This window comes from Helianthus annuus, chromosome 5, assembly GCF_002127325.2.
Source record: "Helianthus annuus cultivar XRQ/B chromosome 5, HanXRQr2.0-SUNRISE, whole genome shotgun sequence".
Lineage (NCBI taxonomy): Eukaryota > Viridiplantae > Streptophyta > Magnoliopsida > Asterales > Asteraceae > Helianthus > Helianthus annuus.
Genome location: NC_035437.2, coordinates 94,681,892 through 94,753,980, shown reverse-complemented (window position 1 = coordinate 94,753,980; position 72,089 = coordinate 94,681,892). Strand labels below are relative to the sequence as shown.

At 39.0% G+C, this 72,089-nt stretch overlaps 4 protein-coding genes across 4 annotated transcripts in view; 2 read left to right on the top strand and 2 right to left on the bottom strand.

Annotated features, from left to right (window-relative positions):
* Window positions 1-26,487: 26,487 nt before the first annotated feature.
* LOC110887663 lies at window positions 26,488-28,910 on the top strand. The gene is made up of 3 exons (XM_022135241.1): window positions 26,488-27,924; window positions 28,017-28,459; window positions 28,538-28,910. Exons 1-3 carry the CDS (start codon window positions 26,488-26,490, stop codon window positions 28,908-28,910), a joined length of 2,253 nt encoding a protein of 750 aa, XP_021990933.1.
* A 14,279-nt stretch (window positions 28,911-43,189) lies between these two features.
* On the top strand, window positions 43,190-46,118 carry LOC110889394 (pectinesterase 2). Its single transcript, XM_035989919.1, has 5 exons — window positions 43,190-43,714; window positions 44,581-44,787; window positions 44,875-45,116; window positions 45,740-45,928; window positions 46,004-46,118. Exons 1-5 carry the CDS (start codon window positions 43,232-43,234, stop codon window positions 46,116-46,118), a joined length of 1,236 nt encoding a protein of 411 aa, XP_035845812.1. The 5' UTR covers window positions 43,190-43,231.
* Window positions 46,119-46,285: 167 nt separating this feature from the next.
* LOC110889395 (polyadenylate-binding protein 2) lies at window positions 46,286-49,456 on the bottom strand. Its single transcript, XM_022136905.2, has 6 exons — window positions 49,215-49,456; window positions 49,018-49,120; window positions 47,339-47,412; window positions 47,058-47,249; window positions 46,848-46,972; window positions 46,286-46,627 (listed from the first exon to the last, which is right to left on the bottom strand). Exons 1-6 carry the CDS (start codon window positions 49,362-49,364, stop codon window positions 46,582-46,584), a joined length of 690 nt encoding a protein of 229 aa, XP_021992597.1. The 5' UTR covers window positions 49,365-49,456; the 3' UTR covers window positions 46,286-46,581.
* Window positions 49,457-71,756: 22,300 nt separating this feature from the next.
* LOC118492126 overlaps window positions 71,757-72,089 on the bottom strand; it is a 480-nt gene continuing 147 nt past the window's right edge. The window contains exon 1 of the mRNA XM_035989918.1: window positions 71,757-72,089. This exon is cut by the window's right edge and continues 147 nt beyond it. Within this exon, the coding sequence (XP_035845811.1) occupies window positions 71,757-72,089 (333 nt within the window).

Below are 72,089 nucleotides of genomic sequence, written 5' to 3'. Positions count from 1 at the left end.
ATGTACTACTAATCTTTATATTTGCAGAAAGGCATTCGTTCACAACATTGTAGAAGTACTTCCCATTTCATTATCTCGTAATTTACATCAAACAACAAAGTTGGATCTAAACAATATATCATATAAGTCTTGTTAACAAAAGATAGATAACATACCATTTCAAAATCCCAAAGGCAAACATATGTAGTCACCTATCGTATGTTTTACTTTAGTCATTTTAAAGGTTAAGCATCACTTAGTGATTCTTTTACATTACCAATAGTATAAAAATCAATGTTTAATCCAATATAAGATCCCTATACCATAATATTACCTTTATACATAGAAATACTAATGATATTACCTACATAGTACTAAGTCAAATATAGTATCACAATACATGTGTAAGATAACTTACCTTTTCCTGTAGGATTAGCCATACTTCGAGTTCCTTTTCTAACCCGTTTTCACGTTCGATGCTACCGAGCATAATTCCCTTTTTCTTCAATTCCATTATTGGGATTTCACAAGGAATCAAGCCTAAAGCATAATAACCGCTTTACGTTTAAATAAAGTATTCTAGCTCGATAAACCCACACTATTACTTTATGTTTAAATAAAGTATTCTAGCTCGATAAACTCACACTATTACTAATTGAGCTTACAACACGAATCGGGTCTAAATTACATATAGTTGGTTTCCGATTAGTCAACCAAAGATAAAATCCCATTGTACTTAAAAACACTTTGTCAATACTTAGTTTTTATCCAAAAACTCATCTCATGTAAACAATACAACTCTTTAAGTGTTCATGACATGTATTAATTATAAAACTTCAATCTTTCTATTACTTCTAGAACTGAAGCCATGTTATTTTTTTTAACAAAAACTTAGAATCCAATATTTCCAATTACTAGTTATACCCGAGAACATTTTCCACCCAAGTGTCTCATATAATAATTTTATATCAAACTACAGCTTGTGGGCGGTTTCATACATTTCGTAACGAATATATACGCGAAAGCAATCAAAACTCTTCATGTAATGTGAACCAAAACTACATTTAGAATCGTGTTTTCCTCTGGAACAATTCTCTGGCCTCGAAACACGTGTGTAAGGTCGTTTGGACAGCCAGGCAGTGACGTGCGATGTGCGTGTAACGTGATATATTTTTATGTATATTTTAAACCCTTTTTAACACTTTAGTCAAGTTTTAAATTTATAAAACACAATATTTTACTAACACTAAACACATATATGGGCAAGTGCACCCATCTTGAGCGTAGTATAGCGTTGGTAAGATACCGAGGTCGTCCAAAGACACAAGAGCTTTTAGTACCGGTTTATCCTCAACATCTAATCAAATCAAAATTTTAGAAAAAGGTTTTAAACAAGAAAATAAAAACTAAAAATGCTGAAAATAAAAATAAAATAAAAACATATAGACAAGATGAATCACATGGATCCGACTCGCATTTAGTGTAACCTTTGATGATTTCCGCACTTTTGCACTTTTTAAGAGATTATCTTAGTTATAGTAGTAGGCCCCTCTTTTGAAGGTGACGTTACCCTCAACCCAGTAGTTTGAGTCAGCAAGAATACAATCCTAAAGGGTCGGAATATTGAAAAATAATTAATTAAGTTATTAATGCGTAATGTGGTAGGCCCCTCTTTTGAAGGCGACGTTACCCTCGGCTAAGTGGTTTGAGTCAGCAGGGATACACTCCAAAGTAGCCGGGTTAATGTATAAATAGTAGTTTACATATGAGGGGATCAAGCCATTCGCATCCCCGCCATCCAATACTAGTGGGTATTGAAGGAGGTCCTAGTAAGCTTGACCCATATCCTTGCAGCATCTATACACTGAACAAGGCAAGAACCTTATCAAACCATTCCCTTAACCCCCGACCAGGTAGCTAACATATCTCTATATAGACCGTAGAGATATGAATGGTGTAAATCTTTTATTTTATATAGACAGTAAAATAACGCCAAGACACCACAGACAAATGATAAGGAAGTTTCACATTCAACATAAGAAACTAGTTATTAAAGTCATTAATACAAAACCAAATAAAAAGTGCGAAAAGATTAAAAATCAAAAGTATTACACTAAATGTTTGTCTTCACCAATTGATGTAAGAGACTTAGGCAAACATGGCCTTTGATTGTCAAGAACTCTTACTATCAATCTTGGATCCCGAGACTACTACACACACTCTATGATGGATGATGGATGATGGAGGTGGATGTGGGTTGTAGTGGTGGTGGAGTGTGGGTGAAGTGGGAAAGAGGTGGTTTGCCAATGGATGCTTTTGAAGTGAACCAAGCACCTTTATTTATAGCCTACACAGAAGCCCGGACACGGCCCCGTGTCCATTGGGCACGGCCCTATGTCCATCCACTTTCTCTTTCTTCATTAATTGCAGTTTGTCTGTATTAGCTCCACACGCCCCCGTGACCGCTGGGCACGACCCCGTGTGCAGAAGCGTATCTGTACTATCAAGATTTGCTTGGATTCTGCGAATCTTAGCGTTGACCACGACCGTGTAGAGCTGGGCACGCCCCCGTGTTGGGAATAGAAGCTTCTATAACTTTGTCTTTTCTACAGACACTTGGCCACGCCCACGTGTCCACTGGGCACGGGGCCGTGGTCAGCCTTCTGTTCTCTTGTTTTTGCTTGGGAAGATGCTGTCGAGGGGTCAGACATGCCATGTTTATTCCTTTCCTTGTATTTATGTTAGATTTGGCTGCATTTTTGTTTCTTTTGTTCATTTACGCTCATTTAATCCTGAAAATACAAAAGGAAGACAAAAGCACAATTTTTCCAACATTAGTACTAAAAAAGGGTTAGTTTTATGCCTCATTTGATGTAATTTATATGTTGCATTTTACACATATCAGGCAACCATTCATTTTTCTTGTTTTTGACCCATGTTTTCTATTACAATTAATTGCAACAAAATAATATATTTCCCAATTTCATATCAAAATTTCCTTTGGTGCGAGTACTTACCTATTAGTTATAAAGCTATGGTTCAAATTTCGTTACGATCCGACGGATGGATCATCGGGAACAGCCCGATCTTTGAAACTGTGTTTTCAAAACCGGACATACGAACTATTGCAAAAATGGGTTTTAAAATCGAACTTGCAAACCTCTAAAACATATTCAGGCGATTGATTATGATCATCTATTTTGTGAGAATGATTTTGTATAGTTTCAAGATGATCCAACGGCTAGAACTCTTTCATCCGCTACTTCTTTGAGGTTGTGTAGTTGAAAATGCAACTACCCAAATTCGAAAATAGTCATTTCCAAACTTTTGATGCTTAAAAATGGGATCTAGATTTTATATTGAACTGATATGGAGCTCCCATGTTGAAGTTCGGGACGTTGAAAAATGGTTCTGAACTGAGAACGAGTAGCCGACCACCGCTGGTCACCACGTCGGACTATGGGTCACCGTGCCAGACCACCTTCGGCCAGTTACCTCCCTTCTCTCTAGCTCCAGCCTTCTCTCTCTCTCTCTTTCTCTCTCTCACTCTCCCTCTAAATCCAAAAACATTTGCAGCTAATGAGCCAATTAGTCAAAAATGGCTTTTATACATTTAACTATGTGTTAATTACATTATTATAAGGTCATCTAACTTCTCCTTACAGGATCTAATAAGAACACAAACTCATGTAGGATGTGTGGAATCCATCACACGTGCACTGTAAGCAATAGAATTAGTAGAAACAAGAGAGTTCATAAAACAAACTTCATTTGTATTTCCAGACAATTACACACAGTGATGATCTAATACAAATGCTCCTAAAACTTAACAAACTAACTTACACAGCCATATTTATAGGCAAAACATCATTTCCGGACAAACATAACTTGTCCGGAAATAACCCCACAAATACGGATAGACTTTGTTTAGGGAAAAAACACTTTCCCTGATTAAAGCCCTACACACATACATATACACTTACTATTCCGGACACACATCAAGGAAACAAAAAATCCCTGAGGTTTACATACTTGTCTGGAATACATTATATTTCCTGGCAAAACTACTTTGACACTTAGACACTTTACACCCAAAACTTCTAAGTGTTGATCTTCTATGCTTCATTACCAGTAGGTGCACTTAGAGACCCCCCCCCTGATGAATGCTCAAAGATCTTCAAAATTTTGTTGCGACACTTTGTCAACGAGATGAACACAAGCTCCCTACACATACTCCTTTTTTCACCCAGTTGCACAATCTTTTGATATTACATAGCAATTCCTCGCATATCTGGATATTAATGAATTTCCCGATTATTTTTTATAACCTCAAGATAAATTCCGTTTACCATTGCCATGGCAGGTATGACGAGTGCTTTAGAATACAATTCCAATGTGTGAAAATCCTACTCAAAATAGTGTTTTACTTCTTTTGGAATCTCAATTTTCCCATCTTCAGCATGGATATTCGTTGGAACAAACAAACCATACATAACTAATCGCCAACATCCGGTGTGTTGATGTGACAGGAAGTGGGGCATCCTCTGTTTCCAAAAGTTATACCCATTACGAATGAGCATCGAAGGTTTGGTTGACAAACCGGTATTGTGAGGATCATACTGATTTGACATGGTTCCAGATATTTGAAGAAGTTTTTGGAATACAGAGTATGAAATGGGTTTTAATATTTGTTGAAATTTCTCATAAAATTGATGCAACAACTAATTGAGATATCAATATTAAGCTTAGAACTTTGTTCTAAATCTTTTGTGTAACGCCCTGCTATTTCATACTTTCTATATTTGGAAATCCTTGCTTGTAATCCTATTTTTGGAAACTTTGTATTCTTGTAATCCTCGTTTCGTTGTAAGCTTTGTAAATTCCGAGGCTTGAATCATAATGAAATTCGCGTTTTCATTACATTTATGTTATATACACTTTATACATGTTCACACGTTCAAAAACATCATTCATACGACACTTCATTCATACTTTGTGCAAAAATTGTCAAAACTTGCACACTTGTAAACTATATGCTACATTTAGACAATTTCGACACTTATTTACGTCAAATATTCATGTTTATACTTATTTCATGTGTGGTTTATGATTCATCTACATAAAACACCTTTAGTTATGATTAATGTGCTTAAAACATCTTGAAAATGGCTTAAAACATGCAAAAAGGAAAGTTTATGTCACACCCCCAAAATCCACCTGCGGATAACACCCGCTTCGAGGGCGTGACTGACCAGGATCCAGCCACCAATTATACCGAATACTTAAGTTGATAACAAAAGTAATACTTACTATTCATAAGCTTAGCAAATATTAAGTTCAGAGTTTAAAGTTTTAAGTTTCAAAACAGTCATAAGTAGCGGAAGCATAAGTACGGTAGTTTAAAACAAAGTTCATGATTCAAAATAAGGTAACACCCAGCACAAGGGTGATCAGACACTACACGTCCCCAAGCTGCAAGCTCCTTCGTCACTGGTTACCTGCAAAGCATGCAGTAAGGGGTCAACAATAATGCTGAGTGAGTTCACTAGTTGTCCAGTTTTAATTACCAAAAACTTTGTTTCACCGGTTAATTTATCCGTTTATACATGCCCTGGGGAGCTACCCCAAAAGTTAGCGACTAAACTGTTTTTCCAATACCGAACACTAGGTAACCGTTGCGTATCCGCAGGATGCCCCGATGTCAATGTTCTATCATCATTGACGGATTTCTGAGTTCATTAGTTCACGCCCGTCCCAAACTAGGGCACGGTGTGAGGCTGGTAAACACCTAAATAGCGCTATCAACTAATAACCCGTTCGCCTAACCCGGCGACTAATCGGTATTTGTAGTAGGGACTTGAGTGATAGAGTTTCGTTTAGTGCCGTTAGTTGCAATCCGTATAAACAGTAATTAACCAAAAGGTTTCCCAATACCTGGGAAGGAAAAGTAAGTTTTGTTCCCGAAAACTAGGGAAGGTATGTGAAGAGTATCCCCTTTTACCAGGGGATAGGATTGTTTCAGTCTCGTGTCCCAAACCACCGGGACGCATGCTTTTAAGTTGTGAACTCACCTTGGGTTGCTCGGTAGGTTTAGGTTACTTGTCAATCACGTTGGTCACCACGTCCTAACATGGTTACCGGTATAGGTCAGGTTCGGTATACAAGCATTCACGTAAAAACTTACACATAACTAACACCTATCAAGCATATAAGTAAACAGTGGGTTACTGGGCCGGCCTAAGTAATTAAGCAGTCAACAGCAACACATAATCCATTTAACAGATAGTCCAACACAGAATGGCCCAATAACTAAAATGAACAGCCCACTCGCAACCAGCTGGTCTCGAGTCGCAACCAGGTGGTTTCGGCTTGTCACGATATGGTTGCGAGTCGTAACCGTGGTCTCGAGTTGTCACGTTTTGGTTGCGAGTCGCAACGGCGTGGTCTCGAGTCGCAATCTCGTGGTTTCGACTTGTCATGCTTTGGTTGCGAGTCGCAACCGTGTGGTTTCGAGTCGTAATGCCGTGGTTGCGAGTCGTAATCTGTCACTTTCATACACACGTGATGATGCAGGTATGACAGTCCAAATTGTACCGAGAATTCAGACCCAAATCCGGAAACTACCAATAAGGTTTCTACAAACACTTTTCCTCATTTGACCATTAAACCATATAGATCAAACTTTGCCATTTTTAAAACCTTCAAACAATATTCAAACAAGTTCATCTTATGTTCATAATTTTCTAGGGTTTTCTCTTTAACAAAACATACATTCATGAACCAAAAATCACGTATTTCTAGCAAGATTATTATGCAAGAACAAATAAAACATACACTATATAGCCGAAATCTCATATTTAATAACATCATTTTGCAAGAACAATGAAGCATTCATTTTATAATCTTGAACATAGTTTTGGTTGGCATAACCATTCCTAAACTACCATTTCTAACATGTTACCACATATTGTCAAACTTTTACAAATCAACCTAAAAGTCATACAAAATTACTAACCAAGCATTTCTTAGTTCAATCATACATACATCTTAAACACAAAAGAAAACACTAACCGGTTAGGAGAAGAAAGAACCGAAGACAAGGGAAGAAAATGAGAAAGAAGATGAAGTGTCCGAGTGATCCGAGCTTGACCGAGTCCTTGTCCGAGATCCTTGCTTGAACCGAGAATTTGGAAGAGTTTGGATGTTGTTTTGGGGTTTTCTTAGTTGAGAGAAAATGGGAGAAGTGTGTTGGTGTAACAAATGAGGGGAATAGGGGAAGTGGGGATTATATACCAAGTGTCAACTAGACTAAGGGGGGTTTCGGGTTGGGCTTGGGGTTTCGGCCCAAACCGGTTTCGGCTCAGCGGCCCACTCGAGACCGAGTGGCCCACTCGCAACCGCCCGGTTGCGAGTCATGGTCTCGGGTCGTGGTTTCGGCTCTCATATATATATATAATACATACATACATCACATATCATGCACAAAGGTCACGTTTTCATTTAATAATATTTATATACACAAAATATTACAAAGTGTTCGTATGGAAAAACCTCGAGTGTCACATTATCCCCAAGTTTTAAGAACTTTCGTCCCGAAAGTTGAAGCAGCCACTGCCAAGCTAGCGTGTTTTAACGGGGTGTCACATCATCCCCCCGTTATTTTGGAATTTCGTCCCGAAATTCGGTTGTAGCTTCAGCGCTGGGGTTTTCGTTTGGGAACAACTGGGGATACTTGGACTTCATCTGGTCCTCCCGCTCCCAGGTAAACTCTGGGCCGCGCCGTGAGTTCCAACGAACTCGTACGAGGGGTATCTGGCTACGTTTGAGGGTTTTGATTTCTCGATCCGTGATCTCAATCGGTTCCTCAGTAAAGTGTAGCTGTTCATCAATCGTCAGTTCCTTAAAAGGAATCACAAGTGTTTCATTCGACAAACACTTCTTCAAGTTAGATACGTGAAAAACGTTGTGCACTGCACTCAGCTCTGTAGGCAGGTTTAATCTATAAGCAACCTTACCGATTTTCTCGGTAATTTCGAATGGTCCAACATACCGTGGATTCAGCTTGCCCCGTTTACCGAAACGGACCACACCCTTCCAGGGTGAGACTTTAAGTAGAACCCGGTCCCTGACCTGGAATTCTAACGGTTTTCTACGCTTGTCAGCGTAGCTTTTCTGACGGTCACGAGCTGCCGCCATGCGTTGCCTGATCTGGGAAATCTTTTCTGTTGTATCTACTACTAGTTCTGGGCCTGTGAGTTGACTGTCACCGACTTCCGCCCAGCAGAGAGGTGATCGGCATTTACGACCGTACAATGCCTCAAAAGGTGCCGCCTGAATACTAGTGTGATAGCTGTTATTGTAGGAGAATTCCACCAGCGGCAGATGCTTCTCCCAGTTCTTGCCAAAATCGATCACACATGCTCTAAGCATGTCTTCCAGGGTTTGGATGGTGCGTTCAGACTGCCCATCCGTTTGCGGGTGGTAAGCGGTGCTCATGTCCAAACGTGAGCCAAAGGATTTGTGCATAGCTTGCCACAATTCGGAAGTAAAACGAGCGTCTCGGTCGGAAATAATAGAAGTTGGCACCCCGTGCCTGGAGACTACTTCCTTTAAATAGATTTCTGCTAAGGTAGAAAACTTGTCTGTTTCCTTAATGGCCAAAAAGTGTGCAGACTTAGTCAATCGATCTACTATCACCCAAATAGTATCATTCCCGCGTTGGGATCTAGGTAGCCCTGTAACAAAGTCCATGGAAATTTGCTCCCATTTCCACTTCGGGATTTCCGGTTGCTGTAGTAGGCCTGCTGGTTTCTGATACTCGATCTTGACTCTTGCGCAGGTCAAACATTTGCCAACGTAGGCTGCTATGTGGGCTTTCATGCCAGGCCACCAGTAAGTGGTCCTTAAGTCGTGGTACATCTTATCTGCGCCAGGATGTACTGAATAACGGGACTTATGGGCTTCGTCCATCACAAGCTCTCGCAAATCTCCGTAAAGTGGGACCCAAATGCGCCCTGCCACATAGTAGGCGCCGTCCTCTTTCTGTTCTAGTTGCTGTCTCGATCCTCGCAGGGACTCAGCCCTGATGTTTTCCGGTTTCAAAGCTTCAATCTGAGCATTTCGGATCTGGGTAGGGAGACTAGACTGGATGGTAAGTTGTAATGCTCGCACGCGCTTTGGTACAGTGTCTTTCCGGCTGAGGGCGTCTGCCACAACATTGGCCTTGCCCGGGTGGTACTTGATGGCGCACTCGTAGTCATTCAAAAGTTCAACCCATCGGCGTTGTCGCATGTTTAATTCCTTCTGCTTGAAGATATGCTCGAGACTCCTGTGATCGGTGTAAATGGTGCACTTGGTACCGTACAGGTAGTGTCTCCATATCTTAAGCGCAAATATCACTGCTCCCAGTTCTAAGTCGTGTGTAGTGTAATTCCTTTCGTGCGTCTTAAGTTGTCGAGAGGCGTACGCAATAACTTTCTCGCGTTGCATCAACACGCAACCGAGCCCATGAATAGACGCATCGCAGTAAACCACAAAGTCGTCCGTTCCTTCAGGTAACGAGAGAATAGGAGCACTGCAGAGGTTATCCTTTAGTTTCTGAAACGCGGTTTCCTGAGCTTCACCCCACTTATAAACCATACCCTTCTGAGTAAGAGCCGTGAGAGGTTGAGCGATCTTTGAAAATCCCATGATAAATCTTCGATAGTATCCTGCCAGTCCCAAGAATTGGCGGATTTCAGTCGGAGTCTTAGGGGTAGGCCAATTCTTTATAGAGTCGATCTTGGCTGGGTCGACGTGGATTCCATCCTTGTTAACCACGTGCCCAAGGAAATGGACTTCTCGAAGCCAGAAGTCGCATTTCGAAAACTTGGCATACAGTTGCTCATTGCGGAGGAGTTCGAGGATAAGGCGTAGGTGCTGTTCATGCTCTTCCTGACTTTTCGAGTAGATCAGGATGTCGTCTATAAACACGATCACGAACTTGTCGAGGTAGGGTTTGCACACTCGGTTCATGAGATCCATGAATACCGCAGGCGCGTTGGTCATTCCAAAGGGCATAACGAGGAATTCATAATGACCATAACGAGTTCTGAATGCAGTCTTGGAAATATCTTCATTACGGACCCTTAACTGATGGTAGCCTGATCGCAGGTCAATCTTAGAATAGTAGCTCGATCCTTGCAGTTGATCAAACAAATCGTCGATTCGCGGGAGAGGGTAACGATTCTTGATGGTAACCTTGTTCAACTCACGGTAGTCAATGCACATTCGGAACGTGCCATCCTTCTTCTTAACAAAGAGTACCGGTGCTCCCCAGGGTGATGAACTAGGACGGATAAATCCTTTATCCAAAAGTTCTTGTAGTTGCGTCGAGAGTTCCTTCAATTCTGCGGGGGCTAGTCGATAAGGTGCACGAGCTATAGGCGCTGCTCCGGGAGCTAGCTCGATCTGGAATTCGACCTGACGATGGGGAGGGAGTCCAGGTAGTTCCTCAGGAAATACCTCGGGGTAGTCACGCACTACTGGAAAGTCTTCAATCCTCTTTTCCTTTTCCTGCGGGTTGGTAACAAGTGCTAAGATAGCGGTGTGCCCTTTTCGTAAACACTTCTGGGCCTTCAAGAACGAGATAATGCCGGAGACTTCTCCGCTTTTGCCACCTTGTACAATGAGGGGTTTGCCAGAACGGCGAGGAATACGAACTGCTTTCTCTTGACAGAGGATCTCAGCGCGATGCTTGGATAACCAATCCATACCAATAATGACGTCGAAGCTTCCGAGGGTAACAGGGAAAAGATCGATACTAAATGTCTGACCAGACAACTCTAGTTTGCAACCCTTGATAACATGCGAGGCCTCGATGTTTCTACCATTAGCTAACTCGACGATATGAGGAGAACTTAGTAATGAAAGCGGACGCTTAAGCTTCTTACTAATACGTAGGGATACATAACTAGCATCGGCACCGGAATCAAATAACACTGAAACATAACGATCATCGAGTAGGAACTTACCCGTCACGACATTGGGGTCATTCCTTGCTTCACCAGCTCCAATCACGAAAGCTCTTCCTCTAGCACCATTCCCAGCATTGTTGTTCTGATTGTTGTTCCCAGCTCCCTGATTATTGTTGCGGTTCTGATTCAGTTCAGGGCAATCCTTCTTAAAGTGCCCCTCAGCTCCACACTTAAAACATGCCCGGTTGTTTCCCTGCTGCTGTTGCTGTTGGGGTTGTTGCTGATTCTGTCTAGCTGGGAACTGACTTCTACAATCCTTGGCTTCGTGCCCCATCTTGTGGCATCGCTGACATTGGCCCTTGTTACATGCCCCATTGTGGTGCTTGTTACACTTGTTGCACTTAGGGTAGCTTCCCCGGTAGCCACCCTGTTGCTGAGTGCCCTTGTTGTTTTCAGTTTTCCTTTGTTGCGCTGGGGCCTGAGTGGGGTTAACATCCTTGCTTTGACTTCCTTCCCACTTACGCTTGTTGTCGCTAGAACTTCCGACAGTAGCACTGATCCTTTTGGGCAACCTGCCCTCTTCTACGGCCTGATCAGTAAGTTTGTGAGCAAGTCGAACGATCGGTTGAATGGTAGTGTGGTTGGCTGAAGTGACATGGCTTCGAATCTCTGGAGCCAAACCCTTGATGTACAGTTCGATCCTTCGGTACATTGGTCGGGACATGTTCGGGCAGAGAGCAGCATAGTCATTTGACAGCTTGGTGTATGTTTCAATTTCCGACCCAACCATCTTGAGTTCATAGTACTCATTCTCAAGCTTGTGGATGTCATCCCGGTGACAGTATTCATCCTTAATCATATCCTTGAAATCCTCCCACGCAGTAGCATTTGCAGTTTCCAATCCAAACATCTGAATCTGCGCCTTCCACCAAGAAAGTGCGCTTCCCTCGAGCGTAGCAGTAGCAAATTTCACCCAATTTGCAGGGGGACACTCGCAAACAGCAAAAACAGCTTCAATTTTCTCAATCCAATGCAGAAGACCTATGGCACCCTCAGTGCCGTTGAAAGGGAGAGGCTTGCAATCCATGAAAGTTTTGAAAGTACACACGGGTGGTTGCGCAGGTGCTTGCTGACCTATAGGGTGAGCTGCAAAAGCCGCAGCCACTGTGTTGAGCAGGTTAGTGAACTGAGCCTGTGTCATGTTGATGTTTCCCCTTCCACGTCCACTCATGGTCTTCATAACCAGAAAACACAGTATGAGTGTGATGTCGTAGTGTAGCAAGAATGAGATAGAAGAGAGAGGTGTATCTATCTAGTTTAGGCACACTAGTACGTATAGCATAACAGGAAACATAAAGTAAGCAACAAGTAAACACTGATCCGAGCTATGAGGTCAAAAGTGTTGAGCCTTGCACTTGGAGTGTAGTGTCGTCGCGAGTCACGGGTTATAGTCTGGTTTTCTCCAAAAAGATTTACCCCCTTTTTAAAACCAAGTTCACTATAACCAATGGCTCTGATACCAATCTGTCACACCCCCAAAATCCACCTGCGGATAACACCCGCTTCGAGGGCGTGACTGACCAGGATCCAGCCACCAATTATACCGAATACTTAAGTTGATAACAAAAGTAATACTTACTATTCATAAGCTTAGCAAATATTAAGTTCAGAGTTTAAAGTTTTAAGTTTCAAAACAGTCATAAGTAGCGGAAGCATAAGTACGGTAGTTTAAAACAAAGTTCATGATTCAAAATAAGGTAACACCCAGCACAAGGGTGATCAGACACTACACGTCCCCAAGCTGCAAGCTCCTTCGTCACTGGTTACCTGCAAAGCATGCAGTAAGGGGTCAACAATAATGCTGAGTGAGTTCACTAGTTGTCCAGTTTTAATTACCAAAAACTTTGTTTCACCGGTTAATTTATCCGTTTATACATGCCCTGGGGAGCTACCCCAAAAGTTAGCGACTAAACTGTTTTTCCAATACCGAACACTAGGTAACCGTTGCGTATCCGCAGGATGCCCCGATGTCAATGTTCTATCATCATTGACGGATTTCTGAGTTCATTAGTTCACGCCCGTCCCAAACTAGGGCACGGTGTGAGGCTGGTAAACACCTAAATAGCGCTATCAACTAATAACCCGTTCGCCTAACCCGGCGACTAATCGGTATTTGTAGTAGGGACTTGAGTGATAGAGTTTCGTTTAGTGCCGTTAGTTGCAATCCGTATAAACAGTAATTAACCAAAAGGTTTCCCAATACCTGGGAAGGAAAAGTAAGTTTTGTTCCCGAAAACTAGGGAAGGTATGTGAAGAGTATCCCCTTTTACCAGGGGATAGGATTGTTTCAGTCTCGTGTCCCAAACCACCGGGACGCATGCTTTTAAGTTGTGAACTCACCTTGGGTTGCTCGGTAGGTTTAGGTTACTTGTCAATCACGTTGGTCACCACGTCCTAACATGGTTACCGGTATAGGTCAGGTTCGGTATACAAGCATTCACGTAAAAACTTACACATAACTAACACCTATCAAGCATATAAGTAAACAGTGGGTTACTGGGCCGGCCTAAGTAATTAAGCAGTCAACAGCAACACATAATCCATTTAACAGATAGTCCAACACAGAATGGCCCAATAACTAAAATGAACAGCCCACTCGCAACCAGCTGGTCTCGAGTCGCAACCAGGTGGTTTCGGCTTGTCACGATATGGTTGCGAGTCGTAACCGTGGTCTCGAGTTGTCACGTTTTGGTTGCGAGTCGCAACGGCGTGGTCTCGAGTCGCAATCTCGTGGTTTCGACTTGTCATGCTTTGGTTGCGAGTCGCAACCGTGTGGTTTCGAGTCGTAATGCCGTGGTTGCGAGTCGTAATCTGTCACTTTCATACACACGTGATGATGCAGGTATGACAGTCCAAATTGTACCGAGAATTCAGACCCAAATCCGGAAACTACCAATAAGGTTTCTACAAACACTTTTCCTCATTTGACCATTAAACCATATAGATCAAACTTTGCCATTTTTAAAACCTTCAAACAATATTCAAACAAGTTCATCTTATGTTCATAATTTTCTAGGGTTTTCTCTTTAACAAAACATACATTCATGAACCAAAAATCACGTATTTCTAGCAAGATTATTATGCAAGAACAAATAAAACATACACTATATAGCCGAAATCTCATATTTAATAACATCATTTTGCAAGAACAATGAAGCATTCATTTTATAATCTTGAACATAGTTTTGGTTGGCATAACCATTCCTAAACTACCATTTCTAACATGTTACCACATATTGTCAAACTTTTACAAATCAACCTAAAAGTCATACAAAATTACTAACCAAGCATTTCTTAGTTCAATCATACATACATCTTAAACACAAAAGAAAACACTAACCGGTTAGGAGAAGAAAGAACCGAAGACAAGGGAAGAAAATGAGAGAGAAGATGAAGTGTCCGAGTGATCCGAGCTTGACCGAGTCCTTGTCCGAGATCCTTGCTTGAACCGAGAATTTGGAAGAGTTTGGATGTTGTTTTGGGGTTTTCTTAGTTGAGAGAAAATGGGAGAAGTGTGTTGGTGTAACAAATGAGGGGAATAGGGGAAGTGGGGATTATATACCAAGTGTCAACAAGACTAAGGGGGTTTCGGGTTGGGCTTGGGGTTTCGGCCCAAACCGGTTTCGGCTCAGCGGCCCACTCGAGACCGAGTGGCCCACTCGCAACCGCCCGGTTGCGAGTCATGGTCTCGGGTCGTGGTTTCGGCTCTCATATATATATATAATACATACATACATCACATATCATGCACAAAGGTCACGTTTTCATTTAATAATATTTATATACACAAAATATTACAAAGTGTTCGTATGGAAAAACCTCGAGTGTCACAGTTTAGGGGTGAAAAGTGACAAAAAAACAAACATTTGCGTGGCTGGAGTCCCTGGCGGCCCGCGACGGACCACCCTCACTTGGTCAAGGCCTGCGACGGCCAGGCTCCGCAGCCCAGCGTGACCAGATGCGTTTTTTGGCGGACTTTGTGCCTTGTTTGGGTTTTAAACTTGAAATTTATGCATTTAATACACAACTAACCCAACCCTAATCCTCCCCTATAAAACCCAAGTGCCTTCCAAGCTTTTTACACCCTGCAAATCATCAACAACACTCTCAAATCTTCCTCTAATCAGCTGATAATCTGAAGTTCGAGCTGAATCATCAACCTTTACTAAAGTGAGCATAACTCACTCAATACTTAACATTTTTTATCCATTCTTTTTCCCACTTGCTTTGAACAACCTTAGGAACATTTCCAAAGGTTTCCATGGAAAACCAAGCTCTGGAATGTCACCAAAAAGGCTCCAAAGTTGACTGTTAGTTTCTGTTTTCATTTAAACTTGTTATTCTTAGTTGAACTTGAGTCTGTCTCATCTGAAACCTATGTCCTAATGCTCATAATCAATTGAATGGTTAGTTGGGCTTAAAAACAAGGCTGAGAAATGTTAAATCAGAGGTTAAAACCTCACAAACATTCTGTTTTAGTTAGGGTTTTACCCACAAGTAGTGTTCAAGCTTGAAGCTTGATGAATGTGTGATAGTTGGACTACTTGGGCTATCCTTCATAGAAATCCACTCACTACTTGATGTTTTTCCATAGATTAGTTGTTGTTATTTGATTATTACTTGTAAGTTCATGATCCTCCTTGTTGTTTATGACAACAAGTGTAGTGGTGAACAATAGAGGTACCTAAATGGAAGCTTTGTTCTTCTTACCTCATGTATGAATTATATGACACAAAGAGGTGCCTAAATGGAGACTTTAATATCCTACCTCATGCTTGACCTATAGGACAATGTAATCTTTATATTATCTATGTATTCCATATATATATCTAAGTAACTAAACTTGATAATAATTTAGTAGTTACTTGTCAAGAATATGTTACATCATCTATGAGCATGCACTTGTTACGGCTCTAATGGATCTTTGAACCCATGAAATCATACAAACTCTTTTGAGTTTCAATAGTGTCAAGAAAAAGTGTTATGTGTACAAGATGATTATTTTAACTTATGTTATTTTCCATACATTTTAGACTCCGAATCTATAATCTTCCGATTTCCCCAAACTCACACACCTATGTTTTCTTCGTGTAGAAGGACAAGGTGCTCCAAACTAATCCATCCACCAATATCACTCGCGAGATTTCAGGTAGGAAAGCTTGCAAAACCGTGAGTATACTCGAACCCATATTTATTTTTAAACACTTTTGGGTGCAACACGTATCTTATACAAAACACAACGCTTGAGACTATTTTAATCACACTCTATCCACATTTAAACATGAGACTATATGATGCTTGTTAATCTCGTATGCTATGTAAACTTTTCGTGTCGATGTGCTCATTAACTTTGTACAAGCCTACCTTAACAATTATAGAGCTATAGGATTAACGCACCGCCCACGATACTTGGGGTATTGTTAAGTTAAACATGTTAACCTCCTGTTATTCTATTTGGGATAGGCTATTTTAACGCTTGGAAACTTGGGTTTGAACATGTAAGTACACCGTTTCGGCATGTTAGTAAACTTGCTTAATATGATTCATGTTGGATATGAGCACTTAAACTATTTTATGCTATATTATGCTATGTAACAAAAACTTGTATACTCGCCTTTGCTTTTGCATTGAACTCTATTTTAACACATGTTGCAAGTTGATTGATAAGATGAGGTTACAAGATGAAACAAGGTTTAGGTGGACTTAGATACACACCTAGACTTAATTTACCTATTTTATGTTATGTTTGTTTTGAAACAATTGTTGTCTTTTATTTGGAATCTTTGTATGACAATTAGTCTTGAAATGAAATTGGAATTTAATTTATATTGTCATATAGTGTTATGAAGTCTCTTGCAATCTCGTTTTCGTCTCATCCCGATGTTTCTGCCATTGGTTGGGGTGTGACAGATTGGTATCAGAGACATAACTATAGGGAATTAGGAATAAGTAGGAATGCTTTGCCCTAGTCTATAGTTTAAGGAACTTTGACTCTTATTTGTTGTTTAAAGTTTATGCACTCTACCTTACATGCTTCCTAGCAATTCTTCTTGTTTGTTAAACTTACATGCCTTTCCTAAGGCTAACATGAATACACTTTTGATTATTTGAAGACACTCGTAACATAAACGAGACGACTTTACCAAAATAGGCGTGAAACCCACAATTTTGTAAACGACTCTCATTCTACCTTAAACTATTTTTGCACGAAATGACACCATTAAGCTAGGAGTGAAATCCACAACTTGATGGTAATTTCCATTTCAACTCTAGTGGACCCTCGTCAAAGTGTCAAAATTATATTTTGACCCGGCGAGTACCAACCACACTTAGGGTATGAAATCGTCAAGTTATGGATAATTGTGGATCGATTGACAAAGTCTGCTCATTTCTTAGCGCTTAAGGAAACAGACAGCACGGAGAAGATATCGCTGTTGTACCTTAACGAGATTGTAGCCCGTCATGGAGTACCTGTGTCAATCATTTCAGATAGAGACGGACGTTTTTGGGGTGTGACAGAAGTTGGTATCAGAGCCAATGGTTGTTAGCGAACTAGATGTTTTCGGGAAAAAACACTAGACTTCAACCGAAGAATTTTGAGATGTAAAGTCCAAAAATTCTCGAAGCCAAGGGGTGAAACCCGCATCTTGTCGATTAAGTCCCATTACTCGATTTTCAATCTCGCCAAAGTCCTGATTGTTTCAATCAATTAGAGACGTGTAGTAACTGGAAGGGTAAGATACCATTAATCGCTTCTCGACGAGAGTATCTTACCTATAGGCTAAAGCACGGTTTCTCTAATTCGAAAGGACTTTCGACCAAAATTGGAATAGTCGACGTTTCTTTATCCGAAACAATCCAATGATTTATGAGCCTCTCTTTCATGTTATCTCAATTTATATATGATTTTATACTCGTTACTTCGTTCATCTCAAACTTTTGACACATTTCGCACGCTTATCGCAATCAAAAACAATAATAATCTCTCGTGAACAAACTAAATTTACGATGTTTTCATTATTCATGATTATGCTATGTGAAATTCATGTTATGCTATGTGGAATCCATGATTATGCTATGTGATACAACTTGAACATTTTATGCTATGTGAAACAATTGAAACTCTTTTACGCTATGTGACACTTTATGCTATGTGAATCATTTCATGAAAAACGATTTTTCTTAAACAAACATTATGATCAAGTCTCACCTATTCATTCCTTTTGAATCTCTAGATGTCTTCACCAAACTCTGGATCCTCCAAGAAAGCCAAGAAGTCTAAATCAGGCTCAAAGAAGAACTCCATGTCCAAATAAGATTTAGTGGGTCAAATCGCTGAAGAAATGGCCGACCAAATGGCCCGAGTCATTCCTGATATCGTGAGTAAGATTCAACCCTCCAACGAGCAGGGATCCGTCGAATCCAAGGTCGAGCAACCTAAAGCACCATTCCTCTTCAAGCAATTTATGGCTTGCAAACCCCTGGAGTTTTCAGGCAAGGATGGTGCCACCGCATTGCTCACCTGGTTTGATGCTATGGAAATCGCTTTCCGTCAGAGTGGTCGTCCTGACGATTTACGCACCCAAAACGCTACTGGGGTGTTTCGCTCAAAGGCCCTGGACTGGTGGACCTCTAAGCGAGGCATAAGAGGAGAAGATGCCGCCCACGCCTTACCTTGGGCTGAACTAAAAAGGATCATGAGGGAAGAATTCTGCCCTCCGCATGAGCTCAGGAAGTTGGAGCATGAATTTTGGTTCCTGAAACAAGTCGGTGATGATAATGATGGCTTAACCACCTGTTTCAAGCAACTTAGCATTCTCTGTCCTAGCCAGGTCGATATGCCTGAAAAGCAAATCAACAAATACATCCACTGCTGCCCTGACTCCTTTATGAACCTTATGGAAACTGTTCTTCCAGCAACCATAGAGGAAACCTATCGTTTGGCTGCTCGCCTTAACAGCAACATCGTTCTTCGTAGGAATGCCAAAAAAGCTTCCTCAAAAAACGCCCACCAAGCCACTGTTGAACCTTCTTCATCCCTATCAGCCAAAAAGAACCAGAACAAGAAGCAGAAGGCTTCTAGTCATAATTATGCGGTTGTTACTCCGCCAAACCCTCAAGCCTTACAACCTAACCCTGCAAACGAGCGAAAGCCCTACACTGGGATTCATCTCAAGTGTACCACTTGCAACTTTCACCACCTTGCAAACGTCAATTACCGCCATTATACCCATTGAAATAGTTTTGGCCATAACACCGCCTACTGCAAGTACAACCCCACACCACAAGCTCAACAAGCTCAACCTGCTCAATAAAACGCTAAACCAGCTCGAGCCTTCTACAAATGTGGTGATACCACTCACCTTCATCCTCAGTGTCCTCAACTCAATCAGGAACAGCAACAACCTCCACGAGGACGAGCTTTGAACCTCAATTCGAATCAGGCGCGCAACGACAATGACGTCGTTAATGGTAGGTTTCTTGTTAATAATTCTTATGCTTCGATACTGTTTGATACTGGTGCGGACAAAAGCTTTGTGTCCTTAGAATTTGAATCTTTGTTAAGTTGTACACGCTCTATGCTACCTAAGTCGTTTTCTATCGAATTCGCCAATGGCAAGTTTATCCTAGTCGATTCCATTCTTCGCGGTTGCCTTCTTACTCTCAACAATCATATCTTCACTATCGACCTTATACCCATGCAATTGGGTAGTTTCGACATCATAGTAGGCATGGATTGGCTTCGTGAAAACCATGCTATCCATGCTGAAATTGCTTGCTACGAGAAGTATGTTCGTTTACCTCTTCCGTCTGGCGATACTCTACGCATCTATGGAGACCGACCTTCAAAAGGACTAAGGTTAATGTCCTGCTCACAAGGGAACAAATATTTACATAAACTATACTTTGCCTTTTTAGCCCACATTGTGGAAGAAAAGGGCAAGGGAAAGAGCATAAATGATGTTCCAGTGGTGCGCAACTTCCCTGACGTCTTTCCTGAAGATTTGCCTGGTCCTCCTCCACCTCGATCTGTTGATTTTCGTGTTGGCCTCGTACCTAGTGCAACTCCTGTTGCTAAAGCTCCGTATCGTCTTGCACCCTCTGAAATGCAAGAGTTATCTACGTAACTCCAAGAATTTCTCGATAAGGGCTTCATTCGTCCAAGTACCTCACCTTGCGGTGCTCCCGTACTCTTCGTCAAAAAGAAGGATGGCTCGTTCCGCATGTGCATCGACTATCGTGAGCTCAACAAACTCACCATCAAGAATCGTTATCCTCTTCCGCGCATCGATGATCTTTTTTACCAACTTCAGGGCGCTACTTGCTTCTCCAAGATCGATCTTCGATCTGGTTATCACCAGCTTCGAAAACCGTGTTTTGCACTCGCTATGGACACTACGAGTTCGTGGTTATGCCTTTTGGTTTGACCAACGCACCCGCTATGTTCATGGATCTCATGAATCGCATTTGTAAACCTTATTTGGATCGTTTCATTATCGTCTTCTTCGATGATATTCTTATTTATTCTAAATCTCAAGCTGATGCGAACGTCATCTACGCCTTATCCTCGAGCTTTTACGTATCGAACGTCTTTACGCGAAGTTTTCCAAATGCGAGTTCTAGATCAAAGATGTCCAATTCCTTGGACATGTTGTTAGTCAAAAGGGAATCCATGTGGATCCTTCCAAAATCGAAGCTGTGAAGAATTGGACTGCACCTAAAACTCCTTCTGAAATCCATTCTTTCTTAGGGTTGGCGGGTTATTACCGCCGATTCATCTCAAACTTTTCAAAATCGTCGTTCCTCATACTTCGGTGACTCAGAAAGAGAAACCTTTTGCTGGGGATCCTGAGCAAGAGGAATATTTTCAAACTCTTAAGAATTTGCTTTGTAACGCTCCTATCCTTGCTCTTCCCAATGGGAATGATGACTTCGTGGTTTATTGTGATGCCTGGAATCGTGGTCTTGGTTGTCTTCTCATGCAACGAGACAAAGCCATCGCTTACACCTCTCATCAACTCAAAATACATGAGAAAAACTATACTACCCATGACCTTGAGCTTGGCGCAGTTGTTTTTGCGTTAAAGATTTGGCGACACTACCTATATGGTACTAAGTGTGTGGTTTTCACTGACCATAAGAGCCTACAACACATATTTAACCAAAAGGAACTAAACATGCGACAACGCCGTTGGGTGGAATTACTTAACGACTACGACTGCGAGATTCGCTACCATCCTGGTAAAGCGAATGCCGTGGCCGATGCACTTAGTCGTAAGTCTCATGTTAGTAGCATTCGTTCTTTTCGCATCTCAAGCGATCTTCACACTTGCATTCGTGAAGCTCAATACTCATCCGCCAACGAAGGAACTTTATTCGTAGAAATATGTCGTGCTACTGAAGATCAACTTGTTACTAAATCCGATGGACTTTAATACTGTCGTGATCGCATTTGGGTACCAAATCGTGACAATCTACGTGAACTCAACATGAACGAGGCGCACAAATCCAAGTACTCGATTCATCCCGGTGCTGATAAGATGTACCACGACCTTCGTGCATCCTATTGGTTGCCCGGTATGAAGAGAGACATCACCACGTATGTTTCTAAATGCCTCACCTGTTCGAAAGTCAAAGCCGAGCATCAACGACCTTCTGGTCTACTCGATAACCTGAAATAACCGTTTGGAAATGGGATAGCATCGCTATGGACTTCATAACCAAACTTCCTCGTACACCTTCTGGTCATAATAGCATTTGGGTGATTATCGATCGTTTGACCAAAACCGCTCATTTCCTTCCTATTCGCGAGGATTTCAAGGTTGAACGACTTGCTTGACTTTACACTGACGAAATCATATGCCGTCATGGTATTCCTCTTGACATCATTTCTGATCATGATGGTCGTTTCACTTCGCGTCTTTGGCAAACTTTCCAGTCCGATATGGGTTCTCATTTGAATCTTAGTACAGCCTTTCATCCTCAAACGGATGGACAGACTGAACGCACTATCCAAACCCTATCCGGTCTTGTATCATCGACTTTGGTGGTAGTTGGGATGTGCACTTACCCTTGATCGAATTCTCGTACAACAATAGCTATCACTCCAGTATTCAAATGGCTCCTTTCGAGGCTTTGTATGGTCGCAAATGCCGATCTCCATTAAGCTGGCACGAGATTGGTGACAAACAATTTACTGGCCCTGAGATTATACAAGAAACAACGGATAAGATTCCTCAAATCCGTCATAATCTACTCAAGGCTCGAAGTCGACAAAAGAGCTATGCTGACAAGAGACGCAAACCATTGGAATTTAACGTTGGTGATCTCTATCTACTCAAAGTATCTCCTTGGAAAGTAGTAGTTCATTTTGGTAAAAAAGGAAAACTTGCCCCTCGCTATGTTAGTCCTTTCAAGATACTCGAGAGGATTGGCAAGGTGGCTTATCGACTCGATTTACCTCAAGAACTCAACAACATTCATCCAAAGTTTCACGTTTCGAATCTCAAGAAGTGTCTCGCTGAAGAAGGACTTAAAGTTCCTCTCGAAGATCTCCAAATCAACGACACTTTGCATTTTGTTGAGAAACACGTCAAAATCATGGACCGAGGTGTCAAGAAACTGACACGCAGTCAAATTCCTATCATCAAGGTTTGAAGGGAAGGAAAACGTGGCACGGAATTTACTTGGGAACTCGAGAGTGATATGAAGACTAAGTATCCGCATCTTTTCGTTACTTCTTCCTAAATTTCAGGATGAAATTTCATAAAGGAGGGGAGACTGTAACGCCCTGCAATTTCGTACTTTCTATATTTGGAAACCCTTGCTTGTAATCCTATTTTTAGATACTTTGTATTCTTGTAATCATCGTTTCATTGTAAGCTTTGTAAAATCTGATACTTGAATCATAATGAAATTCGCGTTTTCGTTACATTTATGTTATATACACTTCATACATGTTCACACGTTCAAAAACATCATTCATACCACACTTCATTCATACTTTGTGCAAAAATTGTCAAAACTTGCAAACTTGTAAACTATATGCTACATTTAGACAATTTCGACACTTATTTATGTCAAATATTCATGTTTATACTTATTTCATGTGTGGTTTATGATTCATCTACATAAAACACCTTTAATTATGATTAATGTGCTTAAAACACCATGAAAATGGCTTAAACATGCAAAAAGGAAAGTTTAGGGGTGAAAAGTGACAAAACAACAAACATTTGCGTGGCTGGAGTCCCTGGCGGCCCGCGACGGACCACCCTCACTTGGTCGCGGCCTACGACGGCCAGGCTCCGCAACCCAGCGCGACCAGATGCGCTTTTTGGCGGACTTTGTGCCTTGTTTGGATTTTAAACTTGAAATTTATGCATTTAATACACAACTAACCCAACCCTAATCCTCCCCTATAAAACCCAAGTGCCTTCCAAGCTTTTACACTTTGCAAATCATCAACAACACTCTCAAATCTTCCTCTAATCAGCTGATAATCTGAAGTTCGAATAGAATCATCAACCTTCACTAAAGTGAGAATAACTCACTCAGTACTTAAAATTTTCATCCATTCTTTTTCCCACTTGCTTGGAACAACCTCAGGACAATTTCCAGAGGTTTTCCATGGAAAACAAAGCTCTTAAATGTCACCAAAAAGGCTCCAAAGTGGACTGTTAGTTTCTGTTTTCATTTAAACTTGTTATTCTTAGTTGAACTTGAGTCTATCTCATCTCAAACCTATGTCCTAATCAATTGAATGGTTAGTTGGGCTAAAAAACAAGGTTGAGAAATGTTAAATCAGAGGTTAAAACCTCACAAACATTCTGTTTTAGTTAGGGTTTTACCCACAAGTGGTGTTTAAGCTTGAAGCTTGATGAATGTGTGATAGTTGGACAAGCTTGGGCTATCCTTCATAGAAATCCACTCACTACTTGATGTTTTTCCATAGATTAGTTGTTGTTATTTGATTATTACTTCTAAGTTCATGACTCTCCTTGTTTTTTATAACAACAAGTGTAGTGGTGAACAATACAAGTACCTAAATGGAAGCTTTGATCTTCCTACCTAAAGGGGTAAGGTCCCAAAAACCTCGCTTCGAGTACTTGGGACCATACCACAACCTCACCATTCTAACCCTATTTAGACCTTGCGCGGTCGCACACTATTCCTACAAAGAAAACTTAGAAGGAAAAACAACAAGCAGTACCCGCGTGCCAAAAGGAAACTAACGAATCCTTGCGCCAATCTCCATAACACATAAGGATGAAAAATCCTAATAAACACTCCCGTATAAATAATATCCAGACTTGGATATTATTTAATTCACTGATACCATACAATAAGGAGCCACATAGGATTACAGCTGTAATCTTCTAGAAGGCTCTATCGTGCATCACCAGACGGTTATAACCGTCTGGCCACGTGTCGTCATCCCAGGCTCTTTTGAAGTCACGATGATGGCACGAAATTGAAGAGAGATCTTCAATTGCCCACTTTCCACATGGCAATACACCAATCGTTGATCAAAGATCGCGATCCGTATGCTCTCACATTCGTTAAGTGATTAACGGAGGGAAAATAACCGCTTACGGAAATAACACTTTCCGTCAATATTTCACCAACAAGTTTTCCCGCCCAAACTTCGACTATAAATAGAAGGATAATTCAGTTATAATCTTCAAGTTACATTCACTTCACTTACACTTCTTCTTCTTCATAAAACCTGTACTTATTCTCACGCTGGAGGGTGGTCACGGAGAGAACCCCCATTCTCCCTGTGGCGAGTCTAACGGTGGTTGTTTTGCAGTTACTGTGAAGAGAAGAAGATCTGTCACCCATGAACTGAATGAGAGGAGATAAACCCTTTTATGCAGATTCAAACCCCCCGGTTCAGTTGATTCCGGTCAATTAAACCAGTGTTTCTTCATTGGCGCCCACCGATTTCTCAGTTTCATTCATTTCTTCTCGTTTTGGTTCATTTCTTTTTCATCCTTTGTTTCATATGGGAGAGAACTCGTCATTTCACTCATCAGTTCCTCGATCTGAATTCAAGGGTTCTGCAACCCGAGATATCCAGATCGACGGAATCATGAGCAACGAAGAAAGCAACAAAAGTCATCTGGAAGAAAACGGCCCCCTGGTACAAATAGGAGTTCGTAACCGTCCAAATCTTCTCCTGGAGAAAACTCCAGAATACTGGTTCGCCAGGTTCCAAGTCACCATGAACCAAATTTTTGCACAAAACGTAAGATCTGAGTTGTTAAACAACAGATCTGATATTCAAGAAGCAAGTAAGGGAAAATTCGACACTACAGTATTGGACCCACAGTTAGCTTGCCAGTGGGACATCCAATCTAGCAGTCACAAAGAGATGGTACGAAAATCAGAAGATACCAATCACTAGGAAGCCAAACCAAAGTAGATAAATATGGTACAAGGAGGTCCCTCACGAAGGCCGGACAAACGAAGCCATAGTCAGCATTGGAGAGAGCAACAAGTTGTATTCCCGGTCGTCCCAGGAGGTCCTCAGGAAGAACGACCAGTAATTATCACCGGTATCTTCGGCAATTACAGAACTAATTACATGTTCATAGATCTAGGAAGCTCGATGGATATAATCTATGAACAATGCTTCAAGCAACTTGATCCATAAGATAAAGCACACTTAGAACCAGTTGATTTCCCTCTCACTGGTTTCTGCAACGAAGCTGTTTTTCCTCTGCGTCAAATCGCTTTTCCTGTGACTCTCTCAGATGGCGAACACTCGCGCAATGTCACAGTGAATTTCATGGTTATGCCAGCAACATCGCGCCATGACGTACTAATAGGAAGACGATCTCAGAGAGAATTCAGCATGATTACCTCCATACCACACGCTGCTTGCGGTTTTCTGACGGAAACTGGGGTAGCAATTTTGTATTCCAGCAAGGAAGTCATGTACGTGGACGATGAACCACCAGCAAAGGTTGCCAAACCTTCAAACGAACCGGAATAATGGGTTCTCAATGAGGAGTATCTAGAACAAACCATCTTGTTAAGGCATGCCATTTCACCGCCAATACGGATACAGTTGAAGGAACTACTTTCCAACAATAAAGATATCTTCGCCTGGTCCCCAGCGGACATGACTGGAGTACCACGAGATATAGCGCAACACTGCTTAAACATCCGACCTTCAGCAGAACCCGTCGCGCAAGGAAGGCGCAGTCTCAGCGCAGAAAAAGCAGAAGCAATAAACGAGCAAGTAACAGAGTTACTTAACGCCGGGATCCTGCGCGAAGTACAGTACCAAACCTGGGTCGCCAACCCAGTAATGGTTCAAAAACACAATGGCGGCTGGTGCATGTGTGTCGACTTTAAAGACCTCAACAAAGCCTGCCCGAAAGACTACTATGTGCTCCAGGAAATAGACAAGAAAGTTGACTCTCTAGCATCCTTCCGCTAGAAGTGTTTTCTAGACTGTTACAAAGGCAACCATCAAGTATAGATGAAAGAGGAACATGAAGACAAAACAGCCTTCCGTACAGATAAAGGTATCATTTGCTATACGAAAATGCCTTTTGGTCTCCGCAACGCAGGGGCTACTTACCAGCGCGTGATGGATAGAGTCTTTGGGGAAGACATTGGTAAAACAGTGGAAGTTTACATGGATGACCTTGTCATCATGAGCCAAGAAGAAGAGACCATGCTCGCGAACATTCAGTGCACGTTTGATTCTTTGCGCAACGTCAATTTAAAACTTAACCCAACAAAATGCTCCTTTGGAATGGAGGAGGGTAAGTTTCTAGGGTTCATAGTAACCAGAGACGGTTTCAAGGTCAATCCGGAGAAAGTACAGGCCATCCAACTAATGCCGTCACCAGCGACAGTTAAAGAGATGCACCGACTTGCGGGACGATTAGCAGCCTTGAACAGATTCTTAGCAAACCACGCGGCGAAATCTTATCCGTTCATTAGCACGTTGCACAATTGCGCCAAAAAGAGCCATTTTCAGTGGACACCAGAAGCGGAGATAGCCTTCAAACAAATGAAGGAATGTCTAATCCAGTTACCAACTTTAACAGCGCCAAGAGAGGAAGAACCGCTAATCTTATATCTGTCAGCAGCAGAAGTAGCGGTTGGGGCAGTGTTAATGGTAGAAAGAGATGGCGTCCAAACTCCGATATACTACATTAGTAAAATGTTAACCGGCCCAGAGACACGCTACTCGATAATAGAAAAACTAGTCCTCGCACTGGTACACGCATCACGAAGACTACGCCGGTATTTCTCTGGTCATGTTATTACAGTACTCACTAATTATCATCTAGGCCAGATACTGTCTAAACCTGATGTCGCGGGACGATTGGCCAAATGGTCCATCGATCTAGGAGGATACAATATCCTATACAAACCCCAACCAGCAATCAAAGGACAAGTATTAGCAGACTTCGCCACTGAAGTCCCCATAGACAAAATACAAGAATGCGAGGCAATCCAAAACCCTATTCCAGTCTTCGACGATAGGGTTTGGACCTTGCACACAGACAGAGCTTCCAACGACGACGGTGCAGGCGCAGGTCTTCAATTGGTTAGCCCAGACGATCACGAGCTCACATACGCAATACGCTTAGACTTCAAGAGTACAAATAACGAGGCAGAATACGAAGCATTTCTTGCAGGCCTCCGTTTGGCACTTAAAATCGAAGCAAAAAACCTCGAAGCTCACGTCGATTCAAAGCTAGTGGCTGAACAAGTTAATGGTCATTACGACGCTAAGGGCGAAGCCATGGCTTTATATCTGGAGCAAGCACGAATGCTTATCAGCCAGTTCCAAACATTCAAGATAGTTCATATAAACAGAAGTGAAAATAAACATGCGGACGCACTGAGCAAACTGGCCGCCACCAGTTTCAAACATCTAGCAAAGAAAGTACGTATCAAGGTATTATCCAACCCATCCGTCCCTCTAAAACAAGTGAACATCATCGAGGTCGGCAACCCATCCTGGATGTCCCCTATCATCATGTATTGCAGCATGGCAAACTTCCAGAAGGAAAAGCGGAAGCTAGGAAGATCCAGAACAAAGTGCTGAACTACGAAATGGTAGACGGTATCTTATACCGGAAATCATTTATGGGTCCGCTCCTACGTTGTGTCGATAAAACAGATGCGCAGTACTTAGTCAGAGAAATCCACGAAGGATTATGTGGGATACACGCCGGACCGCGCATGGTAGTGGCAAAGATAATGAATGCAGGCTATTATTGTCCAGGGATGCATGTGGATGTAGTGGAATTATTGCGCAAATGCACAGCATGCCAGCGTCACGCGCCGAAAACTCTCCATCCAAAAAATCCTCTAGTTCCGGTCACCTCGGCTTGGCCCTTCCAACAATGGAGTATTTACCTCGTCGGTCCTTTTCCCGACGCGCCAGGCGCATTTAAATTCATTGTTCTGGCAGTTGACTACTACACCAAGTAGGTGAAAGCTAAGGCATTAGCGTCAACCACAGCAATGGTAATCCGCAAGTTTATATGGGAACATATCATCTGTAGATTCGGGTTGCCATTACGCATCATTTCAGATAACGGCACAAATTTTGCCTCGGAAGACTTCCAGAAGTGGTTCAAAAAAATGAAAATCGAGCACAGCTTTGCTTCTGTGGCGCACCCACAGGCAAATGGGCAGGATGAAAGTGTCAAAAAGCAAATAGTTGATGGCATCAAGGCAAGGTTGGGCACTGCGCGAAGAGGATGGGTGGATGAGCTCCCTAGCATCTTATGGGCTCATCGCACCATGCCAAAAACCAGTACAGGGGAAACTCCATTTAGCCTAGTATATGGTTCGGAGGCAGTAATCCCAGCAAAAATCAGCCTTCCGTCACCACGCATGCTTGCCATGGAAAAACAAGATAATGAAAAAGAATGAAGAATGGATCAAGACCTTCTCGAGGAAAGGCGCGAGAATGCAGCCATTGCAGAAGCAAGGTATAAATCCAAATTAGAAAAATACTACAACGCGCGCGTACACGTGTGCACCTTCGTCCCAGGGGATTTCGTTCTGTGCAATAACGAAGCATCCAACGCGGAAAATCCAGGCAAATTAGCACCTAAGTGGGAAGGACCGTACATTATCAATGAAGTCTTGGGAAAAGGGGCGTACACCTTAAAGAGGCTCGACGGAACAGACGTTCCCCGCACCTGGAACGCGCAGCAGCTGCGCAGGTGCTACATATAACCAAGCCAAGCTATTCGCCACAGAAGGCCAGACTTATACAGGCAATGTATTTATTTTAATTATTTCACTTTGTATCTATCGTCCCCGTGCCTTATTAATACAAAGATTATCCTTATACATTTTACTGTTTATTACAAATTGCATGTAATTCCTTTTGGTACGCGCGAAAACGATATGGTGAAACACTGAAAACCTCATAAACGGTCTAACGGGCATAAGCCCCGCGCACAGCCCAGATCTACGTGGCTCAATACCATTCTCATTCGCTTTACATAACAAAGTAATTATACACATGCAACATATTGTAATTCAAACACAACTTCTACGCCACGCGCAATGAACACAAAACGTGTATGCAACACATCGAAAGAAAAAGAGTTACTTGTGCAACAAAGCACATTAACAAACTTTACAAAAACACGAAAGTGTATTAAGGCATTAGATACAAAACAAGCAAGTTACACACCAGGAAACGTATCCAAAACACCCAAAGAAGTGTGCAATACTTCACCATAGTCGGAAACAGGATGAGGATCAACAGGGTTTACACCCCCTTCACCAGCTACAACAGGAGCAACCGCATGATCACCAGCCGGAGTCTCGGCCGAAGGAACCACACAGGGTATACAATAGAGCAACTTCCCCTCCAACCAGCCGGAAAAACCCGAGTTACAGCATATGCTGATAGTCTGGTGACTCCCTCGGCAAAGGGAGAACGGGCAGGATTCCTCACAAACTCCGATCGACCAACTCCACGTACGTCTTCATCTCCGGCAGCGTCTTCCGGCGATAAGCCAGCAAGCAGAAGTAACCATCAGCAGCTTCAAAAACATTCAAGACCTCTAAAATTTTCCGGGAGCGGAATCGACGCCTAACCCTCATATTGGAAAAATTGGTAAAGTTCCATAACTTCTATATGCATATATATAGTAGAAGTAAAATGACGTTAAAGATGGTAAAAATTGTGAGGATTAAGTGTCAAATCATCCCCATTTGAAACGGTGCTGCTGCTGCAAGTGTCGTATCCTTTAAATGCATTCTGATAGCGTATGCACGCATTCCAAGAAGCCACAGTTCAATGAGAAGACAGAAGGGTAATTTAAAATTATTAGCCATTTTTAGGATGACGTAAACAACAGTCAGCTCATGATTAGAAAAGACTCCACAAGTAAACAATTCAGAGCAAAAGATAAAATACAAACATCTTCTCCACGAAGATTTACATTTTCTTGCCCAAAGTCAAGATTTTCAAAATAAGAATAAAGAGCAAAGAGTATCTTCTACAAAAAGATTCTCCACTTTCCCGCCAAAAAACTCTACAACAAAAGCACCTCTCTCATAGTCCAGTGCTCCACTTATTTGCATAAGAGGAACACTAGACTGGGGGGACTTGAAGGGGTATGGTCCCAAAAACCTCGCTTCGAGTACTTGGGACCATACCACAACCTCACCCTTCTAACCCTCTTTAGACCTTGCGCGGCCGCTGATGTGTGTAAAATGCAACATATAAATTACATCAAATTAGGCATAAAACTAACCCTTTTTAAGTACTAATGTTGGAAAAAGAGTGTTTTTGTCTTCCTTTTATATTTTCAGGATGAAATGAGCTCAAATACACAAAAGAAGCAAAAAGACAGCTAATTCTAGCATAAATACAAGAAAAGGAACAAAAGTAGATTGCCCGAACCCTCAACGGCATCCTCCCAAGCAAAGAAGAGAAAACAGAAGACTGAACACGCCCCGTGCTCAGCCAGCACGGGGCCGTGCCCAAGAAGCAGCAGAAAAGACAAACCTATAGAAGCTTCTATTGCCCACCACGGGGCCGTGTCCAGTGAGCACGGGGGCGTGGAGAAAGTACAGCAGGCGCATTAATTGTAATTGCGAATTACAATTAATGAAGAGAGAGAGTGTCAGACGGGCACGGGGGCGTGTCCAGCGGACACGGGGCCGTGCCCAGCCTTCTGTTCAGCCTATAAATAGGAGTGCTTGGTTTCATTCCAACTCATCCCTTGGCACACCACCTCTCTCACACTTCATCCACCACCCACCACCACCATAACACCATCATCCACCACCATCATCCATTGTCCATCGTAGAGTGTGTGAGTCGTCTCGGGATCCAAGATTGATAGTAAGAGTTCTTGACAATCAAGGCCATGTTTGCCTAAATCTCTTACATCACTTGGTGAAGACAAGTGTTTAGTATAATACTTTTTATTTTTAATCTTTTGCACTTTTTATTTGGTTTTGTATTAATGACTTTAATAACTAGTTACTTATGTTGAAGGTGATCTTTCCTTATCGTTTATCCGTGGTGTCTTGGCATTATTTTACTGTCTATATAAAATAAAAGATTTTCACCATTAATATCTCCACGGTCTATATGGAGGTATGTTGGCTACCTGGTCGGGGGTTAAGGGAATGGTTTGGTAAGGGTCTTGCCCTTGTTCAGCGTTTAGAGGTCCTGCAAGGGACCTGGGTCAAATTTAGTAGCATCTCCTTCAATGCCCATAGGTATTGGATGGCGGGGATCCAAACTCTTTGACCCCCTCATAAGTTAACTACTATTAATACTATAACCCGGCTATTTAGGACTGTATCCCTGCTGACTCAGACTACTTAGCCGAGGGTAACGTCACCGCCAAAAGCGGGGCCTACCATAATCTGCATTAATAACTTAATTCATTATCTTCCAATAATCCAACCCTTTAGGATTGTATCCTTGCTGACTCAAACTACTGAGTTGAGGGTAACGTCGCCTTCAAAAGAGGGGCCTACTACAATAACTAAGATAATCTCTTAAACAAGTGCAAAAGTGCGAAAATAATCAAAGGTTATACTAATACACGAGTCGGATCCAAGTGATTCATCTTGTCTATCTGTTTTTATTTTATTTGTATTTTTCAGCATTTAGTTAGTTTTTATTTTCTTAGTTTAAAAATCTTTTCTAACTTTTTGATTTGATTAGACGTTGAGGATAAACCGGTACTAAAAGCTCTTGTGTCCTTGGACGACCTCGGTATCTTACCAACACTATACTACGTCCACGATGGGTGCACTTGCCCATATGTGTGTTTAGTGTTAGTGAATATCGTGTTTTATAAATTTAAAACTTGGCTAAAAGTGTAAAAAGGACTTAAAAATATACATCAAAAATATATCACACTTCACGCACATCAGCCGCGCACTGGTCCTACAAAGAAAAGTTAGAAGGAAAAACAACAAGCAGCACCCACGCGCCAAAAGGAAACTAACGAATCCTTGCGCCAATCTCCATAACAGATAAGGATGAAAAATACTAATAAACACTCCCATACAGTAAGGAGCCACACAGGATTACAGCTGTAATCTTCTAGAAGGCTCTATCGTGCATCACCAGACGGTTATAACCGTCTGGCCACGTGTCGTCATCCCAGGCTCTCTTGAAGTCACGATGATGGCACAGAATTGAAGAGAGATCTTCAATTGCCCACTTTCCACGTGGCAATACACCAACCGTTTATCAAAGATCGCAAACCGTGTGCTCTCACATTCTTTAAGTGATTAATGGAGGGAAAAATAACCGCTTACGGAAATAACACTTTCCGTCAATATTTCACCAACAAGTTTTCCCGCCCAAACTTCGGCTATAAATAGAAGGATAATTCAGGTATAATCTTCAAGTTACATTCACTTCACTTACACTTCTTCTTCTTCATAAAACCTGTACTTATTCTCACGCCGGAGGGTGGGCACGGAGAGAACCCCCATTCCCCCTGTGGCGAGTCTAACGGTGGTTGTTTTTGCAGTTACTGTGAAGAGAAGAAGATCTGTCACCTATGAAGCGAACGAGAGGAGATAAACCCTTTTATGCAGATTCAAACCCCCTGGTTCAGTTGATTCTGGTCAATTAAACCAATGTTTCTTCACTACCTCATATATGAATTATATGACACAAAGAGGTGCCTAACTGGAGACTTTAATCTCCTACCTCATTCTTGACCTGTAGGACATTGTAATCTTTATATTATCTTTGTATTCCATATATATATATCTAAGTAACTAAACTTGATAATAACTTAGTAGGTACTTGTCAAGAATATGATACATCATCTATGACCATGCACTTGTTACGACTCTAATGGATCTTTGAATCTATGAAATCATACAAACTCTTTTGAGTTTCAATAGTGTCAAGAACAAGTGTTATATGTACAAGATGATTATTTTAGCTTATGTTATTTTCCATACATTTTAAACTCCGAATCTATAATCTTTCGATTTCCCCAAACTCACACACCTACGTTTTCTTCATGTAGAAGGACAAGGTGCTCCAAACGAATCCATCCACCAACATCACTCGCGGGATTTCAAGTAGGAAAGCTTGCAAAACCGTGAGTATACTCGAACCCATTTTTATTTTTAAACACTTTTGGGTGCAACACATATCTTATACAAAACACAACATTTGAGACTATTTTAATCACACTCTATCCACGTTTAAACATAAGACTATATAATTCTTGTTAATCCCGTATGCTATGTAAACTTTTCGTGTCGATATGCTCATTAACTTTGTACAAGCCTACCTTAACAATTATAGCGCTATAGGATTAACGCACCGCCCACGATACTTGGGTTATTGTTAAGTTAAATATGTTAACATCCCGTTATTCTATTTGGGATAGGCTATTTTAACGCGTTGGAAACTTGGGTTTGAACATATAAGTACATTGTTTCAGCATGCTAGTAAACTTGCTTAATATGATTCATGTTGGATATGAGCATTTAAACTATTTTATGCTATATTATGCTATGTAACAAAAACTTGTATACTCGCCTTTGCTTTTGCATTGAACTCTATTTTAATACATGTTGCAGGTTGATTGATGAGATGAGGTTAAAAGATGAAACAAGATTTAGGTGGACTTAGATACACAACTAGACTTAATTTACCTATTTTGATGTTATGTTTGTTTTGAAACAATTATTGTGTTTTATTGGGAATCTTTGTATGACAATTAGTCTTGAAATGAAATTGGAATTTAATTTATATTGTCACATAGTGGTATGAAGTCGAGATCCCGATGTTTCCGCCATCGGTTGGGATGTGACATTTTGTTAGCTCGAAACTAGATATCTAGCTCTGATACTAATTGTTGGGATCTGAGGGTTTTGTTCGATCAATGAAAGAGTAACCATTGATCAGTTTCATTAGAAATATGCAGCGAAATAAAGATGATCAATTAACACAATGATAGATAAGAAATCATCTCACATTCTATTTCATTAAATTAGTGACTACAAGTACAAGCCCCCCCCCCCCCCCCCAAAAAAAAAAAAAAAAAAAAAAAAAAAAAAAAACTAATATCTTACTATTCTATGTGAGGATCTAATAACTACTAACTAATAGATCTTGATAATGCCATGATGCATTTATACACAGAAAAACGTCTAACAATAAAACTAACTGAATGGTTCTTAGTTGTTATAAAACAAGGGACATACACAAAGCAAATGTCCTAACAAACAACCGTTATCTAAGATAACAATTGTTCCTTCAGCATCAATTCTTCAAGCAGTTTTTTGTCTTTGTCTTCAATAGTTGTTTATTTGAGCAGTTTTTTGTCTTCATCGGCCGTTTAATTGAAGATCGATTCTTACAACCCTTGACTTAAATCTTTATTGAAGAGAACAATTGCTTGAGTAGTACTTGCCAGGGTTCAACAGTTTTAAAACTTGTGATTTATTAAACTTTTAAAACTATGTAAAAATACCTTTTTACCCCCTTATATGTATTATGATAGAGTATATATAATCTATACTATATAATAAAAGAAACCATTTTGAGAACACTTGTCATCATATTAGGCCATGTTTTATAGATAAGTATTATTTTAGTTTAATTTTTTCTAATTAATTATATATAATTCTCCTACTAAATATTATTTAGTTTAATTTTTTATGGACAATTATTATTTAGTTTAATCTCCTGTTCATTTATAATATTAGTTATTTAACTAATAGAGTAAATTACGATTTTGGCCCCTATGGTTATAGCAATTTTACTCTTTTAGCCCAAAAAGAATTTTTAACATCTGAGCCTCCAACGTCTTTTCTTTCTAATCTTTTTGGCCCCTAACGTCTTTTTTCTAACCCCTTTAGCCCCTAACATTTAATGGATGGGGTTAGTGTTAGGGGCTAAAAGGGTTAGAAAAAAGACATTGGGGGCTCAGATGTTAAGAAATTACGGATAAAGTTCCATAAATTATCTTATTATTTATTTATATTAATTACTAGGTTAGAAATTATATCTTAATAATTAAAACAAATATCGAGCATTTTCATAACGATGGTGGAGGGAACGATTTTCTTCTTTATATTAATTAGTAGATTAGAAATTATATCTTAATAATTGAAACAAATATCAAGCATTTTCATAACGAGAGGGGAGGTAACGATTTTCTTGCTTAACAAATAATTTTTTTATTTAATATATTTAAAATACAAGAAGAATAATAACTACATTTATCATACTAATAAATTTATCCAAAAACAACCATCTTTTTAAGATGCAACTCAGGTCTATATGTTTAAATTTTAAAGTTATATAACTTAATAATTACCGATAATTTATACTTATCTAATTAATTTAAATATTATTTTGTAGCTATAAGTTTATTTAATTGGCTAATTGCTATATGCCTAATCTAAACATTTCAACAATATTTTTAGAACTAATAACTTAATGCCACTATTATTTAAATAAAACTTGGGTTCACGTCGTGAGAAAGTCGATGATACAGTTTGTCTTCTAATCGATGGTTCAAATGTTTTTATATTTATAAACTTCACAAACATCACAAGTTTTGATCATACATAAAACAAACTTTTTTTTGGATATCAGAAAAGTGTCTTAAAATATCGTTTTATAATTGTTAAATCTTCGTTATTAACTATTTGATATTTTATTTTCTCAACCCGTGTAATACACGGGGTTATAACCTAGTACATATATAACACAAATTATCCCGAAAAAAATAATAAATCATTCATTATTTCCCAACTTAAAAAAATTAAAATAAAAGAAAATATTATAAATGTAATGGTTATTGTTTCATTCCCCTCTCGTAAAACTTAAAAAAGGAACATTTTAACTCGATTGTTTGTTTGTTTGTTTGTTTGTGTATATTAGGGGTGTGCAAAAAACCGAATTAACCGAACCATAACCGAATTAACCGACAAAACCGAACCGAAAAAACCGAACCAAATAAAAAAACGGTGGGTCGGTTAATGGTTTTTTTTTAAAACCGAATGTAGCGGGTTGGTTATGGTTATCATTTTTTCCATACCCACCATAACCGAACCGAACCGACATGTAATAAATCTTTGTAGGATTTAGAACTTTTCACCATATTTTTTATATTTGATGTTTTTGACCGAAGATTTTTAGTACTTATTGGTTTTTCATATCATTTTGTGGTTTTGATTGAATGTTTATTTGAATTTATGGAATGTATCATATCACTTTATTTGAATACTCGATGATAATTGGTACTAATACTATAGATTATATGTACTTTTTAATAATATGTAATATACTAATATATACAAATATGCAATAACAATTTATTCCGTGTTAAAAAAATTAAGCTATTTTTAGATAAGATAAATACATGGTTAACCACCCATAACCGACCCGCTATAACCATAAAAAAACGAATAACCATAACCACCATAACCGATCGGTTATGGTTATGGTTATCCAATAACCGACATCGCGGTTATGGTTATGGTTTTTGGTCAAAACCGACCCAAACCGACCCATGCACATTCCTAGTGTATATAACCTACACATGTAGATAAATGGTACAACATCCGATATATATATACACACACACACAAATTTGTTTTATAGTTTCTCATGCACATGACATACTGATAGGGATCCGTAGAGTGAATCAAGCTCCAAGATAGATAACCCTTAGAGGGGGTCAAGCTCTAAGAAATAGAATTGAGAAACACAAGACTTTTGAAACAAGTTTCTTCTCTATTTTTATATACAATGAAGGAATGGGATCAAATACAAACACTTATGTTTGTAAGAACTATAAGAACCAACACATAATTGACAAGTGTCCCATAATAAAAAACTAGTACGGTGCCCGCGCGATGCGGCGGGGCGACATGCATTGCGGCACTCGTTTCTGGTAGTTTTCTTATTCATATAATATTTATGATAACACTATTGTGGTGGATATATGTCATAAGTGTTACACATATGTAAAGTTTTGTTTTTGTCTATAAAAACTAATAATCAAAAGACATAAAATATTGTTTTTTATAAAAAATAATAATCAAAAGACAAAAAATAAAAGATAATTTATTATAATTGTAAAGTATGTTTATTTTATTGGTTAAATTAAAAAGTATAAAATTATTTTTTAAAGTTCATAACTTTTTTTAAATATCGACATAGTAGTTATCATATAAACTTTAAGTTAAATTTTTTTTATAAAAATAAAAAATAGTATTTGACTCGTAAGTATGTTTTAGACCTTTAACTTAAATTGTTAAATTTTGTTTTTTACAGATATAAAAAATTTATATTTTTATAAAATTTCAAGAACCGTTTTTATAAAAAAAAATAGGATGTTTAGAGTTTATATATTTATTAACTTTATATCATACTAAGTTTAGATTTTTAGTTCCTAACTAATCTTATCTATATGAGTCTACTTTTAACTTATAATCCCTAAAAATATGCAACGCACTCTACAATGTATCTAGTCAAGTTGGTAAAGAATTATTTTGAAACTTACTAATATTATCTATAACAATATAGTTGAACTTATTATTCCTAAAAGTTTGCAACACAATTTAGTATTTATCTAGTAATGATTGTAAATTTCTGGAGTATTTTATTTATATTACTTATAACTAAAATATTTATAAAATAATTATTTTTTATAAAAACAAAATGTTTTGTTTATAAATAAAGTAAAAAAAAACTGTTTTATACATGTAAAGTTTCGTTTTTAATAAAAAATAATAATAATAATCAAATGACAAAAAATAAAAGATAAGTTTTTCTAGTCGTAAAGTAAGTTTATTTTGTTGGTTAAATGATAAAGTTTATAGTTTTATTTTTTAAAGTTCATATTTTTTTTAAATATCCACATGGTACTCATCCAATAAACTTAAAGTTTAAAATTTTTGTTTTTATAGAAATAAAAAATAGTAGTTGACTCGTAAGTACGTTTTACACCTCTAACTTTAATTGTTAAATTTCGTTTTTATATATATAAAAAATTTATATTTTTATAAAATTTTAGAAATAGTTTTTATAAAAAAAAAAGTAGAATGTTAAGAGTTTATATCTTGATTAACTTTATATGATAGTAAGTTCAGTTTTTTAGTTTAGCTTTAAAGTTTATTACTTTATTACTTTTTAATTAAGAAATACAAATTATTAGATTAATATCCAAGAATAACTGCAATATTTTATAATTTCAGCTTGACTATATCTTACTGCAATATCTATTTATTGCAACTTTAGAATATTAACTTATATAAGTTCTGTTGACTTATAAACTTAGAATACTAACTTTATTTTGAACTTTATTAATATGGTCCTGTATTATATTGACACCAAAAATAAAGTTCAAAAATAAAATAAACTTTATTCATACGTCTAGATTAAACATAACAACTGAAAATGAAAAAAAAAACACTTGATGGATTTCATATAGACTGCATGAAATCCGTTTCGCTTCTGAATTGACACTCGAGGTACTTTTAATCGGGTTTTCTGGTTTGTGCTTGAATTAGCAGTATCTTCTAATTCCTTTTCTTTGTCATTGTCCTCATAATCATCTAAATTAATAAACTCACTCCATTTTCATTCAGATAGTCTTTTGGATCTCTTCCTTTGAGTCTCAAAACTTCTGATCCTTAAAAAGGACAAAAATTGAAAACAAAAGTAAAAAAAAACAAAATTAAATAAACATTAAAATTACCTCTTCACTAAATTCATGTTGAAGATTAAACTTGTATGGACTAAACATTGCACCATAAGAAATAATATCAACATTGTTATCACCATCATTCTGCAATAAAACACACAAATAATAACATAACGAACATGTTAATATGAAAGATATACGCTAAATTAATACTTAAAAACCAGCAAAATCAATACCTTAGAAGCTTGTTCGACAACTGGGTTGTTTAAATTGACATGTTCATCATGCAGTTGAATCTGAAAAATCAAATAAGTTAACATTCACATAAAAGTAAATAAAAGAAAACAATTATTCACTGCTGCGATATAATAGAACTGACCTTAGAATTTTCAATCTCGTATGCTTGGTTTTTCGCAACAATTAAATTCAGAACTGGATCCATTTTTTAACTTTGTTTAGCGATGGATACAGGGATGTCCTGCTATGTATTTATAGTAGTAACTATAGAAGTTCATTATGGTTTAATTTTAGATTTGCCACCCCTTTATTTAGGAAGTTTGTTGTGGTTAGTTGTAAGTTTTTATAAGATATATCTAAGTATAGATATTAGGCAGTTTTAATAAAATAAAATGTGACACGTAATATCTTCATTTTATGTTACGGTACTTTTAATTCTTTTTGTTTTTGTTTGCATTTGTAGATTAGGAGCATTAGATCACAAGTATTAATTACTTGTACATTAAAGCATTATGGACTTGTACATTTTAATCCGTGCATCGATATTGAACAAGACAACTATCGAAACGTCGATAAAAAACATGTAGGTCGTCATGCTATCTTTGGATTTTTTTTAAACAATATAGTTTATAAGATATGTCAAGAATTCGTAAAAAAATATAAGTTTGTTGTGGAGGGTGAATTGTAACTAATTATCTATAATTTTGTAAAAACCTGGGGGGTTTAAGTGTAATAAGTTTAGGGGCTAAAAAATAAATAGTGTTTAAAAGACCAAACTACCCTTATTTTAGGGGTCTTTCTATAAATAAAGGGGGGAAGAAGTTCTTATTTTTTGGGTATCTTAAAATACCCCTCCCTCATGCATTATAATATAGTATAGATTAGTTTAGGGGTAATTTAACCTTTTGACCATATTTCTTTATAACTAATTAAAAAGAATTATTAAATTATCTCTAAATCCATGCAAGTTTAATTCAAATTAAAGTTTGAATTTTTTAACATATCCATGATCTGGTAACTCTCCATGATCGAACCAACCTACAGGAACCACCACAAAAAATACAATCAACACTACATTATATAATTAGCATAACATCCTCAATCGTTCTCCATTATCAATACATCATCCTTAATCATTCCACATTATCAACATAAAAGACATTAGCACAACATCCTCAATCGTTCTCCATTATCAGCACATCAGATGTCCTGATTATATCTACTTTTGGTTTTCAGATTTAACACAGATGTGCTGATTATATCTACTTTTGGTGTTTGTTTGTATTTTATTGTAATTAACACATAATCAACACACACCCATGTACTATGTTAGCACATGAACAACCAACTCATCTATCCCACATCTATGGTAATTAACACTTTAATAGCACAAAACCAACATTAAACTCATCAGAAAACACCTTACAGAACACCAAAAAATCGCAACATATCAAACATGGCAAAACCCTATGGTAGTTAACAATTTGTTAGCACAAAATCCACAATCCGACCCAACACAAAAACCCTCAAACATTATACACCCATACAAAAACGCATTATAGAAGATTTTACCTACCAAATATGTAGTGATGATTCTGATTGTTGATTATCGCTGGACGTTTGCTTCGAGAGGCTGAACGCACAACTTGTTCAGATTGTTCGTATTTAGTTTGTTGTTCGTCTCCGAGGCTGATCGCACAACGGGGTTTTATATGGAATTGAATTTTATCGCATAAAAATTAATGTGGATGAGTTGTTTTGATATTAATACTCATAAGAATTACACAACAAAATAAGAACATACGTATGGATTGAAAATCAACACAATACATTTTTCATAATAGCACATTCCAACTACACAACTAGCACAATTATAAAACACATTTTTGTAACTTTTTTAAAAGTAACTTTTATAAATAAAAAAGGTATAACAATATGGTACTCATATTAAAGATAAAAAAAATACTTGATTTTATGGTATATTTAAAAAAAATAATAAAGTATATAAAAATTATTATAGTTTAAAAAACCTTGGTGGAATTAATATTTAATGAAAAATTGTTAAATGACTAAAATACTCATAAATAATACATCTTAGGGTATGTTTGGCAAAAGTAGTTGATAGCTGGTAGCTGATAGCTAGTAGCTGTAGCTTTTTTTATATATTTGGCGTTTGGCAGAGTAGCTAGAGTTTTTAATAAAATGCATAAAATGACCAAAATGGACATAACTAAAAATTTAAAAAGTTTGTGCATTAAAAAGTTCATTATATTTAGAGGTTAAAATAGTTATTTTTTCCTAAAAGCTTGTAGCTTCTTCTAAACGCTACTAGTAGGAGCGTTCGACCAAAAGTTTCAAGCTCCTAACCTAAAAGCTTCAAGCTCCTTCAACAAAACAAGGTTTTTTACTGAGTATGAGCTATTTCTTAAAAGCTTAAAGCGAGAAACTCCTAAAAGCTCCTAAAAGTTCTATGCCAAACATACTCTTATTATTTAATATAAGTTAACAATTTTACGAAATTACCCTTAACTTGTTGGTACTAATTATTAATTATAAGGGTTTTATTTGTAATTAACACCAACGCTTGATTTAAATTGTCAATGGCTCACATTTATTCTTACAGTTAGCACTCTTTACAGAATCTCAACTCATATAAGGGAAACCATCTATTTAAAGACTTAGGCCATGCGGTGTGGGGATCGTCCCCCACCGGCGCCGCACGTCCCGCTCCGTCGCACACCGGCCCCCTCCCTCCGTCACGTCGGTGGCGTCCATCTGCGGACGTCGGAGACAAGCCCATTGATTGGCTGATGGTGAGCCCCCTTAGTTCTTCTCTCTCTCTCTCTCTCTCTCTCTCCTTTATTTTATATATTAATTTTTTATTATTGGGTAGTCCCCACATCCTTGGGTAGTTCTTGGGTAGTCTCTTTTGGATGGTCCTTCATCGAATGTGACATGGCGCCTAGATGACCTATAGTCTCCAAAGGAACTACCCAAACCATATCTCCAAAGGAACTACCCAAACCATACCCTATGCTCTTAAACAATGCAGTGAACTTGTAAACTTGCATGGAACTAGAAATAAACATGGCCACTACTTCCTAATTTCAGGCAACTAATAATAAAAAATGCAACTTCCACTACTCCACTAATCTAAATGCAGTTAGTCTACTTGACCGGGTCCATGGGTCACGATCTCCAAGTCGGGTTGCTTTGCGGAATGTTGTCAGGTCGGCGACATGGGTCCGGGTCGTAACACATAGAAAATTTTTTGAACGGCAATTGTAGAGGCCAAAGGACTCACTACGCCACAGGGCGAGACAAGCTCTTAAACCCTGCTAGGCCCAACTACATACTGAAATCCCAATATGTAACACATACAAATGTGTCTCGAAGAATCAAAGAATCTAAAAACGTCTTGAAGAATCAAAGAATCTAAAAACTAAACCGGTTAGATTTGTTATTTTTAATTGATTTAATGTTTCATAACTTTTTAGTTTTATCCTGTCCCCATAAATGTGTCACGCGAAAGCAAAACCGAATATCACTCAACGTAATAATATCCATAAAACGCCTAAATGTATCTGTAACTCAAAAGGATTATTTATGACCATCTCAATCTTTTTTGTCAGCATTTTTTTCAGAGATGGAGAGAAATAATAGCGAAAATAAATGAAATTGTGATCAATAAATCGAATAGGAGAAACAATATATTACCCGAATTCACCTCTTTGTCAACCTTCAAAGATTCTCTCTCTCTCTCTAAATTTACACATATTTTCAATTTGCATTATCAAACATACCAAGGAGATATCACACAACAAGGGTGAAATGGTAAGATTTATCTTTCTGGTCGTTTTAAACACCTTCTTCATAACTTTTCATCACATTGTGTCCGACGATAACATACCGATCCCACAAGAGAAAGGCCAGGTTCAAAGTTGGTTTGATGAGAACATAAAACCGTTGGAAGCGCGGAAAGGGACTCTTGACCCGGCCTTAGAGGCCGCAGAGGCCGAGCCAAAGGTTATAAGAGTCATGAAGGCGGGTGGTGGGGATTTTAAAACGATTGTCGAAGCTGTCAATAGCATTCCGGAAAAAAATGATAAAAGAGTTGTAGTGTTTATCGGGCCTGGAGAATACACCGAGAAGATTAAGATGGAGAGGTATAAGAAGTTCGTTACGTTCATGGGGGATCCCAAAAATATGCCTACCTTGATCTTTAATGGAAATGCAGCCAAGTATACCACAGTAGAAAGCGGCACCTTGACGGTCGATGGTGATTATTTTGTCGCTGCTAATTTGCATATTAAGGTAAGAAACGACATTTTTCATCCTTGCTCTACCAGTGGCGAAGCTTAACGTTTTCGACGGAGGGGTCGAAAACGTATATACCCAAAAATTTCTATACGAAAACTACATATATAACAGTACTGAGCGAAAAGTTCGGAGGGTCGGACGCCCCTCCCGGCCCCTTCAAAGCTGCACCAATGTGCTCTACGAAGAACATGCATTCATGCATGTATAATTAAGGAGGCAGTTACAACCCATTTGTGTTATGCTAACAAACCTTGGGTTAGCACCATCCGAAACTGGACACAAAAATACCCGGGTTTTAGATTGTCATATCTAACATATTTAATTAACGGGCATGTCCAGTTACATATTTAATTAAAATGGTCGTGTTCGGGTTGATTTAACCAAGTCAAACCCACACACAACCCATACAATCTATTTATTAGAACCCACCAACCCGATTAACATGTTTGCAACTTGATGAATGATGATGACGATTACAACTTGATGACAACCGTTTGAAACGGTTAAATAAATTGGTTAAATAGGTCTTGTTCATAACATGACTTGGGATGTCTCCTTGTAAGGGTTAATGTTTATAACACAAATAAATATATGGGTAAACAATTCTGCTAGCCAACCTGACACGATTATACACCTCTAAACAGAGCTAAGGAGCCCAAGTGATACAAGTTTTTTTCTTCTCCTTTTCCTTTTTTTTTTTTTTTTTTTGAAAATTGAGATTATTATAAACGTAATACAAAACTTTGTAAAATTTGAAACAATGGTTGTTAATCACAAACATGTGTATTTCACGACTTTTAGCATGCTACGTAATATATAGTGTTCTCGTTCTTTTACGACATGATGTTTGGAACATACAGAATTCGAGCCCGAGACCTGATGGTAAAATACAAGGAGGTCAAGCAGCAGCAATGAGGATTGGAGGGGACATGGCTACATTTTACAATGTCAGATTTTACGGGTTTCAGGATACATTCTGCGATGATCGCGGTAGGCATTTCTTCAAAGACTGTTACATTGAAGGCACTGCTGATTTCATCTTCGGTAACGCAAAATCTATCTATCTGGTAAGCAAACAGTTGTGTGGTAACGACTTCTGATATTTTCTTTCATTTTACTTATTTAAAAGCAGAAAAATGTTTTGGGGTTTGCAGGACACTGAAGTGCATTGCATTGATGGAGAAATACAATCCTGGATAACCGCACATGCTCGTGAAATGGCGGAATCAGAAACCGGGTTCGTTTTCGTGCATTGTCGTGTGACGGGACTCGGGAAAGGGTATTTCTTAGGAAGAGCATGGAAGAAGTTTTCAAAGGTGGTGTTTGTTTACTCGGAATTGGGTCCTAGTGTTGACCCTAAAGGCTGGGAGCCTAATAAACAGCCTTCACCAGATGTGTAAGTACACAAACACTCATGTAGTTGGTAATGCTTGATGTGGGTGCGGATTTAAATTAAATAGATCAGATAAAAAAGGGACCTGAAATGAAATAGATCACATAAAAAAAGGTCCTGACAAGTTGGTCTAGTGGTTAGTCACTTGGTTTCTCTCCTTAGGTCCCAAGTTCAACTCCCACAAGCATCACTTTGAAGGACATTGGTGGTGGCAATGAAGTTTAGAACTAGGCCTCTCTGGAGGTCGCCAGTTCGAAACCGAGCCGAACCGGGTTTTACCGCAGTGGGCCTTCGGGCGGCGGGTTTTCCCCGGAACTGGTGGCTTGGTGGCTCGGGTATGCATCCAACTCTGACCGTTATGGAAGAGGGGATGCATTTGCTCGATTGAGGGCATCCCAGGATGCTTATCCGGTGATTTAGTTGGCCGTTCAAAAAAAGGACCTGAAATGGAACAAAACGTACCAAAAACATGTTCTTGGTTCAACATGCTTGACATGTTTCAAACTGAACTTATTTTGACCGATGCCCAACCTGTCCATCTTGCATCAAAAAAAAAAAAAAAAAAAAAAACCTCTCTTCACTCATTTTTTATGCTAAGTAACAGTGATCTCAATGATTTTTTGTAGGAATCTATTCTTCGGAGAATTTGGAAACACAGGACCAGGTGCAGAAATGAGTGGGAGAGGTTCATTTGTAAAAAAGCTCAAATTGGAGGAGGCTAAACCCTTTATCAGCCTTTCCTACATTGAGGGTTCTAAATGGCTTCTTCCCCCTCCAAAACTACCTCAAACATTGAAGATCAAGAGAATAATAATGTAATATATACATATAGGAGGGAGTGTATATATGTACATTTGTTTTTTGTTTTTTTTTTTTTAATTATTCGTAAGCAAATGTAAGAATAAGAAGGGTACAAACACATTAGGTTTGTTTCCTAATACATACGCATTAGGGAAAAATGCAATAGGGAAAATGATGTATGCAACAAACTTCACAAAAGGTTAGGTGCAGTAGGGGTGTAGTAGGGGATAATCGTGTTAATGCAAAAACTACTTAAAGGGCTAAAAATGTCTTTTTTTTAATTTTCCGTCGTGGTGTACTAGTGTAAACCGCACAGACGGTGTATCCCAAAAGACGAAAAGAATAGGGCATGTGTTGTGATATCTAAAGTATACCAAAAGATACAATATCATATTCGAAGTTTGCATTGTTTCCTATCACAATGTTGTTGTTTAACTGTTATTAAATAACGAGGAAGCTCACTTTTTAGACAATGAAAGACTATGGGTTCTGGTTTCAAAAGCATGTTAAAGTGCATACAAAATAAAATCTAAAAAAGAAAGGAGGGGCATATGGCAAATGGATGCAATAGTACATAATGATACAAGATCTAAGACTAGAGAAATTTGTATTAGTGTGACCCGGTATGAGCATATTGCCCCTTCTGGCCACGAGCAGAATAGGTTGATTAATATGGACGGTACCTCATTGGCCTCCTAGCTCTTGGAATCCTTCTGCAAATATTATATTATATCAATATTAAAAAACAATTATAATAATTTAAGGCGTTTTATGACTTAGCAATGAACTTTGGAGGACTATCGACCTGTTTGACCCGTTGGACTAAAGTTGACTCATTCATAAGTAAACAGGTCGAAATTGCCAACTCTAATGTTACTGTCTAACACGAGAATGAAACTACACAGCTAACAAGGATAAATTTCAAATACATACCCATAGCCATACGGAGAGTACATTGGTGGGCCAGGCATGAAAGGTCTCCGTGAACCAAAAAATGGGTTGGGCCGCCTCCCTCTAAATTGTTTCATCCCAGGAACATTGGTTCGTTTAGCAGCAACCTGAACAGGTCAGAAATCTACTAATTAGAATTTAAAGCCCAGATTTGATACTATTGCAAACTGAATGTGCTAATAAAGTTAAGACCTTGAGTTGACGACCGTGCAACTCCGATTCATTCAAAAGAATAGCATTCTGAACAGCTTCGAGTTCCAAGAATTCCACATATGCAAAACCTTTTGGTTGACCAAATTTGTCTGTTAATATCGTGACCCTGTTTACAGTTCCACATGATTGGAAATGCTGCTGAACCTCCTCAGGCGTACACGCATAATCTACCTGCAGTTCACACAAATAATGATAACATCTATAAATCTAAACCGAAAAAGCATTGAAATAAAATAAGGCGAAAGGTTATAGAACCTCACATTACCAACATATATTGAACGGGCGTCCGCCTCCTCTTTTTCAGCCTGGGTTGCAGAAGCACCAGAAGAATCGTCTAATCATGTCCATCATCAAAAGAATAGCACTAAAGTTAGGTATACAAAAGATAAACTAACTAAAACATTGTTATGATTTCAATTTTACCACGCAAAACAGTAAAAATCTTGCAAACATAGAAAGGGGGCAGTGCAAGACTGTGTCTTATTATCCAAGAAAAGTTCATAAAAACAGTAATATAAGCATGTGTAAAGCCCTTTTGTAGTATGTTAAAATAAAGCTTGATTGCAAGCAAGAAATTGTATGTTGTAACTTGTAACTACTAAATTAAGAATGGGCCACGAGAAAACTTGTGTATCTACCAGCAAGGATATAGCTAGGTTAATTCGCTAAATCACTTATTCATAAATCATAAACTTAAATACCTCGTTAATAACAGTTTTTCACAATACTCAAATTATAATCTAAAGTAAAATTACAAAATGCATGAGCAAGTGCCATATTTAAAAAAAAATCCTTCAGCTCAATTTATAGAAACATCTATACATACATATACACACACGCACAAAGCCTTGACCTGGCAGTTACAAATATGACTGACTCTGTTTAAGGAGAAGAGCAACGTAATAAGCCTTGTCTTATAAAACCCCAAAATGTTAACTAATTATTATTATATAAAAAAATAAACAAACTCCCATACTGATTTGTTATTTAATGGAGACCTTATTGCATCGGATTTTGCTTATAAGTCGTCCAACTAATAACATGCATTGTTCAATAAAAATATCTTTCACTAGCGATACTTTTCATCTTGTTACACGGAGTCACAGATAGGAATTCAAACTGTTCATGTAAACAGTAAACTATGTGTCCAGCCTACCTACCCACCGCATCATCTAACCAAGCGTACGAAAACATGATACAGTTGCTTGTAGTCTTCCAAGTTCCAAAAAGTTTGTTCCTTAAACCTAATCTCAGTCTCACAACTTCAATAACCCTAGAATCTTATTTACTTTTACTAATAAGTAATATCAAGCCATCGGTATGATACACCGAACCAATGCCATATCAAAAAAAAAATACCAAAAACTAAAACCAGCTCTAGTGTTAACCGAATACCAGACCGATGCTAAGCTTGGTTTAAAAAAGCGCGCCTTAAGCGAGCTTAAGCGCAAAGCGGCCCTAGGCGCAAAGAGCTGCGCCTTGTGTGACATAAGGCGAGCTCCGTACAAAAAGCGCACAAAAAGCGAGTTTTTTTGAAAAAAAAATCCCACTGAGGCGCGCGCTTTTTGTACAGAAGGTGTTTTTGTGCTTTAAATTGTTATACATGCAGCTAAAATGGTTGTACATTAAGTGATTTATACATTAAATCATATATAAACCTTATTTATCACTATATTTTGGGTTAGGGATGCTAAAAGCTTATAGGATATATATAAAAAAATATATATAAGCACATTGGGCGTCACGTACGAAAAGCTTGCCGCTTTTGCGATTTGCGCTTCGCACTACGAATCGTTGAAAACAAAGTACTAACCTAAACTACCACCAAACACAATTCTCAAACTCTAATTCCACTAAAACAAACCAATTTCCCTAACCAAAACAATGCAATTTCCACAAACACAAAAGCAACAAAAACAGCAAAATCAAGAAGAAAAACCTTGAACAGAGCCCATCTCCTTCTCAACTTTCGCCTGCATTTCTCTCAGCGCACCTGCTTCTTCTTCAATCTCCTTCAATCTCTTCTTCATATCCTCCAGATCCTAAATCCACAACAATAATTTACAAACTAACTTAGGGCTTTAACTCACATCACACAAACACATTCAATCGCTGAACAAAATCAAAACAACGAACCTTTGAGCTATTGTTTTCATCCGCTTCCATTTCGCTTCTCGACATCTCGATATCGGCGTCCATTTCTGCTTCATCTGGAATATCTCCGCCGTAGACTTCGTGTTCTTGATCTTGATCTTGATCTTGAAATTGATCTGCTGTGTGATCCATAACAGTAATGTGCGATCGGGTGGTTTGATTTTAGGGTTGCGGATGTTGAAGGTGGGATGGGAGTGGTTGATCGGTGATTGTGACAATGAGATAATGATGAAGGTTAAGATTGTCATTTTTCTGGTTTTTGAGGGTATTTTTGGAATTTTGGTATGGGTTGGGCTGGGTTTTGGACTTTTGGTTAATTGTTGATGCATGAGATATTGGGCCCAGGCCCAGTTTATGCTAACATAGTGGTGTAAAAAGATGGTACGGAACCATACCCGGCCCAAATGCGCGAAATCGGGTATTCAATAACCGAAATTGAACCAGACCCTGTGTTAACAGGATACCTATTATATATAATATAAATGAAAATGATTTGGGTCACGTGTCACTTGATTATGGCATCCTCAGTTCTCTTTTCCCGTCCAACAGTACAAACCTTCTATCCCCTTTATAATCTCTCCTCAAAACCCTAAATCTTCTCCTGCACTCCTTCTCTTCTCCGTTCTCTTTTTGTGTACGCTTCTTTTTTCAAAACAAATGGTGAGCTCCATTTTCATTTAAGGATTTCTCTTCAAATTTCGCGATCTAGGGTTTTCTCTGCAAAGAAATGGTGAGTTCCATTTTCATTTATGTTCTTCACAACTTATCATATCTGTTAATTTGTACATTCATATGCTTCTTTCCAAACCCTAATACACTCCATTTTCATCTGATCTTATAGTTAAAAAGAGCTATATAGGTTATCTTATGTTAATCTTTGATATATGTATAGATCTGTCTGTTTTTCATTTTGTTGTTCAACCCTGGGGTCCTCCACATCTTCCTTTCTCTCTGTGATTGCAGATCTCGATATCGGCGTCCATTTCTGATTCATCTGGAATATCTCCGTCGTAGACTTCGTGTTCTTGATCTTGATCTTGATCTTGATCTTGATCTTGAAATTGATCTGCTGTGTGATCCATAACAGTAATGTGCGATCGGGTGGTTTTATTTTAGGGTTGTGGATGTTGAAGGTGGGATGGGAGTGGTTGATCGGTGATTGTGACAATGAGATAATGATGAAGGATAAGATTGTCATTTTTCTAGTTTTCGAGGGTATTTTTGGAACTTTGGTATGGGTTGGGCTGGGTTTTGGACTTTTTGTTGATTGTTGACGCATGAGATATTGGGCCCATGCCCAGTTTATGCTAACATAGTGGTGCGCAAAATGGTACGGATGAGACTTTTGGTTGATTACCTATTTATGTTTTTGTTTAACTCATAAATCCTCAAATCTAAAATAGTATATTATAAAATTACCATATAACCCAAAATCCTTTGGTTAAAAATAAAATTTATCTTGAAAATACCTGATAACATCGAGAAAACAAGGAATAAAAAAGATTATGAAATGACTAAAATCCTAAATGATGTCTTGTTTTGATAATGTCTCATATTTATAACTAGTGTTTATGGGTGTTAATTAAGGATGTGCATATGCTATATATGTGTAACTTAATAACACTTAATGATGCACAAAGCATTAAGATCATGATACACAACACTTATCAAGATCAAAGGGAATCAAATGATAAATCAAGAATACAATCACTTAAGAAATGAATTGCATCAACTTATTAAGAACAACAGTCATCAATGCAACAAATCACCAAATGCAACATATTGTGATATGAAAAAGGTAAAAGACTAAAGCAATATATGATAAAGACTTAAAGACTACAAAGCTTAAGTATGATACATCAAGAAATTTATTGGAAAGTAGAGAGAAAATTAATTAAAACTTAATTAAACATAACAAATTATTTCTTTAAAATACTTTCTAGTAAAAGTCCCAATTGAACTAAACAAGTTGATAATCAATTAGAAGGCCTTTGAATTTCAAGAATGGAAGAGTTTAGTAGTTTCTTTCCACTTGTGGGATATAATGATGTTAAGAGACAAAGAGTTTCCAAAAATGCAATGAAAGCAACATGCTTCACTAAACCACCACCCTGCTTTCAAAAGTAAACATCTGTGTGATAGATGTCAAAGGGATGCTTTGAAAAGTTGAAAATCAGAGGTATGTATGTGCAAAAGTTAGCGGTAGATTATAGTCCTACACAACGTTCAAGATTCCAAACTAAGTAAAAGACCAAACTGGGAGATCCACGGTCGATCAGCCATAGGATCCACCTTACATTGGTCAGCGTTTGTTTTTTCTTGATTCTTTTGTCTTGCCTATAAATAGAAGCTTTCCCCAACCTTTTTCACTCATCCATTTTACTCATAACACTAGGGATGAGATCGGTACGATACCGGTACTGATACCGTAAATACCGTTACCGAAATTGAGGAAATATGGATACCGATTACCGTACCGTATTTAGAGATTCGGTACCGGTATCGGTACCGGTATTTCGGTACTTTACCATATTGGTACCGCTTTGGTGTCATCCATTGTTTTACCTATGTGCAACCCATCCATCCATTATTGATTGAACTAGAGTAATATATGGATGAATGTAAACAAAGGGTAAACATATTAAGTAGTCAAAAAAATCAAAAGGTAAACATCCATGTGTTCGACTTTTAACATCAAAATTCCAACATGTCTAAAAAATCATTATAATTGATTAAAAATAACCAAACAAAAGAAATTTGATATTGGTTTTTGTAAAACAATGTTCAAGAAAATATAACTTCATAATGGGATCTAAGATAATAGCAAAATACGTAAAGTCATTATTAAATTCGGTATTAATACCGGTATTTACCGAAAATACCGGTACCGATACCGTAATTTACCGATACCGAATATTGAAAAATCTATTACCGCTACCGGTACCGTTTATGATCGGTACGGCATCGGTACGGTACCGGTATTTCGGTAAAAAATCTCATCCTTACATAACACTTTCAACTACATGGCTAACTAATATATCTTTGGTTCCTTTGGTATTTACACATCCAATCAATGAGAGATTGAAGATCAAAAAACAAGAGTGATGTGTGTAAAATGCAACGTATAAATTACATCAAATAAGGCATAAAACTAACCCTTTTTTAGTACTAATGTTGGAAAAAGTGTGTTTTTGTCTTCCTTTTGAATTTATAGGGTCAAATGAGCTTAAACGAACAAAAGGAACAAATATACAGTCAAAACCAACATAAATACAAAGAAAAGGAAGAAACGTGGCATGCCCGATCCCTCGACAACATCTCCCAAAGCAAAAAAACAAGAAGAAAACTGAGCATGGGGCTGTGCCCAGCTGAACACGGGGCGTGCCGAGCGGACACGGGGCCGTGTCCAGGCTTCTGCAGAAAAGACAAAGCTATAGAAGCTTCTATTCCCGACACGGGGGCGTGCCCAGCTCAAGATGGGGCCGTGGTCAACGCTAAGATTCGCAGAATCTTGCAAATCTTGATAGTACAGATACGCTTCTGCACACGGGGCCGTGCCCAGCGGACACGGAGGCGTGTGGAGCTAATAAAGACAAATTGTAATTAATGAAGAAAGAGAAAAATGGTGGACACGGGACCGTGACCAGCGGACACGGGGCCGTGTCCAGGCTTCTGTGCAAGCTATAAATAGGGGTGCTTGGTTCACTTCAAAGGCATCCCTTGGCACACCACATCTCTCACACTTCACCCACACTCCACCACCACCACAACACCATCATCCACCACCATCATCCATCATCCATCATAGAGTGTGCGAGTAGTCTCGGGATCCAAGATTGATCGTAAGAGTTCTTGATAATCAAAGGCCATGTTTGCCTAAGTCTCTTACATCACTTGGTGAAGACAAGCATTTAGTGTAATACTTTTTATTTTTAATCTTTTCGCACTTTTTATTTGGTTATGTATTAATGACTTTAATAACTAGTTTCATATGTTGAAGGTGATTCTTCCTTATCATTTGTCCGTGGTGTCTTGGCATTATTTTACTGTCTATATAAAATAAAAGATTTACACCATTCATATCTCCACGGTCTATATGGAGATATGTTGGCTACCTGGTCGGGGGCGAAGGGAATGGTTTGGTAAGAGTCTTGCCACTATTCAGGGTATAGATCCTGCAAGGACCTGGGTCAAATTTAGTAGGACCTCCTTCAATACCCAATGGTATTGGATGGCGGGGTCCAAACTCTTTGATCCCCTCATATGTAAGCTACTATTAAAACTTTAACCCGGCTACTTAGGACTGCATCCCTGCTGACTCAGACTACTTAGCCGAGGGTAACGTCACATTCAAAAGAGGGGCCTACCATATTATGCATTAATAACTTAATTAATTATCTTTCAATAATCCGACCCTTTAGGATTGTATCCTTGCTGACTCAAACTACTGGGTTGAGGGTAACGTCACCTTCAAAAGAGGGGCCTACTACAATAACTAAGATAATCTCTTAAAAAGTGCAAAAGTGCGGAAATAATCAAAGGTTACACTATGAGTCAGATCCAAGTGATTCATCTTGTCTATCTGTTTTTATTTTATTTTTATTTTCAGTATTTTAGTTTTTTATTTTCTAGTTTAAAACCTTTTTCCAAATTTTTGATTTGATTAGACGTTGAGGATAAACCGGTATTAAAAGCTCTTGTGTCCTTGGACGACCTCGGTATCTTACCAACACTATACTACGCTCACGATGGGTGCATTTGCCCATATGTGTGTTTGGTGTTAGTAAATATCTTGTTTTATAAATTTAAAACTTGACGAAAGTGGTTAGAAAGGGCTAAAAATATACATAAAAATATATCACACCAACTACGCATCAAGTTTTTAGCGCCGTTGCCGGGGACGCAAGGATTTTAAGAAAGCTTAAAATCGACGGCCTAATCAGTTTTTCAAAACTTTTTCAAAAGGCGTGCACATTTTTCTGCATTTTAGTTAGTTTTGCATTTACAGTAGGTTGAACACGGGCCGTGCTCACTGAACACGGGGTCTTGCTGCATATTTTTCATTAAAACACCCAGATACAGAGTCTGAACATGGGGTCGTGCTCACTGAACACGCCCCCGTGCTGAACAAAACCAGTAACTGGTTGGAGGAATTAAGAAAGAAAGATCCAAAAATTCCTCAAAAACTTGACTATCCTGAAGCAGAGGTTTCAAAAAGGCCAACAAAGCTGCACACCAGGAAAGCCACTACTCCTACTGGTACTGCCTTTTACAAAAGAAGGAAACAAAGCCAGTTACGAGCTGAAACAGTTCAAGATATTCTTACTGGAAATGCAGTTGTCAAAGAAGGCTTGTTAAGAAAGTTAAAAGAAGAACTTGAACTGGAAAACTCTGCTACCACTGCTCAGCCAGTGATGAACAGGTCAGCCTCACCAAATACTTCTGCAAATAAGCATCTCCCAAGAAACCCACCAGGCTCAAAAATACAAAAGTGGGCAACTGACAAACAGACCTGCGTATTGACTTTGCTTAGGTCTGGTGGAGAAGTGGAGAAAATATCAAGGGAACAAGCTCTTGGCCTGAGTCTTGAAGATTTGCAGGATCTCCTTGATCTTCCACTTAGGAGGGATGATGAAGATACAGATGCCCTTGACTTTGAATTACAATTTAAAGGTCAGATAAGGGAGCTGTTAATGAGGCAATAAAATGTCCACAAATAATGAAGGGTTTTGGCATTATCTGTTCCGGGGGAGATTGTTGGGATTGAACCCTATCAGAGGAACAGATAATTAAAGCCAAAACTGGATCAGAGCAGTGGATCCTGAATAAGCAGATGTTGATATACAAATCTCTCCCCTGGAAAGTGATTACAACTACTGATGACCTCCTATCTGCTGATCTTGCTAAACTGCTAACCCATAACTGCTGCTCAACTAAAGATCTGATGGAAGACTAAAGTCATGCTGATTCAATCTACTGTCTTGAGTCAAGCACTGCTGATCCGTACAAGTGCTGCTGGGTTTACAGCAGTAGAAGGTTGCAGCAGCTGTTCTATAGTCTGTTTTGTAATAGAATGTATTAGCAGTAGTTAACACAAGCAGTGTCTGTATAGATCAGAGGTTAGAGTTTGTTAGGAGGTTAGATGTCACTTTCATGGTGACGTCAGCTAAGATGCTCAGTAGTTTGCAAGTGCCTATAATTAGTTCAGTACTTTATACTGTTCTATTAGCTCTTGCATCATTCGTCTTCTTTGCACGAACAAACTACTGAGCTCTGGCTGAGGGGGAGTTTGCAATCATTCATCAATCATTGTAATCGTGTTTGAAATAAATTCAATCTTTCGGTTCATTGTGTAAAGATGTTTGATAAAAGTATTACTCTCGTTTGATTGTATGCAAAGTTTGTGTTCATTATAATTTCCGCTGCACACTCATCCATCTTCATCTTATTTACAAACATAAAATACAATCAAAAACAAACTCAGATCCAACAGAAACTTTGTAATTTTATTTACGGATAGAGCACAGAGGCTTTTACAAAGTAGTAGCTAATATAATTATGTGAAACTTAACTTACTCTCTAATATTTCCGCTTTGCTTGATGAATCATGTCTTTCCGCAGGAAACTTATAGAGTTGTCTTTTAGGTTTTCGCCCGTTTGCTTGGGCCCTCCTCACCCCGGGTTATCTGCTTAATCTCTTTGCGCACATTTTGGAGTAAATGTGTGAGTTCGTCGCTCTTGAGGGCTTTCTCTATTTCTGTGCGTAGAGAGATGCAGTTGTTAGTGGTATGCCCGTTATCTTTGTGATATTCGCAGTATTGTGCCGGGTCTTGTCCACGCTTATTTTTCATTGGGATCGGAGGTTTGAATTGATAGTCTTCAGTACATAAGACCTCCGCTGGGGTCTTTGTTAGGGGAGTCCATTGCCTCTCCCTATTTTCATGTTTGTTCTCCCTCTGCGCGGTGAGTTTGTTGATTGTTGTGCGGGCATCTTCAGACGAACGACTTCCTGGTCCAGGCTCACGCGATGATTTCTTTAACCTCCTTTCGCCGGTTGAGCTTAAGTCCGCGGGCCTATTGTGTGTTGGTGGTGGCCTGTTTGTAGTAAGATTTTTCTCAGTTTGCGCGTAAACCTTGGCCGCCGCCATTATCTTCTCCCAACTTTTTGGAAGGCCCTCTGTTCCAAATAAGACCTTAACCATGTCGTCACATCTAACCGCATACTTGAATTGCGCACGGATTAGTTGCTCATGAACTCCACCAATCTCCAACACCTCTTTATTGTATCTGGTGATGAAATCCTCCAAATTCTCGTCATCATGGCGCCAAATGTTCATGACGTCAGATGTATTGCGAATGGAACGCCGTTGCTGGCTAAAGTGTGTCAAAAACTTTTCACGCAGGTCCTTCCAAGATTCGATCTGTCCGATTGGTAAGTTATTAAACCAAATTCGCGCTGGACCGGTCAGGGTCTGAACGAACAGATGACACCATAGCGGGAGGGTCCAACCCCCAACCAGACCTGCGCTGGTAAATACTCTTAGGTGGTCATCGGGGTCTGTCAGCCAATTAAATTTACCCACGTTGGATGGTAGTTTAGCTTTCTCACGTGGAGCCAAAGCTATTTCCATGACGAACTTTGAATTTTCCGCTGCTTCCGCAGGGCGGTAAATCAAATCATAGTTGTGTTCTGCCTCAGGGTTATAAACCGCACGAGGCCTGCATTTATTATAATTTGGCTGCAATCGATTGAACACACTAGTATTTGCAGTTAAACGGTATGTTGGATCAGACTCGTCGGTGTGGGTGTCTTGTTGGGAACCCAACCTGTCATGAACCGATTGTCTTCGGTGAGGATGTGGTCTACCATGATTTTCTCTCTGATGACTTCCTGTCTGAGTGTATTCACGTTGTGATGTGGATATGGCATAAACTTTTGTATTCCCGTAAGTTGAATCCTCCCATTGGGAAGCGTTTGCCAGAGATCCTGGTCTCCGTGACTGAGTTAAGGGAGCAGTCTGAGCATACAGCTGTGTGTATACTGCGTTTAGTGCCCCTTGAGACCTGAAGTACTAGGATATCGGAGTTTCTCCTGGTGGCAAAATTGATTGAGCAGGGTTTGCTGGTAACATTCCTGGAGGGTCGTTTGCTCGGTTGGATTGAACCTCGTTGTCATCCGAGGCATCCTCTGGGATTCCCTCTACCTGAACATTATTTTCGACGTTCGGTCGAAGACCAGTTTGCCTATGAGATGATGAATTTTCTGCCATGTGAAAAACAGAGAATGAAAAGGACTGAATCGAAACGAGATGAAAACTGAAAAAACAAAGGAATCGGTGGGCGCCAATGAAGAAACACTAGATAAATGGTCGGAACCGAGATATCTAGGGGGTTTGAATCCGCATAAAAGGTTGGTTTCCACTCGATTGATTCAGGTCCGACTGGTCTTCTTCTCCGATAACTCTGTAAAAAGAGCACCGTTAGCCTCGCCAAGGGGAGAAAAGGGTTCTCTCCTTGACCCGACTCTAGTGTGAGAATAAGTATTGGTAATGAAGAACAAGATGTATTTTGTAAGTGTGTGTAACTTGAAATCATACATGGGTTACTTCTCATATTTATAGCCGGGAGTCGTTTTAGGCGGGAAAACCCGTTAGTGAAAGTTGATGGAAGATGCTAACCCCGTAAGCGGTGACATTCCCTTCCGTCAAGCTTCTTGATCCGACGTGAGAGCACACGGATTGTGGTTTAGATCGAAGGCTGGGAATTTGCCACGTGTAAAGTGATCAAGTGGAGATTATTTTCCAATTGCATGCTTCCGTTGTGAATTCAGGGATGCTTGAGATGGTGACACGTGTCCAGACGGTTGTAACCGTCTTGGTGGTGCACGATTGTATTTCTTCTAGAAGATTACTGCTATAATCTGGTGTGGCACCTTATCGTGTGGTGACAGGTGAATAAATAAATCCCAAGTCTGGGTAAATAATATCCAGGTCTGGATATTTAGGCGAGAGTGTTTATTTCAGGATTTTCATCCTTTATCTACGGGAGAAAACGCAAAGGTTTATGATTTCCTTTGGGCGTGCAAGTGTTGACAGTTGTCTGTTCTTTAAGTCTTTATTTGTGAAATCATTGCGCGGCCGCGCAAGGTACAAGGCTGAAAGGTAAGGTTGTGGTGTGGTCCCAAGCACTTTTTATGGGGTTTTTGGGACCTTACCCCTTCAATTGGTAATCCCAACCGACTTCGTCATCCTTGATGACGCTCCACTAGTGTTAGGACGACCTTTTGTGAAAACCCACAAAGTTTTGATTAATTGGAAGAAAAACAACTTACCCATTCAATTAGGGGCCTTCAAAAGGTGTGTCGATCTTGAATGATCAATGAAATATCCAATCGGCAATGACGACCCCCTAATTGAAGATGAGCCAGAACCACCCGATAAGGAGGGTCTAGCCAAGGACCCTTATAAACGTGGCGCACCATGGAGGCTTTCTGCGGAACTATCCTTAGTTTTAGTTTAGATTAACTTTTATGTTTTCTAGTTTAGTTTTACTTTTCAGGAATAAAACACACTCAAAATGGTGGAGGTTACTAAGGGAAACTTGAACCCACACCCCATGCACAAAAACAGAGTCTTCCGACAATTTTTCTTCATTACAGCAAGTTCAGCACGGGGCCATGCTCACCCCAACACGCCCCGTGCCCGAGGTTCTGCAGAAAATGTCTAGTTCAGGTAACTGGACACGGGGCCGTGCTCACTGAACACGCCCCCGTGCCCAGCCTTCTGTTTAAATTTGATACTGGCAGTCTGACCACGGGGTCGTGCTCAGCCCAACACACCCCGTGTTCAGCTACCCAGTAAAATAAAATCTTGTTTTTAACCCACTTTTACACATTTTAATCAACCAAAAAACTTATTTTTGGGACACATTGAGGACAATGTGTAATTTAAGTGTGGGGGGGGGGGGATGCTAAAACCTTGAATTTTGTAAGTCCTAATAACAAGCCTTAAACAAAACTCTATTGGAACAGCTAATCACCCCAATTTTTTTCAAAAACTTTTCATTTTTTTACTTGTCTTGGTTTAATTTGGGAATAACAAGTTCTAAAAAGGTTATATTTTTACAAATTTACAACCGATAGCGTCGTGATAAAAAGAACCAACATAAGAAAATTATGAAACAGCATGACAAATCTAGTTAAAATTTGATTATATATACTTGATCACATAAAAAACCCATTCCCATAACAAGTTAGTTTTGAGCATACAAGCATATATCTTTAAACTAAATGCTCATTTTTGGTTTCTTGTGTGAATAGCCGCTTGTTTCTTACGACTCTAGAACTTGCCATGACGATACATTCCCGGTCCTTACCAACTTAAACCCAAGTAAGTAAATGATGGAGGCATTAGGACTAACCCATTTTCCTTTCAACACCATTATTTTTCATTTTCTTTATCACCTACCCAAAATCCCCCTAGTTAACCCCTTTGAGCCTAAACCTTTTCGTTTCAAAACCCACAAAACAAACACCCTTTACCCACCAAAACCTTTTTCTTTTCAAACCCCTTTTGTTTTAGTAAAAAGCTCGGTTATCTTGTGCAAAAAAAAGAGAGAGAGAGAAAGAGAGAGAGAGAGAGAGAGAATTTTGCAATAACCAAACAAGTTCCTCAAAAATCTTGTTTGAATATGCTTAGTTTGATTAAATTTCAAAAAAAATATATAATATAAAAAAAGAGATTCACGACAACCGACGCTTTTTACGCTTTTAGCCCTTTTTACTAACCACTAACCCAACCACCTACCTTTAACCCAAGCCTAACCCTTCCCCAAAAGTCCTCTTGATATTTACAAAGGTGTATAGTTAAAAAGGAGAAGGATAGATTGCTTGGCAAGCCAATGGTAGAAGTAAGTTCCATGCCGGTCCCGAGTGTTTCACAAAAATACATTTTCGGCCGAGTGTTGAGTGATCTCCCGTGAGGTATGTGAACTTGTATATAAATGGAATTTTAAAAAGGCATGTTATGCCCAAATAAGTAATTTCTCTTATAAAACGTTCTAAATAAATCATAACGAATAGGATTGTAAATAATATAAAAATAAAACCCAATAAAGATCTTGGATTCCCGACACTCAAGACAAGTCCAAACCTTCTCTTCTACCCATTCCATTCGGGTGTGTAAGCCACATAATAAAGAGTTTTGCTTGAGGACAAGCAAAGATTCAAGTATGGGGGTATTTGATGTGTGTAAAATGCAACATATAAATTACATCAAATAAGGCATAAAACTAACCCTTTTTTAGTACTAATGTTGGAAAAAGTGTGTTTTTGTCTTCTTTTGAATTTACAGGGTCAAATGAGCTTAAACGAACAAAAGGAACAAATATACAGCCAAAACCAACATAAATACAAAGAAAAGGAAGAATTGTGGCATGCCCAACCCCTCGACAACATCTCCCAAAGCAAAAAACAAGAAGAAAGCTGAGCATGGGGCTGTGCCCAGTTGAACACGGGGCGTGCCCAGCGGACACGGGGCTGTGTCCAGTGGACATGGGGCCGTGTCCAGGCTTCTGCAGAAAAGAAAAAGCTAAAGAAGCTTCTATTCCCGACATGGGGGCGTGCCCAGCTCAACATGGGGCCATGGTCAACGCTAAGATTCGCAGAATCTTGCAAATCTTGATAGTACAGATACGCTTCTGCACACGGGGCCGTGCCCAGCGGACACGGGGGCGTGTGGAGCTAATAAAGACAAATTGTAATTAATGAAGAAAGAGAAAAAGGGTGGACACGGGGCCGTGTCCAAGCTTCTGTGCAGGCTATAAATAGGGGTGTTTGGTTCACTTCAAAGGCATCCCTTGGCACACCACCTCTCTCACACTTCACCCACACTCCACCACCACCACAACACCATCATCCACCACCATCATCCATCATCCATCATAAAGTGTGTGAGTAGTCTCGGGATCCAAGATTGATCGTAAGAGTTCTTGATAACCAAAGGCCATGTTTGCCTAAGTCTCTTACATCACTTGGTGAAGACAAGCATTTAGTGTAATACTTTTTATTTTTAATCTTTTCGCACTTTTTATTTGGTTATGTATTAATGACTTTAATAACTAGTTTCATATGTTGAAGGTGATTCTTCCTTATCATTTGTCCATGGTGTCTTGGCATTATTTTACTGTCTATATAAAATAAAAGATTTACACCATTCATATCTCCACGGTCTATATGGAGATATGTTGGCTACCTGGTCAGGGGTTAATGGAATGGTTTGGTAAGAGTCTTGCCATTGTTCAGTGTATAGATCCTGCAAGGACCTGGGTCAAATTTAGTAGGACCTCCTTCAATACCCAATGGTATTGGATGGCGGGGGTCCAAACTCTTTGATCCCCTCATATGTAAGCTACTATTAAAACTTTAACCCGGCTACTTAGGACTGTATCCCTGCTGACTCAGATTACTTAGCCGAGGGTAACGTCACCTTCAAAAGAAGGGCCTACCACATTATGCATTAATAACTTAATTAATTATCTTTCAATAATCCGACCCTTTAGGATTGTATCCTTGTTGACTCAAACTACTGGGTTGAGGGTAACGTCTCCTTCAAAAGAGGGGCCTACTACAATAACTAAGATAATCTCTTAAAAAGTGCAAAAGTGCGGAAATAATCAAAGGTTACACTAAAGGAGAGTCGGATCCAAGTGATTCATCTTGTCTATCTGTTTTTATTTTATTTTTATTTTCAGCATTTTAGTTTTTTATTTTCTAGTTTAAAACCCTTTTCCAAATTTTTGATTTGATTAGACGTTGAGGATAAACCGGTATTAAAAGCTCTTGTGTCCTTGGACGACCTCGGTATCTTACCAACACTATACTACGCTCACGATGGGTGCACTTGCCCATATGTGTGTTTGGTGTTAGTAAATATCGTGTTTTGATAAATTTAAAACTTGACTAAAGTGGTTAAAAAGGGCTAAAAATATACATAAAAATATGTCACACCAACTACGCATCAAAGAGCCAAAAGAAGAAGTCGTGCTTCAACTTAAACATTCAAATCTTGTAATTGTAAGGTTATCTCTAGCGTGTTTAATGATATTATTCTAAGGTTTCTCCGCCCCATGTCAAGAGGGTAAAGTGTGTAAACTCGTCAAGTCTTTGTATGGCTTGAAGCAAGCTCCAAACAATGGCACCAAAAGTTTGATCATGTCATGATTGACACTGGTTTCAAAATAAAGGAGTACGACAAATGTGTTTATTTTAAAGACACAGCGGAAGGCTATGTGATCTTATGCTTTTATGTAGATGATATACTTATCATTAGAAGTAATGATAAAATGATCAAAGCTACTAAAGACATGTTAAAAGCGAGATTTGACATGAAAGACATAGGTTAAGCGAATGTGATTCTTGGAGTTAAAATAAGTAGAACCCAAGATAGTCTTGTGTTAAGTCAATCTCACTGTGTGGATAAGATTCTTGAAAATTTCAACTCGGGAGACACGAGTGTAGCTCGAACTCATGTTGATATTACCCAAGATCTAACTAAAACTAGAGGCGAGGGTGTTGCTCTGTTAGAGTACACAAGGATCATTAGCAGTCTAATTTATCTAATGGCATGTACTAAACTCGACTTGGCATACAAAGTGAGTAGGCAAAGTAGATATACTAGCAATCCAAGTCATGAACATTGGAAATTTATAACAAGGGTGCTTAGATACATAAGATACACAAAAAGATTATGGACTGCATTATACCCGACAACCAGTAATGATCAAAGGATACACTGATGCAAACTAGATGTTAGATATAAAAGATTCCAAATCAACAAGTGGTTTCGTTTTTACACTTAGGGGAGCAGTTATAGCTTGGAAGTCATCTAAGCAAATTGTTATAGCTAGATCCACCATGGAATCTGAGTTTATTGCCTCCGATAAGTCGAGGGAGGAGGCGGAATGGCTACGTCAATTTGTGGAAAACTTCTAAGATGGCCAAAGACATTGCAGCTATTTACATGCATTGTGACAGCCAATCAGCGATTGCTAGAGCTCAAAGCACAATGTACAATGGAAAATCAAGGCACATTTTACGTAGACACAACACAGTACTGTTGGGTTTTTCACATGTTTATCAAAGCTATTTTATCCGTATAAAATAAAAACGCAGTGGAAAGATTATTTAAAACATGTTACTTACAAGATATAAAACTCATTTTATACGTAAAACCCAATTCCCGGATCCATATACGAACATGCATGCTATCAATATAAAACACAACCATATGGTGTTTCAAGAATACTACCTTCCAAGGAGTAGAATACATGAAGAAGATGATGCTTCTTGAATGGTAGTCTTCAAGTGTAGAATACCTCAAGCTTGTATACCCCAAGCCTTCCAACAAACACTTTAAGTTTTAACTAGGATTTTACACTTAAAACTCACTAGAAAAATCCCTATAAATCTACCACCATGGCCGAAAATTATAGAGAAGATTATGGAGTTTTATGCACTTGAAATTCAAACTTGAAAACCCTCATGGACAACCTCATGTTAGCCGAAATTTGAGAGCATTTTTAGAAGTCTTCTACTTGAAAAAAATGATCATGGATCTTCTAAAATGTTTCAACAATTTTGTCATCTAAAATTGTCTTAAAAGAATGAGAGATGTAGCCACCATTCTTGCCCAATCATGGAGCCTCTAATCATGCAAATTGCATGTCCTCTTATTGGACCAAAATTGGTCTCGGGAAGACCATGTTGGGGTGGGGCCCACATGTGTTTAATAAAAAAATTTCAAAATTTTTTTTTAATTTAAGTCTTGTTTTATATTTTATAACTTTTATAAAATATGTTATAAGACTTATATTGTGACAACTGTCAAATTTGCATGCATCCGTACAATTAATTAATCTTGATTAATTCTTAATGACTGTGCTACATTACAATTAATGACTTGAACTGCTTTCTGATTATTGCTTTATACACACATGTGCATCACATATTGCAAATGCCATATCAGTACTGCATGCAAACATATTGACATAAAAGACATACAAAACACAGTTAGCACAGTTATCCAACAAATCAGAAAAATGTTGACAAAGTTCAGTAGATATACAGACATTGTATGGAGACTCAGAATGAGCCAGAAACCAAGTATGACACTAGTATAGTGTGTAGGAAAGTAAGGGTCGTAAAACTGCCTTCCTAGAGATAGCTTAAGTGCCGGAAAGTGCCTAAAAACTCAATTAAAGTGCTGAATTCAGCATAATTCAGCAAAATTCAGTTATTTAACACTCTTATATCATGCAGAAAAATGATTAACTGGCCCAGAATACTTTCCTAAGCGTCGGGAACTAAAAGTGTCACAAAAGGGTACATAAAGCACACTAAACGGTATAGTTTAGCACTTTAACGAACCAGTATACGACCGAACAACTGGACACTGCCCGAAACATGAAAATTACACTAGAAGCATTGTTTTAATGTTTCCAAGCTAGTTATGGTCCCCGAATATCATAACACCCACTAAAAATATCTACTAACTAAAGTATGTAACCAATACTTAAAAATTAACTAGATTGTTAACTAAATGGTTTAAACCTAAGCTAATACCCCCCCCATCTATGTAATCGGCCAAACATGGCCCCACTCTCAAGATTTCTTTTGATTCATTTTGATATGCATGAGATTATGTCTTGTACTTATGAAACATAATACCCAATGGTTAATAAAATGGTGGAAGTTTATAAATTAAACCTTAGGACCATTACCTTCATATTCATCCATCATTCACCAACACAACCTTCTCCTCCTCTTCCCCATAAGCTACGGCACACCTACATCATCTTTATCTTCCATTCTCCATTAGATCTATACATATACAAGGGTGTAAGAAGGCATATAAGGAGGCTTGGTGCTTTTGAAAGTTGAAGGACCTTCACCGTTTGCTTTTATCCACTTGTTATCTGATGTGGAAAAAGTAGTTCAACTAATTAAACTAAAATTACCCTAAATTAAGACTCAAGTAATAAAAATCTAGACTCTTTAACCTGACTAAACTACTCACCGGCAAGTGTACCGGTCGACTCTAGCACAGAAAAGTAAGTCCGGATGTCGAACCCACAAGGACTCTAATGAATTACGTTAACGACTAAACTTAGACTAAACACTGACACGACTAAACAGATGATGTGTTTGGGGGGGTTTTACTAAAATCCTAAAATTGTGATTAAATTGAAATTAAATTAAGATACGAACGAAAGCTAAGGTTTTGTTTCAGATGAGATTAAGGGCTACCTAGACTTGAATCCAGTTTAACTACGAATGGACTTCTAACGGTTTTATTATTGTATGGAGCCGGGATCGTAAAGTACTAAACCTTAAGGTATTTCAATGCTAAGACTTCCCGACCCTTCTCAGGAAGAAACCTAGGAAACCCTACAAGGCTGTTATGATTACCGACTGTTAGATTTCCTCTCAGTCCTCTAACGACTCTAAAAGTGCCCTAATACGACTATCTACCTCTCAGCGCGACAATCTAAGGCAATTCTAGGTTCTGATTTGGTTTACTAGACACAACTGCAATTAGGGAACTTATTTCGACTTCTCTCAAAATCTAAATTTAGCTATATATTGCACCGCGACCTAATAACTAACCCGAGCCTCTCAACGACAAGTTAAGCAGAATATTTACTTCTAATTGTATTTTAATTACTGTTTCTAAGGCTATCGGCCGATTTACCCAAAAATTACCCGAACCCGCAAGGATGCAAATAATCAACACAGATCTATTATGTGATAAAGACCGTCACTAAAATCTATGTGAAACAGCAAACAATCCACAATCAAAAGTAAATACGCACACGCACCAAATCAGAAAATCTAGAACACTTTACTTTCAAAGTCAATCCATAATCAATTCAATAAAAACCGTTAAAAGATCCAAACATAAATTAAACCTTCATCAAATCTAGGTAGTATCAAAAGTCTAGCCAAGAAACATGATGTTCAAAACAACCAAAACAAGTTCAAAACAAGAATTCATCATAAAGTATTGAAAACGCGAAAATAAGGAAAATCGGGAGATAAAACCCGAAAGATCTTCACTCTCAGGATCCAAGCTTCAACCGGATGATTCCTGTTAGCCAAAATACTCCGAAAAGCTCAAAATCTGCTCCGAAATTCGTCCCTAGGGTTTCTTGGTTCGTAACTATCTTTAATAATGATTAAATTATGCTTATATACCAAACCCTAGCAAAAACCCATCAAGATCCACGCTTCAACCCGTCGCGTAGCGCGACCAACTGCACATTTTTCGTCGCGCTACGCGATGAACTACATTATCAGATTTCTTAGGTTGGTGGCGTAGCGCGACCAACTGCTTCTTTTTCGTGGCGCTACGCGACGAACCTTATCACCAGATTTTTGTTCCTTGTTGGTGGCGTAGCGCGACCAACTATCCCTCCTTCGTAGCGCTACGCGACGATCTAATTTCCACAGAATGTTGCCTTAAACTTCTAGCTCCAACTTCCAACTTTTCTAAAATAATTTTAACACTTGTTCCAACAGGTTCCGGGACTTAATGTTCAGCAATGTAGCTCGTTTTTGCTCCTTTTCATCACCTTTATGTATCAAAACCTGGAAAATCGAATATTGATCAATAGCACGTAATTCTAAATAAAACTAAACTATAAATACTGAAAAATTATACAAACTATACACGAATAAAAGATGTATTTTGCAATACATCAAATATCCCCACACTTACTCTTTTTTCGTCCTCGAAAAAGAATTATGCAACGGAATCAGAGATAAATATTCACTTGGGTCGAAAATTATAGGTATAATTAATTAAAACCAAGACCTGCGTTAGCTGCGATTGCGAATATACTTTATCCACTTTAAACCCGAATCCAATCCTAAACCCTTATCATGTGATTTTAATTTAAGTGCGGTCAATCCACCTAGGGTCTCACACTAGAATCAACAGTCCACCTACTCCCAACTCAAGCTTATAGGACTAAAAGAACGATCATTTGACCAATTCCTAACCGTTTTATACCAAGATAAAGAGAGTTTGAAATCAAATCTATATTTTTTCCATTTTTTTTTTCTTTTCTAGCTTGCTTTTTTTTTTCATTCATTCGTGAGACTAGACGATGCTTTCCCTAATCCAGCGGTATTACGACTGTAGAGTCACTATCCCCAATCACAGATTACATAGGTTTCGGTACTTTTATTCGGCAAGTCGATTTCACACATCCCAGAGGCATTCCGGCTGTAGAGTCGCTATCCCCAACTCGGATTACATAGGCCTGTGTTACTTTCATTTAGTTTCTAGCTCACTTTTATTCTATTTTTTTTCTTTTTCAGCGAGATAAGATAAAAAAACTCTAACTATCTTAGCTTATAACGGCATCCCTTATACTATTTTTGCCGGTTTTAGTTTCCCATATTTCCCAGGCGAGAACCCACTAGCAGACCGACAATTAAGGTATATTAACTCAAAGGGACTTAGAACCAAAACCCGGGCCTATCCACATATCCCAAACTAGACGCAAGCTCGATTTATTTTAACTCATATTATTATTATTCGAACCCGAGCAAAAATTTGTCTTTTCTATCATTTTCCGCTTTATTTTGCAAACTTCTTTTTATTTCGAAAGACATTTTCTGATTTTTCAATTTTTTTGTATTTTTTTAATTTTTTAATTTTTTTGGATTTTTATAATTAAGACTCGATTATTTACATGTATTCCCATCCCCACACTTAGAGATTGCATTGTCCCTAATGCAAGAACGAAAACACGACTCGACACTACCTAAAACTACTAAATAAATAACGAACTAACTAAAAAACTAGACGATGAAATAAAAATAAAAATACAACAACAACAAAAGGGAAACGACTTAGCTGATATGTGAGACTGTCAAAGTGCCAGTCATTTCCACATAAGCCCTCCAATTCGAAACGCGCTCAGCAAACAACTCAACCTCGGACACGCGAACGAAAGCGGCTAACATACTCAACCTATCTGAATCAAACAAAATACCAAACATACCATCATATATATATCAAAATATCAATAGTTTACCAGTTCCAACATAAGCATCCAACCCAACCATCCCTAACCAACCTGGGGGTTTAACGTATGTTATATCAGTACAAACCAAAAAGCGAGGATCAAAACAGCACAAAATAAAAAATAAACAGCAAAAGATATAAACGTCAGCTGCTGCTCTGCATCCTCAAGCCATCCCCACACTACTCCTCCTCCTGCTCACTACCGGAGTCATGACTGCTCGCCTCAAATACCTGAAATGGCGGATCCGGATCAGCCGGTGCACCAACACCGGCATGACCTGGCCGAAAGAAATCCGGAATCCTCATGCTCTGAACGGTCATCATATAGCGAAGAACATCCTCCTGCTTCGACTGACTCCTCTGAAGTGCCTCAATCAACTGCTCCAGCCTGTCAAATCTCTGCTCCACATAGCCAGAGAATGACTCCAAAGTAAGAGGCTCAGGTAGAGGATGTCTCCTCTGTGACGCAGGCACTGACCGCTCATGTACCTGTGATGGCTGCTGCACCTGTGTAGGCTCAGTCTGAATACTGGCACCCTCAGCTGGTGGTGCCTGTGACTGCTGCGGAACATGTGGACCTTCTTGAATCGGCCTCCAACCGTAGGGTTTCGTCCATGTCACTATACCTGCCTTCTGCAGGTCTAACAATTCAAACATCGCTGTCGAGGGCCCCTGATGTAGAAATTCGGGACGATAAATATCAAACACTCCCAAATTTGTTGCAATCCTGGTGATATAAGGGCCCATATCCAACCCAGCTCGAATACCCCCTCGGCGACCTCTACTGAACGAATCTGCTAAAACAGCAGCCAGATTAAATTCCCTTCTCTGCACTCTACACATCAGAATAAACAACTCGATCAAATTCGCCTTATTTTCTCCCGATTTCCGACCCACGAGTGTAGTAGATAAGATCTTCAGCACATACCTATACACCGGATTACGAACCGATGTGATCAGATTCGTTTTCCCAAATGCACGATCAGAAATCGTTTTCCAGAACGCCTGCACCTCAGTTTTACCAACACTACAAACCCTTTTTTTCTTATATGCACCCCTCAACCAAGTAGTGAACTCCGGCCTCTTTACCTCCTCTTCAGTATATAGCCCCGAAACTATGGCAAATCGTGCCATATTCATCTCGTACACTTTCCTTCCAAAACTAAACGACACAGCCGTGCCCTGTTCAAACTGTCCTTCCCTGTGTAACCACGTACTGTGAAACTCCCAAACTAACTCTTCATACTGAGGCTCTATGCAGTTCATTGCATCAATCAATCTCTCACCTAACAGGTCCCTCACTTCCTGTTCTGCACCTATCTCTCTCAACCAACTCCAATTAATAACCCGGTGTTGGAGTAGCTCAGTATCCTTCAGCTTTTCAAACCTATCATATTCGGGTGTATCTTCCTCAAACTTCAGAATCGGGTGATCATCTCTGTGCATTTTCTGATCCGGAATAAAGTTATAACTTTGTTCAGAATCGGGTGATCATCTCTGTGCATTTTCTGATCCGGAATAAAGTTATCCTGTTGCGGTGCTGACTGACCCGCTCCGGTCTTCCTACCCTTTCCTCGACGAGAACTACTAGCCATGCCTGCAAAACAGATAAATTCAAGACAAAACAAGCAGACAGTCAGTAAATAACAACTATTTTTTGTATTTTTTATATTTTTTAATTTTTTTAATTTTTTTTTTCATAAATACTAGTCGTATAGCATTTCATTCGCGGCTAGATCTAAAACGAGCGGGCTACTTTTTACAATTGCTAAGTGGTGGTTAAACTCGCCCGAATGGAGATTGAGTACGGGTGAGTTTAAACCACTTGTACGTGCAAGTAAACCTGAACAAGACGAAAAACTACTAAACTACGCTAAAACTATGCTAAAAAGACGCGAAACATTTAACTAGACGCAATGTACACTACCCCCCATCGGCACTTTTAATTGTCCCAATTAAGAGCCAAAGTGCCGAATTATGACATTGAAGTCGAAGTCTCGCGTGAAAATGATTACTTTTTAGTTGTTTTGAAAATACATTTAAGTGTCTAATGATTCCGCCTAATGAAAGGAGGTTTCATTTGAAAACAAAAATCTAGTTCCAAAGCGCGACAATCGATTCTTCAAGTCAAAATATCAAACCGACCTTTCAAATTTAAAACAAACAATTTCCACCACCAACCCGACTACCCAAAACCAATCCCAAAAGTCAAGCGTGAACCAATGAATCCATACATTTAAATCGAGCAACTTGACGTCTAGGGACATACAAGACTCAACTAACTACCCGAAAGTGACCACAAAACACTGGACATACACACACAAGACACTAGGCATGACCCTTTAACTTGAAAACCACTCCACGTTTTGACTAACTAACTCTACGACCCGCGCGACTGATCCGAAGTCGCCCCCAAACAACCAAATTGATTAAACACTCAACATATGGACTCAAGCAAAAATTCATATCTGACCTGCACTAACTCGCAAACACACAACTAATTCACAACAAAACTCGACTGACTGGACTAATGACCCGACACACTGACTCGAAGACGCACGAACTGACTTAACTCTACAAGTAACAAAGAAAATAAACAAGAACATACCTGAATTGCCGAAAATCAGAAGAAAAAGATGAGATTTTTTTTTCTCGCTATGGAAGTCCCGATTCGTACCGTCGCAGTGAGTAAGTGATGAAAGCGAAACAGTGGTGTAAGGTCGGCGGCGGTGAAGGTTGAACGGAGGTGGAGGAAGGTTGTGAAGTTTGCAGCGGCGAAGTGGAGGTTGGTGGATGCGGGTTGATGTCCGGTGGTGAACGGTGGACGGCGGAGGGTGGTTTGCGGCGGACGGTGGATGTGGGGTTGTCTTGATTGGCAGAGGCGGAAGGTGAACGGAGATGTCGGCGAGGGTGAACGATGGTGAAGGTATGGTGGTGAGGGGTTTCGGCGGCGAGGGTAAAGGGAGAAGAAAGGTTTTTTTTTGGGTGTTTGGGACATAAGGGATTACGTTTATGGAGGGGGTTCACCAGTGGTTAAAAAGGGGGTTCAAAAGGAATGAGAGGGTTCAGAAGGGGTTTTGAGGGTTCAAAAGGGTTCATAAGGGTTGTTTAATGACCCTCAATGGTGGCGTAGCGCCACCACCTTCACCCTTTTGGTCGCGCTACGCGACGGGTGTTTTTTGGCAGAATGTTTCGTGAATTTCCAAGATTTTGCCTTAGAAAATTTTTCTAAGTCTTTCCCAACCTTCCCCAAACCATCCCAAAATTTTTCTAAGTATAGGACATACCTGGAATGACTTTTTCTTCGCGTTTTCAGCTCCTCAAAGGTACGTATCCTGCAATATCACTTACAAACACAAAACACAAACACGAAAAACATGAAAAATAACGAAATTACAAACTGTACATACTCTACACATGAAACTTCTTGTTCTCACTGCTCGGTGAAGGTTGGTGGGTCCTCGAGCGGAATTTCTTCCTCCTCGGTAGCATCAATTGGACCTCCCAAGTAATGTTTTAAACGATGACCGTTTACCTTCCACACTCCTTTGTCAACCTCATCGTATAATTCAACCGTGCCGTATGGGAATACTTCTTTCACCACATACGGACCACTCCATCTCGATTTCAATTTCCCTGCTATTAATTTCAAACGTGAATTGAACAAAAGTACTTTGTCACCTACCTTAAAATCCTTCAAACCTCGCAACCTCCTATCATGCAATGCCTTGGTTTTCTCCTTAATATTCCAAGAACGTTCATAGGC

Excerpts from the sequence above, each read along its gene's own strand:
- LOC110887663 (XM_022135241.1), top strand. The coding sequence starts at position 26,488 with ATGAAAGAGGAACATGAAGACAAAACAGCCTTCCGTACAGATAAAGGT. Across the intron at positions 27,925-28,016 it reads CAAAGAAAGTACGTATCAAG|CATGGCAAACTTCCAGAAGG; the intron begins GTATTATCCAAC and ends CATGTATTGCAG. Across the intron at positions 28,460-28,537 it reads GCAGTTGACTACTACACCAA|ATTCGGGTTGCCATTACGCA; the intron begins GTAGGTGAAAGC and ends TATCATCTGTAG.
- LOC110889395 (XM_022136905.2), bottom strand. The coding sequence starts at position 49,364 with ATGGATCACACAGCAGATCAATTTCAAGATCAAGATCAAGATCAAGAA. Across the intron at positions 47,413-49,017 it reads GGAGATGGGCTCTGTTCAAG|ACGATTCTTCTGGTGCTTCT; the intron begins GTTTTTCTTCTT and ends GGACATGATTAG. Across the intron at positions 46,628-46,847 it reads TACTCTCCGTATGGCTATGG|AAGGATTCCAAGAGCTAGGA; the intron begins GTATGTATTTGA and ends TAATATTTGCAG.
- LOC110889394 (XM_035989919.1), top strand. The coding sequence starts at position 43,232 with ATGGTAAGATTTATCTTTCTGGTCGTTTTAAACACCTTCTTCATAACT. Across the intron at positions 43,715-44,580 it reads CTGCTAATTTGCATATTAAG|AATTCGAGCCCGAGACCTGA; the intron begins GTAAGAAACGAC and ends TGGAACATACAG. Across the intron at positions 45,117-45,739 it reads AAACAGCCTTCACCAGATGT|GAATCTATTCTTCGGAGAAT; the intron begins GTAAGTACACAA and ends GATTTTTTGTAG.